We start from the raw sequence: 62,494 nt of genomic DNA, 5'->3' as shown, positions 1-62,494 counted from the left end.
CAGGTTTGGATTCTTGTAGTATGAGCCTAATGGGACATAAGGAGGGGAGGGCCCCAATGGGGTCTTTGGAGGGCAAATGCTCCCTGTCACCTTCCCGTCCTAAAGTCCCTTGTGAACATTTCTGAAAAACAGGATCAAAGTCCAGTTGTGCCCCTTCCCCAGTGTACAATGTGCTCCTTTCCCTGTACCCAGTATGTCTCCCCTCCTCTCCATACATCTCCCCTCCTGGTGACACAGCACCTGGTGGTGGTGTTCTTATCTGCTTGTAATTAATATTTAACATCTCTTCAGGGTCACTGGCCTAGACCCAATATCTCCATAACAGAGGGGTGGGCCACCCTCCTGAGCACCCCTAGCCCATTCTCTCAGCAGCAGCTCCCCCACCCACCTCACTGCAAACAAATCTGCTTCCCGTCACTTGGGGCAAACTTGGCCAAAGGTTGACTGTCTTCACCTTGTTCAGTAACGAAAAACAACTTAACAGCTGGACTGTTCTCGCCAAGAAAGTGGGACAGGAACTCACAGTTTTTATTAAAAGCCATAAACACTTCCTCCAGCTCATAGGAACCACAGAACTCTCTAAGCAACTTGGGGTGACAGACAGATGTCCCAACGCCTCCTTAACTCTCTGGGGGTGGAATCTGAGTGCCCGAGGAGAGGGGAAAAGCTCTGAGTCCTGTGACCCTCATCAGGCTGGCCCTGTCCCCACTGAAGGGCGGGCACCAGGCCGCTGGGTCCCTGAGGTCTCTGGTCTCCTGAGCAGGCAGCCCAGGCCTGCAGAGAGCGCTGGAACCAGCTAGAGGGCAGTGTCTGAGGCCCTGGGAGTTGGGTCAAGGCCTTGGTGTCCCAGTGTTTTTAGGCCCGGACCCTATTAGCAGGAATCCCCACAGCCCCGCCCCACCCAGCCCAGAGAAGGGTGAGTCTGTGAGCTGTCACCTGCCTCTGAGGCCCAGCAGAGCCCAGCCCAGGAGTGAACAAGCAGTTGCGCTGGCGGGACGGGGGTAGGAACGGAGCCCTGCAGCCCGGCAGTCCACTTCCTTGCTGGCGCATCCTCCCACTAACCTTCTTGACAGTTTGCGTTACTGATACTTTGCAAAGGAGGAAAATGTGGCTCAGAGAGGTTACTTGCCCAACTTGGTTTCCTAGACTTGCCTCATCGTGAAAATCCCCTGGGGAGTTTACTAAAATTCCTGCTTCCCCAGCCCCACCCCAGACCTGCTAAATCCAGGCTCCTGGGGAATCTGTGTCTTTAATCAACACCTTTGATGGGTCGCTCTGGCAAGCAGAGGGAACACTAACACCAGCCGTTTCCTGATCCATAGCCCCAAATCACCTCCCAAGAGGTGCCCCTGTTATGCCCCCTGGGTGGAAAGTGAGGGCAAGACTACTTGGGTGGCACTTCAGCATGTGGAGCCTGCAGACCCCTGGCCTCCCGAGCCCCAGCCCCAAGAACATACTGAGGTTGCCTGAGTTTCCACCCGAGAATAGGGCCGATGGGTCTGGAGCGGATCCCTCTGGTCCCCTGGCCAGTCTGAGGGCCAGCCTGAATAAGGAAGCCATGGCCAGATATCACCACCAGTCTTGTCCCCTGTCGCTCTCCCCACCCCACCTTCCGGAAAGTGGGATAGAAACAATCAGCTGACGCAGAACTGGCCCCTGCCTCTCCTGCTGGTGCTGGCGGGCACAGTTCTGAGTCCCAGCCCCCTGCCCAGCCCCTGGGCTGCTTGGGGCCATTTTAGTTTCCCACTTTACGGAGCAAGAGGCATAGTAAGACACATTTTGGCTTGTAAGTATGAGAAGAATAGTCATTGGAATTAAGGAAGGGAGAGAGTGACAGAGGCAGGGAAGACAGAGGCAGGAGAAAGAAGGTAGCAAGAGAAAGCACCGGACAAGACAGTTCTTCACTTAACCACCAGGTGGCGTCACTATCCCAAAAATGTGTTACTGTCTGGAAAATTATATGGAGCTTCAGGGTGTTGGTAAGTGAAACACGATCCAAAAGGCAATGAAAGGGGAAGAGAAGGAAAGGGAAGAAAGGAGGAAATATTTTGAGGAATACTAGTCATAAACCAGGTATTATACCAAGCAGTTTATACATTTTAACTTCTTTTGAAACTCACAACCATTGTGCAAGAAGGGTAGTCATTCATTCACTCATTCATTTTTTAAAGAAGCACATATTCAGGGCCTAGCTGTATGCCAGTAATTCTTAGAGCTGGAAATACAATGAATAAGACAGGCAGGCAAGTTCTCTATTGTCAGAGCTTATCTCCAATTTGCAGATAAAGAAACTAAGGCCCAGAAAGGAAGCCAAGGTTCCCCCGTTAGAGAGTTCAGGTGCCAGAGGTCGGGATTTAAACCAAGGTTTGTATAACTCCAAGTCTAACTTCTGTTCGGCCTCATGACCTGAGGGCTGGCTGTGTTCACCTTAAGGCTCATCAGAATCTCCCTGAGGGGAGGTCCCCGCGAGGAGTGAGGGCATCGCGGGGTGCGGTCAGCAAAGGAGCCCGTGGGAATCCCACACCCAGAAGGAGGGTGAGAGAAAGCTCTCGGCATTCCTGGAGTGTTGGTGTTACTGGCGGAGCTCTCATTTAGCACCTCTGGTGGGTCCACGTCTGCTGGGTGCTGGGCACTGGTGAGTCCATGTCTACTGGGTGCCGGGCACCGTACTGCAGGCTTCCCATTTCCCAAGTGAACCTTCTCAGTCAGACTGCAGTCTTTTCAATCAGCAGCCCCTCTGTACAGATAATAAAACCAGAATGGTGCAGTGCCCTACCCAGGGTCATACAGCTAGTAAACGGCGCCCCCACCAGGCTGCCTTGGGGATTACAGGACCAGTGTGAATGTCTGTCTCCCGGATAAGAAGCCCACTTCCCACTGCTGTGTGTAGGGATTCACACTCATCCCTCACAGAGAATGTGTAAATGTGGGTCTTGGAGAGCCTTTCTGAGGTTGGCTCAGTACAAGATGGGAGAGAGCCACAAAGTGTTCTCCCCTGAAAGATGCTCTCAACATGGCAGCCAGGGAGGAGGGGAGAGAAACAGGAGTGCTTAGAGAGGGGTTTTCAAATAGGGCAGGAGATTAAGATTTTGGCTGAGGAGCTCACTTGTTCTCTCTCTTTCTCTCTCTCTCTCCACCACCCCCACCCCTCCCTCCAGAGAGTAGTTCCTGAGACACAAGGAAGGTGACAGGCACAGTGTTACTGGCCTCCTGGGGCCCCAGGAGGAGGCCAGGGAGGGAAGCCCTGCTCTCTGGACTGGAGCGGCACCCCTTCCCCAATCCTCTGCTGAGACCTGGCTCGGGTGTGCTTCCTCACCACCCCTGTGGTAACTGCCTGTCTCCCACCTAGGTCAGGACTTCCTCTGTGTCACAGGAATTATTTTATCCCTTCTGCACCCTCAGTGCCCACCAGGCCTGGCAAAGTGTAGGTGTGAATGAATGTGAGGAAAAGGACTGGAACAGGGTAGAGGGGTGTAGCAAAGCCTGGGAAGAAGGGTCCCCCAAGGGCCACTCCGGAAGCCTGAGAAATCCGGACAGTGGAGGAAGAGATGGCTTTCCCACACACCCCCAACACCCACGGTGATCGTGGCCAGGCAGGGCTGGGTCAGCAGCTGCTGGGGTGGTAAAGAGACGAGAAATAACCTGCTTCCCTTGTAGTCAGTGAGAACTTATGAGCACTGAAGACTTGTTTTTAGGTCACATTCCTTCCATCCTCTTCACAAAGTCTGGGTGTCCATTCTCACTGCATCCATCTTTCAGAAGGGGAATCAGCTCACAGAAGCTGGGTCTTCCCCAAGGTACAGTCAGAACAGCCACCCCTTCCTTATATGCTTTCCACGCAACCAGGCCTGAGCTGTTACCCTCTTTCCACTTTAGTGGGCGAGGGGGCAGAGTTGGGCAGAAGGGCTCAAGCCCAGGGGAGGAGGATCTGCGGGAAGCCTGGTGGGGGCGGGAAGGCCGCACCTGTCGCTGCGCCTGGGCAGTGCTGGACCGAGGAGAAAGGCCCCTCCCCCAGAGCTCCCCAGCAGTCATCGCACTTTCTCGGTGCTGCTATATTTAAGGCCTGTACAGGCTCCAGCATCGCATTCTTGTCCCGGTCCCTGCTGAGTCCGGGGCAAGCAGAGAGCAGGGACCCTCTCGTCCTCTGGAATCTTCTCCCCAGAGACACCTACGTGGGCACGGCTGCTTCTGTGAGTGACCTCCAGGCACCAGGGGTGTGGAGGGACAGCTCCAGGGAGTGAGACCCTCAGCTTTTTCACTGGGAAGTGGGGTGTGTGTGTTGGGAAAGGAGCCTGGAAGATTTGGAAAGAGCATCACAAGTGGGAAAGGTCGGGGGGCGGGGGTCCCTAGCAATCCCTACCCCATATCACTGTTCTGTGTGGCCTGGGGTCTTCTAAGCTAAGCCCTCCGTGACATAAAAATGCAAAAGCCATTTGGGGATGCCCTGGGGAGGGGAGGCTCCCCTGCAAATGGAGCAGGTAAGCTGGCAGGTCCAGCAAATGGGGGCTGTGCTGGAGCCCTGCTTGGCCAACCCAACGGGAAGACTAAGTCATCAGGACCCAGCTCATCCAGCCTGGGTTCAGGGCCGGAACCCGAGGCCCAGCCAGGGAAGGAGTGGCCTCAGTTCCTGGGTGGCAGAGTCAGAATTCTGGAAGCTGGTGGAGCACTGAGAGCTGGTCCCAGCCTGCGTGGTCACACTCGGCGGCTGCGTGTCTGCTCCCACCCGCAGGCCCCAGCTTTCTGCCCTCGGGGCTCTGCCAGTCACTCGGCCTCTGGGCGCTTGTCTTTCCCTCTGGAGGAAGGAGACAGGCCGCCTCGCTCGGCTGTCAGAGGGCTGGGTGGGGAGGCAGGCTGAGGCTTGGGAGGACAGGGGAGGCGAGTCGGGAAGTCCACGAGGCAAGAGATCTGGCCCCAGGCTTTGCACCCCAAGGAGAGGGAAACGGGGCAGTTTCCCCTCCTGGCCCACACCCCACTAACCCCTCCTCTAGGCGCACACAGGGCTTCTGGAAAGCAGGCAGGGGAGGCTGCACCCTCTTTGCTGCTTAATCCCGAGCCTCAGTCAGGGCTCTAAAAAGACTCGATGGCTCATCTGCTGAGACCTGGGGTCTGATTGCGGGAGGCCCAGCAGGTCAGGGATGTGTGCCAGGCCTGACCTGCTGTACCAATCAAGAACAGAGCATCCAGGGAAGGGCGCCAGCAGCTGGTGCCAGGGATCATTAACCCTCAGCTCCTGGAGCCAGTGCCACGGTATCCCAGGAGAGCTGGAGGGCCTGCCCTGTCTTGGGGGTACCCAGCAGGTCCTCCTCTTGTGCTGTGAGGAGGAAGGAGCAGAAAGAGCAGGCTGGCCATCCTCTGGGTGCAGGAAGAGCCTCTTTCTTGGGTGGGGCAGATGGGAAGCCCAAGGCACGGCTGTCCCTTTGCGTTCAGCTGAGGTCATGCACAGGGGGCTAAGGAGGCTTCAGGGGCAGCCCTTGGTCCCAGCTGACACTTGACAGTAATTGTCTCTCTTGGGTGTCATTTGTGGACACCCAAAGGGAATAAACTTTGGGAACGAGAAGGAGTAAATGCCCACTAGGATTGACTGTTGGCAGCCTGAGCCCACTGACACCCCCAACAGGCTCTTCTCGGCCAAGGATCTCTGACGAGGCCAGGGGCCCACCTCCCACATCATGGACGTAGGAAAATGGTCACCCACGTGCCATGTTCACACCCAGGTGCAGGGTCAGAACACACCCTGCACCCCCACATGCACACACACACACATACTCTCCGCCACCACCAGCAGGCCGCTCAGCAGAGGCAGGGGCCAGGGCAGAGCTGGACCTCGAGAAGCAGACAGGTTAGAGCTGTGGTGGTCTCCCCTTCTGCTTCATTCTTCTTGCTCAAAGTCTACATCAGGTCCAAGCCCAGCAGCAACCCTCCCAGCCCAGGGCCTGCCTGCCAGAATTCCTACTGTAGGAAGTGGAAAGCCATTCCAGGATCAGGAAAGCTATTCTAGAACCAAGTATCCCAGAGCTTCAGCAACAGACGGCTCTCGGGGACCTGCCGACACCCAGGCCCAGATTTGCAGAAGAACTTAGTGCAAGAATGCAAAGCCAGCTAGCTCGCGGGCTTCCCATTCTCCTTGCCTGCCTCTCCATATCCTGCCTGATCCCTGCCTCCTCCAGACCAATTCAGTCCAGTCCTACCTGAGGGCCCAGACCTGAGCCTCAGAAATACAAAGGAAGATCCCTCCATTGTGATCCCCTTATGAGAAGGAAGGCCGTGTGTCCCACTGCATCCCCAGCTCTCAAGTAGATGTGTGACAACACAGAAGAAGGCCAGCCAGTCATGGCCCCACCACCAACCCTCTGGGTGACCTTGGGCAAGCACTTGCCTTCCTCATCAGTAAAATGGGATGCCAACGGTGTGTGTCATAAGGTTATTGAAGGGACTGGGGATAATGCATTTGAAAACGAACAAGCATCACGCAGTAACCATTCACTGTTGTTACTTATAATTCACTTACATCTTGCTGAAGAGTCAAGATGCACAGATATGAAATAATTATAGTTAAAGGCAGCATTTTCTGAATCAGAGTTAAGTTGTGGAGTGCAAATAGAAAGCACAAAAGGGACAAACAGGGAAAATTCTAGGTGGCCTGTAGGTTTTCAGCAAGGCTTCTTAGAAAAATAATGTACATGTCTAACACTTATGTAGTGTTACTATTGTAACTCTGTGCACAGGGCACCCATCTAACCTTTACAGCCACCCTCGGAGGTCAGTAGACTCATTGTACAGATAAGGACAGACACCAAGTCATGGAGCCTTGCCCGAGGCCACACACTTGTAAGCTGGAAGGACAAGCTGGGATCACACCCACAGGGGCTGGCCCCAGAGTCTCTGTGCCCAGCCGTTGTGCCAACTTAAGCATCTCAGGCTGGATTGTGAAGTAGAAGTGGGGTTAAGCTGGCCCGGAGGACGGGAGGGGTTCTCCAGATGAGAAACCCAGCGCAGGCAGAGGACTGAGTGTGGCATATGCAGAATGAGTGAGGCCACCTGCCCATCTTGACAGCCCTTGGACAGCACAGTGTGCGATTACTCATCATCTGGGAAGCCAAGGTCCAGAGGAGGGAAGGCCTTGCCCCAGGTTGTGGAGCCAGGCAAAGGCCGGGCATGGCTAGAAGCGAGGGGCTGCTCCCCGATGCGGGGCTCTGCTCACTCAGCTGGGGAGCGCACAGGGTAGCGGGTAAGCCTGCCTGTCACCTTGGCAGGGTCCCTCTCCCTCTCAGGCCTCCACTCCCCGCCTACCCTGCGAGCCTCCCAGAGTGGCCGGGAAGGGGTGGGCAGATGCTGGGGGCGGTGACCATGCCCCTTGGCTTGGCAGGTTGTTGCTCTCACAGCCATGACTCTGCCACACAACCCTGGACGTGTGGGGGAGCCCCAGCCCCCTCAGGCCATGGAGGTCCACAGGCTGGAGCACCGCCAGGAGGAGGAGCAGAAGGAGGAGAGGCAGCACAGCCTGCACGTGGGCTCCTCGGTGCACAGGCGGACCTTCCACAGCAGGTGGGATCATCAGGCGCCCCCGCCGCGGCCACGGCCGCCCACAGCGTTCCCAGTCAGAGGAGGAAGGCCCAGCCCTGTTCCCCGGAGACCCCTCTCTGAGGAGGCAGGCAGGAACAGCTCCTATTTCTGGAGATCCCAGTCTGGTGCAGGAGGCACCACCTTGCCACTGGTGCCCCGGGACTGAGGTGGTATACGCAGCCCTAACCTCAGGGGGCCCCTGCCAGATCGCCAGCCAGTCCTGTAGGAGCTGCTAACTCCCGTTTCCCTGGACAGCGAGGAAGAACACCAGTTCACTGCTGCGGACCACGCCCTCGCAGCAGCCCTGGCACTCACGGCCTCCGCGGAGACATCTTGGTAAGTCAGGTGACCGTTCCAGAGGGCCCTGGGCTGGGCAGGGGCATCCTGCCCAGGCCGCTGCCTACTGCCCAGGCTTCCACACTGAGCTTAAAGAACCTGCCCGAAGTTACACATCTAGAATATGGGACTCGACTGGGATTTAAGCCAGGGCTGTGTCACCACACCACCCTCTGGATGGGCCCATCCCCCAGAGAGTGGGCGGGGGTCGGCACGTCACCACCGCTGCGCAGGGTAGGGGAGGTGACTGGGGAGGGGGGGAGCAAGTGAGCAGCCCCAGTTCAGACGGGGTTTCCTGAGCTGGGAAGGCCTGTGGGCGTGACAGCATCCCGGGCTGCTTCCACACCCTGGGCCTCCAGGGTTACATGGTGTGCCTTCCTTACAGCCCAGTGCCTCCCTCCTAGGGCCCCACTTCCCCCCGCAGAAGTTCTCACCGCCCCACAGAGCCCGAAGCCAGGCCCCAAGCCTCAGGCCCCTGCCCGGCAAAGTGGGGAGACTAATGCCTGTCTGCTTGGTTGTCAGGGAAACAAGAGGAACAAAGGTTTGTGAAAGAGCTTTGTGAACCACATCGGTAGCATTTATTATGCACCTACTGTAAGCAGGGCACATTCAGAGTATCTCGGAGGCAATAAAGAATGGAAAGCTGCTCTTGTCCTCAAGAAGCTTTGCGAGCAGCTGGCAATGCTGGGCATGCAGATGGCACGGGCTGGGCTGCCCCCACCTGGGCTCTCAGCCCCTGATGGCTCTGTCACCTCAGGGAGGCCCAGCTCAGGCGCCAGACTACCTCCGTGGAGCTGGAGGAGCGAGGGCAGAAGCGGGTGGGCTTCGGCAACGACTGGGAGAGGACGGAGATCGCCTTCCTGCGGACCCAGTGGCTGCTGCGCCAGAGATGCAACCGGAAGGCGCTAAGACGGCGGGTGAGGGATGGGCTGGGGGCCCTGGCACCTGGCACCTGGGGCCCATCACATGCTGCCCACTTCACCCTGCCCCCTCTAGGAAAGAGTCCAGGCCCTGGACTTCCTCTGGGTTTAAATCCGGTGCCCCCACCTTCTAGCTGTGTGACCGTGGGCAAGCAGTTCGTTATTCTTGGCTAGTCTATAAAATAGATGCATGTGACTGTACCAACTTGAGGTGGGATTAAATGAGATGGGCTGGTCAAGTGGCTTTCCCAGCACCCAGGACACAGAAGACTATCTGGAAATGCTATTCCTGACAAACGTCAGGGATCTAAAGCCCCATCCAGACCCCCTCCCCAGGACAGCGAGCAAAACTAATATTTACTTACAAGGGCTCTTTCAGTGCCCAGCTTTTCACATATTAACTCATTTAATCCTCTCTGCAACCCCACAGGAGGGAGGGAAAATATTGCTATCATTCCCATTTCATAGAAATGCAGGACTTGCCTGTGGTCACACACCTAGCAAGTGGCAGAGTTTGGCTGTGACCCCAGGCCAGCTGGTTTCAAACCCCTGCCCTGTCCGCTGTGCCACATTGCTCCTCAGCTGCTGGTAAAGGGGGCTCCTGCACACATGGGTCTGACTCCAGAGCCTGGGTGTGGGGGGAAAGGGGGCAGCAAAGGTGTGGGAAATGCAAGCCCCTGGCTATCGGAGTCATGGACCCCTGCCCGTCTGCAGACAGAAGAGAAGGTCCGGGAGGCCAAGGAGCTGAGAGAGCTGTGCTCCGGCCGGGGGCCCTGGTTCTGGATCCCACTGCGCTCCCACGCCGTCTGGGAGCACACCACAGTCCTGCTGACCTGTACTGTCCAGGCCTCACCCCCACCCCAGGTCACCTGGTAAGCCACTGCGTCCCCACCCTGCTTCCACGCCCTGGGCCTCCAGGGCTACGCGAGTGTGCCTTCCTTACAGCCCAGTGCCTGCCTCCTAGGGCCCCACTTTCCCCCCAAGAAGTTCCCGCCGCCCCACAGACCCTGAGCTCTGCCCACCCCCTGCAGAGCAGCAGCTGCTGGGAGGCTCAGGCAGGGTTATTCATAGCCTCCTCCCAGCCAGCCTAGGGCTGGAAGACAGGGCCACCAGCGAGCCAGCACTCGTAAACATGATTCTGGTGGCATGAGAAAGCAGCTGGGTGTCTCTGGGGCTGGAGGGACAGTAGGGGTCAGGGGAGCAGAAGAGGCGATGGGAAGGGCCCTCCAGCGAGAAGGAGCTCAGGACTGGAGTGGGAGCCCCGTGTTCCAGACCTAGCTCTCTGTCTCTCTGCTAACTCTGAATGTGGTCTCAGCCATGTCTCTTAACCTCTCTGGTCCTGCCTCAGTTTCCTCTTCTGTAAAATGGGTTGGAGACCTTCTGTCCAGCTTGCATGTGGTAAGGATTTAATGCCGTGACAACATGGAAGCCCTCAGAACTCGGAAGGGGCTGGGAAAGCAGGGGACACCATTCCTGGGAGTGTAACCATAGCAGAACCGCAGATCTAGGCCTTGCTGGCAGAGGGGACAGGAGGTGGCAGGGGCAGGTGTCTCCTGAATGGGTGTGGTGGATAGAAGTGGGCACTGCGGTGTCCCAGCTTGCAGCACTACCAAGGGAGGCTTGTCATCCCGGCACCTGAGCCCGCTGTTTACTCAGTTACTCCTGGGCCTTAGGTCCATCATCAGGTGCCCTGGGGGATGAGGAATATTCAACAGATATTTACCAGGAGCGTCATCTGCCCCAGGCCTTCACTTAGGCAATGAGACATAGATATGAGCCAGACATGATCTCCCCTCAAGGAACTCTCAGCCCAGAAGAAGAACATCAACCCACAGAGAGAAGTATCTTCATGGGTAATACTTGAGATAAAAGAGTGGGAAAGAAGAGGAGGAAGTAGTTGCCTCTACCTGGAGGAACCAGGAAGGCTTCTCAGAGGAGGTGACATAAAAGCCAGGTCTTGAGGGTAGACAGACCGCGGTGTCTTAGGAGAGAAGATAAGCACACAAACAACTGAGATCACAAAGGAAAACGCAGCATTGCACACTTGGACCCACTTCATATTGACCCAGCCCTTTCCTCTCATTTGAGCCTTGGGGCCAATCATGAGGTACGGACAATCATCCCCATTTCTCAAGTGAGGATATCAAGGCTCAGAGAGGTAGTGTGACTTGTCTAAGGTCACACAGCCAGTGTGATCCAGGATTCAAATTTGGTTCTCTTCCCTCCCCGCCCGTAGCTTCTACTACTAGTCTAGAGAGAAGGAAAGTGATCATTGCAGTTGGCTTTTCTATAAAACATACATAATGCTTCAGAAGTCAGAGAAACAGAAAGCTCTTAGGCCAGGAGCAATCAAGAAAGGCGTCTTGAGGAAGGTGGCATTGGGGCTGGTCATTGCCAGATGGCATCCATTCAGGCAAGCGTGCCAGTACTGTGCTTGGCGCTGGAAGTCGTGGGGACCAAGGCAGTCCCTGCCTGCAAGGTGCTGGTCCAGTTGGAGGACTGCTCCCGCCGGCCAGCCTGTGCTGAGTAGGGGTCAGGCCCTCAGCTGGCCTAGCCTAGCGGCCCTGCCCTGCCCTGCCCTGCCCTGCCCGGGCACTGAGGCCCACATCCACGGCATTCTGTGGGAGGCTCTCAGGGGGACTCATTTCCACCCCTCCCAGCAAGGTCGCCACAACAGGGAGCTGAGCATTCCTTGCAAATGGTGGAAACCAAGGCCAGGCCCACCTCCAGTGGGGAGGCCTCAGGGGGCCCCCAGCGTTCCTGGCTTTGGGGATCCAGTTTTCCATTATCAGTTGCCTTGGGCAGGGCCACATGTTGTCCTGGGACTGGTCTCCAGAGCTCTGTCCAGTCCCTGGTGGAGACCCAGCCCGCAGGTCAAGAGGAAGATCCTGGCTCCCCGGGCTTGTCAGGCAAGCACGTTCATGCAGCACTTCCTGAGCACTTCCTGAATGCAGGGGCGACACCAGGGCACGTTCAGGCAAGGCCCGGTCTGACCATGGTTATGCTGCAGAAGTGGGCCCTGGCCACGATTCCATCTGACGTCAGAATCAGTCTCCCAAGCCAAATAGCCTTAGAGCGAAATCCAACACCAAAATGTGTGAGGGAAACAATTTACATAGATAACAAAAATCTCACTCTTCTATGAGAGCCCCTCTGAGCCACACTCTGGGCTGGAAGCCACCTCAGCTGGCTCATGTGATGCTGTTCTGCGATGGGCTCTCCCTGGGATCCTCTGCCAGCCCGTGCCTCCAGGGCCTGCTGTACAGGCGGGGCACTGAAGCCCAGAGAAAGGGCAAGCGGAGTCTGAGGTCTGGTAAGGCAGAAGCTGGCCAGGATGAGGTGTCTGGAATGTTCCTGACAGGTTGAGGTGGGGGGGGGGGGCGGGGACCTGACCTTGGCCCCCAGGCCTGGGAGAGTTGGAACCACTGGGCACCCAGATTAAGCACCACCCTCCCCACAGGAGATCTAATTGAGCTCCTTTCAGAAGAGGGTGCAGCCAGTGGGCTGTGTGGTGGAAAGTGGGCGCGGCTCTGTTTGGTTGCCATGGAGACAAACAAGGGTGTTGGGGAGCCAGGGCCAAGGAAGGGAATGCACTGAGGCTGGGGTGCCCTCTCATGGTCGAGGCCTCCTCTTCAACCTCAACCACCACTGGGGCAAACTGTCCATGGACACAGAGGCCCAGAGAGGGAGACTGACTTGGCCAAGGTCATGCAGCAGGCTGTGTCAAGAACTGAGGCCTCCTAACTTTAACAGACCCCTTAGGCCTGCAGACTCCCTTGATGGGCTGTGGACAGGGGCAGGCCACATCACTCTAGTGCTCGTGGCAGGGAGAATAAGATCCCAGAGTTCACCAAAAACAAACAGCAGTATCCAAGGTGCAGTGGGTGGGGCGACCCACTGGGCCACCCTTGGGAATCACCCAGGAAGCTTTAAAAAAACACTGATTCTCAGGTCTTGTTCCCAGAAATTCCAGTTTCCTTGATCTGGGATGCAGCCTAGGCAAGGAAATATTTTTAGTGGCTTAAATTAAATCGTTTATTTTTCTTTCATGTAAGTGCCTGATGTGACAGGGTGGCCCTGTTATAGCAAGTGTACTCAGATTCCTCAGGGACTCAGGAATATTCTCCCTCACTGGAGGGCACAGCCCTGGTCTTCCTAGTGCTGGAAGGCAGTCGTCAGGGCCATATCCTTGCTGCAGGATGGAGGGAAAGATGGCCCAGAAAAGGAGCAGAGTGTCATTGATGCAGCCGCATGGTACTTGTACTTATTTCTATTCACAAGATTTAGTCACATGGCCACACCTAGCGGAGAGGCTAGGAAATATGATACATATTGGATAGTTCAACAATACATTCTGTTCCTTTAGAATAAGAGAAGGGCCATTGGGAAGCAATGAACAGTTCCTGGTGCAAATTCCCAAAGGCTTATGTTCAGAACCCAGGTGTGAAGATTTTCAAAGCCTCTCCAGGGATTCTGAGGAAAGCCGAGATGAAGAACTACTGTCCTGAGGGGTTGGCAAGGGAAATAGGGACGGGGACACCCTCCTTGGCAACCCTGCTCAGAGAGGAGGGAAAAGCTGGGGTTGGGTCCCTGGTGGTAGCCCAGGTGTGGGGAGGGTCAGCTAGCCCTTATTACAGGCTCCCTCTTTTCTGTCCCCAGAAGGGGAGTGAACCCCTGAGCATCTACGGTGTTCAGGGAACAGGGAAAAGCTTTATGTATCTCATCCCATTTAGTTGTTCCAGCAACCCTACAAGGTTGGGGCTGGTATTACTCCCATTTCACAGATAAGGACAATTGAGGTTCAGAGCAGTGCTGTCCTGGGTGACATAAGCGACTTAGCAGCCCAAAGCTAAGGTTGAAATCCGGTCTGAGAACTCCAGATCCTTCCCAATGAGAACCACACTGCCTGCCACAGACCACCGTGTCTCCACAGGTACAAAGATGACATGCGAATCGATCTCCGCCTCTTCCCTGCGGGAAAGTACCGAATCACCAACAACTACGGGCTGCTGACGCTGGAGATTAGGAGGTGAGACTTTGAGTCCCAGCAAGACCCAGGACCCCCAGGGCAACACTACGGAGGCCAGAGCAGATTCCAACCCTTCCTCAGAGCTGCTAACCGAGTCAGCCTCATCTTCAGAAGTATCTGGGGTGCTTGTTACAGTCCTGGTTCATGGGATGGACCTCTTGCACCCAGAGAGTCAGAGGAAGCAGGTCTAGAGTGTTGGGGCCCAAAAATCAGTATTTGACAGACACCCCCTTGTGATTCTGATGCCTTGGAATACACAGTGAGAAAGCTGGGCTAACTGCAAGGCCTGAGGCTGAGCTAGGCATGTTGGGAGAGCTCCTTGCTGGGAAAGAGAAAACACATGTATGTGCGTGCGCACACACACACACACACACACACACTCGTGCAGGGAAGCAGTTGGAGGGGAGAGAGTTTGACAGGCTTTTTAGGGGACAGTGAGTCTTAAAAATGGTTTGAACGAAGAGGCAGCATGCATGGATGGAGGCCAACTGGGAATGTGAGCACAACCCTTCGTAAATATGCACGATGGCGTTCATTTGAGCTGCCATGTGTGGAGTTCCTCCCAGTTCCAAGCCCTGTGCTAGGTCTTCACCTATGTGATTCGATAATGCCTGCCATCACTGTCACAGGGAAGCACTGTTATGTCCGTGTTACAGGGAACTGAGGCTCAGAAAGATGAAGGGGGTGGCACAGGTTACATGGGGTAGGGCCTGGGTTTGAGTTGGTTCTGTCCTTCTGGGGTCTTTCCAATGCACCAAACCCTCTGCCTCAACCTGCTTGGGCATCAATAGACACAAATATGAGCAAGACACTGATCCCACCCTCCAGAAGCAAAGTGGGGATCCAGGGACATTTAAATCCCTGCCCATATAGACGCCCCGTGGGCTGTGCAGTCAGGGAAGGCAGACAGGGCTGGGGGAGCCTGGAGGGGTGGGTGAGACCGGCTGTTGAAATGAGGATTCCTGCCCTGAGCCAGCCGGGGAAGACAGGGAGAACCAGGGTGCCTCTCTGCTGGCTGATGCGGCCAGATGTGCATCCTTCCAACTACTCTCTTTGCCACCAAGGTGCCCATGGGATGGAGCCAGCCCAAGCTTCCACTTGGAACAGGGTTGGCCTGGCTGGTGCTGGGACCCAGGCCTGAGAATGAGAACATCTGGGCATCTGGCCCAGTTCTGGCACAGACTGGCAGTATGCTCTGGGCAAGTCCTCTTGCCCTACTCCTGCTCCAGGATTCTGATCTGGGGGTGTTGATAACACAGGAGGCTGTGCCTGGGATATGGCTTATCACCTGGAAGCTGGCTTGAATTCCAGTTGCTGTGTGACTCTGGATGAGTCACTTAACCTCTCTGATCCTAAAAAGTCACTAATAACGAGGTTTTCAAAGTACTTTCATCTTATGTCCCCAGTTTTTCAGAGAAGGACATGTGGCAGTGGCCAGCCCAAAGACACACAGCTTTTCAGAGGCAGTACCTGAACTAAAGCCTAAAGGCTCACCAGGAGTCCCTGCCTTTCCCACCCACGGATGGACCTGAGTTTCACACAGAGCCCAGAAGTCTTGGGGGCTACTCTCCCTCTCTTCTTTTCAGATGCACCATTGAGGACGCAGCCACCTACACGGTGATCGTGAAGAACGCCTATGGCCAGGCCTCCTCCTTCGCCAAAGTCCTCGTCCGCAGTAAGTCGTCCCATCCCCACCAGGCCAGGCCAGCCAGAGGATGAGCAGATAATGATGTGGGCCTGCGGTCACGCTCGAGGAAGGGCACAGGGGTGTTTGGCTTGGGGTGTGGTGACCAGGCAGCCCTGGGGACTCACTGCCCGGGGGCCTTCAGAGCAGCAAGAATTGCCTCCTAAAGGTGCACAACCTGTACAACTCTCCCCAAAGAGCGTGCTCATCCCACTGGGCTGGGCTTGGGCCCAGATCCAGCTCAGCACCTCTGGGGGGCGGCCTGGCCCCGCCGGTCCTGCTGAGGGGCTCCAGGAGCAGAAGCCGAGCCCGACTAACTCCCCTCCCAACTCGCTCTGCCTCGTTCGGGTTCTGGTGCGTATTTCCTGATTGTGCTCAGGCCTCTCCTCTCCAGGGGCATCTGAAATCACAGCCTAAAGCAGGGGAGGTGCTCAGGAGTCAGCCAGACCTGAGGCCACATGCTGGCTCTGCCTCTGGCGGGCACTGTGAGCCTGAACAAGCCACCCCACTTCTCTGAGCTCCTCCTCTAATGGGAACTCCCACTCCCACCCTCAGATGTTCACGGCGATTAAATTAGATGGTGTAGGTAAAGCTTGGCACGTAGTAGGCTTTCGGGGAGGAAATCTCCCTCCCCCACCCCATGACCAGGGCAGAGCACAGCCCAGGAAGCCACACCTCCTGGCCAAGGAGAGTGCCGTGCCTTCCCCTCAGGACCGCGAGAGACAAGGTGCGCCCACACACACCCTCAGTGAGGGCGAGCCCAGCCCTCCTCCCCACCTCTCATCAGACCTTGTTAAACTGTCCTTCACAGTCCTCCCCACACCCCTGCCCTGTTCCCCAAATAGCTCTTGAAAGCAGCTGTCCCCTCTGCCAGGCCAGGCTCTCTGCACGGAATCTGAGCCCTCCTTATAGTTTGGGCCCAGAGTTAAGCCCAAGGTCAGGCATTGGGCCCTGCCTCCCTCCCTCTGCCCATCCTTCCTCCATCAAGGCCAGCAATTCTGGGATCCTCCAGGCTTCTTGGCCCCCAGACTCTAGCCAGACTCCTCCCAGTAGCATCCACTCACCCCCATGACCACCCCTACCCTGCTCTCATCTCCACCGCAACTACAGTGGCCCTAGCAGAAGGCCCTGGGCTGGGAGGCAGGAGCTCTGGGTCCTATTCCTGAGTCTTCCAGTGACTGTGTGACCTCGGGCAGCCTCCTGGTCCTCTCTGGGCCCCACTCAAGAAGAGCCATTCTGGAAGCCAGTGGCATCTCATGGCGTCAGGCTGCCAGGGTGCTAGTTGGGTGATTATGCCTCTGTTTCTTCATCTTTATGAGAGGCTTATAATGGTACCAACAGACAGGGCTGCTGTAAGTTAATACATGACACGTGGTGTGCACCATGTGAACAAAAGCTGTTCTTATTCTCTGGTGGGCTGTGCCAACATCACCTTGGATTTCACCCTTAAGCCCCCAGATGGCTCTCCTGGCACTGCCCTGCTCCTGCCAGCTCTCTCTGGCTCCACCAAAAATCCCAGTCTGACCAGTCTGGCCTCTGCGAAGACTGATCATGGCAGTGAGTTTGGGCTGAGGAAGGAAACCAGCATTTATGAAGCACCGACTATGTGTCACGCTCTGGCTGAGGGCCTTGCTCATGTGACTCACTTGTTCAGACCCCCACCACTGTCAGGTAGGAATCACTGTCCCAGTTTTACCAAGGAAGGAACTGAGGCCCAGAGAGGTGAGGGAATCTTCACCAGCCAAAGCGGGAGCCATTAACAGACCAGGATCCAAACACACTCCCCAGCCCATGCCTCCAAAATCCAGCAGGGACAGGGCTCTGAGCCTTCTCTGACTCTTTGCTCTGGGTTTTCAGCTTACCTGGGGAAGGATGCTGGCTTCGACTCAGAGATCTTTAAAAGTAAGGAGGCTGGGGGAGGGATGGGCTGTCGTCTGGGAGGTCATCTGGGACTCCTTGTCACCTCCCCCGCAGCCCCCTTTAGAATGTAGCCATCCCTCGCCCACACGTGGGTGTCCATGTGGGTGTTATGAGCTGCTGCCCCCTGCAGACTGGCTTCCCCAGACGCACCGGGCACCCCAGAGCCGCCCCTACTGCTGAGCCACCCAGTGGCTCAAACGGAGCGAGACAGGCAAAACCAAAAGGCAAATGGATGTGGCCTTGGATATGTGCTGTTTTGGCTTTCCTGCTCGCACCTAGACAAATCTATTCCTCACCCCCCACCCCAGGACAAGGCCCCTCCTCCTTGTTAAGACCACCTTGGGAACTGTGCACTTCAAGCCAGAGGAGTGGGGATGTCCCAGAAGGGTTCTTGCCCCCATCTCAGCCCCAGACTAGGCTGGTGGCCTCAGAAAAATTTTGCCTTAAATCTCTGTTCCCACCCCAGGATTGAAACTTGGCCCCAACGTGGAATTCACATCAGTGCTAAAGCCAACTTTTGCCCGTGAGAAGGAGCCCTTCTCCCTGTCCTGCTTATTCTCAGAAGATGTGTTAGATGCTGAGCAGAACATTCAGTGGTTCCGAGATGGTGAGGACCCCGAATCGTGGTCCCTGGCTTTCAGAGGCAGAGGTGGAAGCCAGAGAGGCCTGGCTCCATCCCCAACCCTGGGTCCCCTTCGCGGAGAGAGAAGCTTAGCCATGCCCACCCTCCAGTACAAGCCGAGTTACGGGTGCTGAAGAGGCGGAAGAAAGCAGGAGCACAGCCAGCTGCATTCAGATCAGGTGGCCCTACAAAGGGTCCTCAAGCACCCATGGGTGCCAGGCCCTGTGCTAGGTGCCAGGGCAGGGGAAGGCACAGTGCATGAACTCAGGGGGCTCTCCGTCTGCGAGGAAGGAAGCCAAACCGCAGTCGTAGCCACTGCCCATTGAGAACCTGCTGTGATCAGGTACCGGCCCAGCCCTTTACATCCGTGGGGTCCTCATCAGCATCCTGGGGGGTGAGGGATGGCATTTGAAGCAGTGGGAAGAGAGGCCACGGCCAGAAGGCGGATGGCAGGAGGCGTATCAAGGAAGGCTGTGGCCGTTGCACAGGGCTTTTCAGAGTCGGAGTGTGGGTGCAGGTGAGTAATTGCTACTCATAAGCCAGACGACCTCCAGGGATGTTAGGGCTGGAGAAGGCTGGTCAGCCTAGGCAGGAGGATGTGGCCCACCCAGGGAGGAGGAGGACAACTGGATCTCCTGGCCCATCCGGGACCGGGCCTGCGGCCAAAGCACAAGGAGTTCAGCCCCGCCCCCAGCACCCCTGGGCAGCTGCACCTGCTGTGGGCCTGGTGGTGTGGGGTGGAGGCAGGGGAGCCATAAGGAGCCATGAGGAACAGCTGCAATAACAAGGCTGCGATGTTTACCCCAACCTGTAGATCTTCCAGAATAGAGGTGCTGACAGGAGGCAGGGGCCTTTGTGTGGGACAAAGAGCAGGATGCCACACTGCGTGGCCTGGGAGCAGGCCCACTCCCTGAGTCCCAGAGGCCCCCTGGCCCTCTCACTGAAGGCACACCTCCTGAGTCCCCACTCTCCGCACTGACCCCCCTTCAACAAGCCCCCTACCTCCTAACTAACACCCCCGCTCTTTCAGTGAGCCCCACCTCTTTCCTGTCCTCCACCCCATCAGCGGCCCCCCACTCCCTTCATTAGGTTCATAATCCCCACCCACTGAGTCCTGGACACCTTCTTTGAGCCCCAGACCCTCACAGAGACCCTGACCCCCACACAGGGCCCTGTCTCTCTTGTTCTCACTTTCTCATAGAACCCCCAGTTCCTCGCTGAGCCGCTGACCATTTCCCTAAGCCCTCATTCCCCATTGAGCCCCAGCCCCTTCCCTGGGCCCACTTCCCAGGCCTTCGGCAGAGCAGAGTTCAGCAGACATCTTGGCAGAGCCCTGGAGGCCACCACCCCCTGCCCCAAATCCCCAGCTGAATCTCAGGCTACAGCCACGCCAGCCACAAGTTGGCCTAGACCCCCAGAGCATCTGTGGGTTCCCAGGTGAGGCCAGGATCCCTTACAAGCTCACTCTGGACCCCTCTCCTCCTTAGGAAGGCTGCTGAGGCCCTCAGGACGCCGGCAGATCCTCTACGCAGACCGCCAGGCATCCCTGAAGGTGTCCTGCGCCTACAAGGAGGACGAGGGGCTCTACACAGTCTGGGTGCTTTCACCCCTTGGGCCCCAGGAGCAGAGCACCTATGTGTTTGTGAGAGGTGAGAGGGTGGGGTAGAGGGCAGGGTGTGCAGCTGGAGCCCAGAGACTTGATGATTTGCTGTGGGACCTCGGGCAAGCCCCCTGCTCACTTAGGGCTTCCGTTTCCCTGCTGTCAGTAGGAGTGTGGGCTAGAGGCTTCCCACGATCTCTGTGGCACCCTATGAACCTCCAGAAGGACACAGCCGAAGAATCTCAGACTTGGTGGAAGCTGTGGGGGGAGGGTAGATGTGGGCTGGAATGACCCTAGTCTCCAGCTGATTTCTGCCTGCGGGCCTTTCAACCAATCTGGGTTCAAATCCTGGCTTTGCCACTTCACTAGCTGGGTGACCTTGGGCAGGTCACTTTGCCTTTATGAGACTCAATTGTCCCATCTGCAAAATGGAGAATTGCTACAGGGCTTGGAGATGAATTATGCAATTGTTCAACTGTGTGGTGTGGCATGGGCCCCTATTAAATGGTGCTCCCACCACCCACCAAATGCTATCTAAAAGGAGGAGGCCGTTATTCAGGTTCTGGTTAAGATCAAAATTGAGCCCCTGGAGGATTAACGACAAGAGGATGTCAGGCGCGAAGGGGAGGGGGCCATGGCCAAGAGGACACAGGAAGAGCTTACCCTACCTCCTCCCCCACCACCCTGGGTTTCAGATGCTGCAGCTGAGAAGCCGGGGGCCCCGGGCTCCCCTCTGAATGTCCGATGCCTGGATGTGAACAGAGACTGCCTCATCCTGACCTGGACCCCGCCCAGCGACACCAGGGGCAGCCCCATAACCAGCTACTCCATCGAGCAGTGAGATGATGACCTCTTGGTTGACAGAGCCCCGGGGATAGATCTCTGCCTGGTTGTGAGACCAAGAGCAGAGGCTATGGCAAAGAGGGGACCCCATACCCCACCTGGGAACAGGGCAGGAGGCAGACCAGGATATACAATTTAGGGGCGATAGAAAGGCATCCATGCCTCTAAACCTGTCCCACTGATACCTGGAATTCCAGCCCTGGACACTTTGCAGCAGGAGAGGGGCAAACATGAAATGCTTAAAATTTGAACACATGTGGGCTCGTTGGCTCCTTTCCTCCCTGAGTGACGATGACAGAGTAGCACTGACCCCAGAGGGAGCAGGCACAGCAGGAAGGAGAGAGCCCACGACATCCCACCTCCCTCCTGGGCGGCCAGCTCTGAGGCCTTAGCTTGAGTTAACACCTAATCCCACCAGGGAAGTGTTTGCAGACCGCGAGCCCCGAGGTGCATGTCTTGTCTCACTGAATCCTTACTATAACCCCTATGTAAGGGGGATGGGTCTCTCTAGTGCCCACTCTGCAGATGGAGAAACTGAGGTTCACAGGGCGATGACTTTGGCAAAGTCACATTGCTCATTAGTGGTGGGGTCAGGATTGGGACCCACATGTGACCACTGCCCCATAGAAGCAGTAACGTGTGCTGGGGTATCAGCTGAGGACGATGGTACCCAGAGGGCACAGAGAGCCCAGGCTCTGAGGGTCAATCTGGAAGGCATGCCATTTGAAGGAGTGGACAGCCCCAGGGTGAAATCCTAATTCTGTCCCTCACGAGCCATGTGACTCATGGTGCATCTTACTCGGAGCCGAGCACAGATCCCGTTTGTAGCGTGAAGGGGACCACACCGAGCACCAGGGCTGAGAGGGGTAAGTGAGATGGCAGATGTGAGGGCACAGCACAGCTCCAGACACGTGCCACCACTCCGAGGAAGGCACCAGCTACTTTGATCAGCACCACAGTCAAGGGTGGAGCAAAGGACTCCTGAGGGCCCGACCTGGAGCCAGGCTTTTAAATGGAGAGCAGGACCCTGACTGGCAGGGCTGGGCTGGGCAGGCGGCCTGGGGCAGAGGCACGGCCCTGGCACAGGCTCAGGCTGGGCAGTGTGAGTCATGGGCACAGACCAAAGCTGGGGCCTCTCTCCCACAGGTGCCAGGGCGAGTCCGGGCAATGGGTACCCTGCCATGAGGCCCCCGGCGGGACCTGTCGATGCCCAGTCCAAGGCCTCATCGAAGGCCAGACCTACCGCTTCCGGGTGAGAGCTGTCAACAGAGCAGGAAGCAGCCTCCCCTCCAAGGCCTCAGAACCAGTCGTCATGGTCGACCGTGCTGAAGCCCAGAGGAAGACAGGTGGGGACAGAGGTCCTGGGGGGCATCCCAGAGCATCACAGGGCACACGCGGGACCCAGGCGGCACAGCCCCCATTCTAAGCCCTGTTCCAACTGTGAGAGACACAGTCCAGCCCTCAGGAACCCCTAGTCTGTTGGAGGAAACAGAGCTGAATTTAGGAAGCCCTCGCCTGAGGGAGAAGGCACCGCTAGTCTAATGGAAGAAACACAGACCTTTTCCACAGGCGATGCTAATCTGAGGGAGGGCTGCAGGAGCTTCTTCAGATGCAGTTCATCTGACTGAGGAAAACAACCCTGCCTCAGGGGCCCCAAGCCCAGGAGGAAGTGGGGGGACCTGGCCCTCTCAGCCCTGAGGAGTAGCCCTGACTTGGGCCTGCCTCCCAGCCCCACGGTGCCCTAGGTATCTGACCCTGGGCGTGTCACCTCTCTCTGTCCCCATTTGTCCCAAGAGGACAGAGCGTCTCGCAGGGTCTACAGCAGCTGTGCTCCACTTTGGAGCCCTGAGAATACTGGGGCCCAGAGAGGACCTGCCTGGGGAGAGGGGAGGAATCGGTGCTGCCCTGACCCCTCCTGACCCCGCCCCCCACACACCCTGTACCTCCTACTTCTCCCCCAACGTGCTCCATTCTCCACCCTAGAGATTTCCTTTGATCTGGGAAGGAAGATCACGGTCAGCACAGATGAATTTGAAGGTATGTGAACCTCCTGACAATTTGCCTCAAGATTCTAACCTCCTTTACTGTTCTGGAAACTCTGGGACACAAATTGGCAAAGAGGCAGGAGTCATCCACGTGCAGGGTGCGGGGCGGTGAGGGCGGCTTAAGTCCAGTCGGACAGGGACAGGGTTCTCAGGTGGCTGTGGCCCATCTTGCTGTGGCCTTCACGGAGGAGGCAGTATGTTGGGGAAAGTCCAGGGGAGACTGGGGTTCTGGCCCAGCTCTGCCCGGCCTTGTTGGGTGACCTGAAGCAACTTCCTGCCATTCTCTAGCCTAAGGTCCCTCCTCTATGAAATGAGGGGCCTCTGAGGGCCCATCCATCTCTGCCCCCGGATGACTCTTATTCCAGATTTTGTGACCATCCCCTCACCTCCGACCAATGTCCATGCCAGCGAGATCCGTGAGGCCTACGTGGTTCTGGGCTGGGAGGAGCCGCGTCCCCGGGGCAAAGCCCCGTTGACATATTCCCTGGAGAAGGTACGGAGACCCCAAGGGCCCCAGCCCCAGGCTAGCCTGAAAAATGGACATGTTGTGGTGCTGGGAGCGTGGAGTAGTTCAAGGAAGCACATAGAAGCCCCAGGCAGTGTCCTCCGTGGAGACCTTCAGAGAATAGAAGAGGATCCCTGGAAGGGCCTGAAGATAGCCCTACGTGGAGGCAGGGGGATAGATGAAATGACCTTTTGAGGTTACCCCAGCCTGAGAGGCCAGCTACTGATGGCATTTCCTGAGCCTGTTCATGGAAATACACAGAACTCAGAAACAGACGATAATGACAGTAAGATCCACCATTTCCTGGGTGCCTCCCCACCCCCAAGTCTGGCTGGCATCAGGTCACACATCAGGGCAAGCCAGGGCCACGTTGGGAGGGAAGCTAGGCTGGTACCCCCCAGCCAGGATCACGGCAGGACCCACAGGGCCTGGGGGTGGGGTCAGCACTAGGAGGCAATTCTCACTGGGGTCAGAGTCAGGGCAGGTGTCTGGGGACGGGAGGCAGCTCACGTGTGGAGGGAGGGGAGGCAGCCTAGCAAAGGCAAGATGGTGTTAGGACCCATTCAAATCCTGACTTCTGCTGTGTGAACCAGTTTCCTACATTCTCTGAATCTCAGTTTTTCCAGCACAGGCTAGAGAACCTACCACATGAAGATGAAATCAGATGCAGCACCCAGAAACCCTGGGCATGTAAAGGCTGCCCAAGGAGATGTTCTTGTATCTGATGCCCCTAAAGGAAGGCACCAGGTTTCCCTTCTCTCGCTGTTCCCAGCATAGTGCCTGGCACATAGTTGGACAGTAGAGGTTTAGTGAATCAATGAATAAAAGATTTCCAGGGAGGAGTCGCTGGCTCTGGATGTCCAAATGAGTCTCTCTTTGCACACCCATGAGTGTTCCTATTTGTCTGACATAGAAAGCCACAGGTAGTTGAGGATTTGTTTTGTAAGCATGTAATGGTTAAGACTGTAGGGTCAGACTGCCTGGGTTCAAATCTTATCTCTGCTACTGCCTAACGTGACCTTGGGCAAGTTATTTAGTCTATCTGTGCCTCAGTTTCTTCTCCTGTAAGACAGAGGTAATAATTATACACACCTTATAGGGTCAATATGAGGATCAGATGAATTAAAGCACATAAAGACTGAGAACAGAACCCGGCACACGGGAGGTGCTCAGCAGTGTTCACTGTTGTATAGCGGTTGCCCGGCCTAGCTGGGTTCTAGGCCACTGACAGGAGGGAGGGTCTTGGGAGGGGAGAGCTTGCGGGGAGGGGCAGGGGCAGGGGCAGTGTCACCCCCAAACCCCATACGCAGATTCAGCAGAAGTGGCCCACTGACCAAAAGGCCCTGAACCTGAGTTTCTTCATCGGTGCAGAAATTAACACCAACTTTGCTGGGTTATTATACGAATCCATCCATTTATTCATTTATTCATCTCGCATACATAGACTGAGCACCTCCCACATGCCAGCGCTGTTCTCCGCCCTGGGGACACAGCAGTGGATATAAAAAACAAACCCCTGCCTCTGGGAGCTGAGATTCAAGTAAGGCATTAGGGGATGGAAGATGAAGAGGATGAATCAGTAAACTATTCAGGACGGTCACTAGTGGCAGGCAGTAAGGACAAACACAAAAGGCAGGGAGGGGATTTGAAGTGCTGGTGGGGGAGGGGGGGACTGCTGGGGGATGGAGGTGCTGGGAAGACCTCCCCGAGAAGGTGAGTTTTGAAGAAAGGCCTAAAGGAAATAAGGAGCCAGCCAGAAATTTCTGGGGGAAGAACATTCTGGGCAAATGGACCAACATGTGTAAAGGCCCAGAGGCAGGAGTAGCCCTGGAGCATCAAGGAGCTGCAGGAAGGCAGAGAGCAGTGGGTGGGCAAAGGGGGAGTGGCTGAGGACAGACAGGTAGCAGGGGTCAGGCCAGGGAGAAATTTTCACCTTGAGGTTGATGTAGGGCATGGGAGGGTTCTGGACAAGCAGGGACATGATCTGACTTACTTTGTAAAGGCCCCTCTGAGTGTCATTTGGAGAAAAGACTGACATGGCTTAAAGGTATAAATGAACAGTCCAGTTAGGAAGCTATTAAAATAACTCAGGTGAGAGATGATGGTGGCTTGGAAGAAGGTTGTGGCAGGGGGTGTGAGGGTGGTAAGCCAGGGCTGGAGTCTGGATAGATTTTGAAGGAGGAGACAGCTGGGTTTGTTGATGGAACATATTTAGGATGTGAGGGGGAAAGGGAAAGAGTCAAGGATGGCTCCAAGGAGTTTGTGCCTCTGACCCCACTGGACAGGTGTGGGGCTGAGGTCCAGGGCCGACTTCTAGACATGCTGAGTGTGCTGTGCTCAGCAGGCATTTAGGAAGCGGTGTCACGGAGACAGGTGGGTCAAGGCTCAGCGGTCAGGGGCAGCCTGGGCCAGGATAGATGGCAGGGGCAGCATGTGTGACAGCCGCCCAGCACAGAGCTGGGCCCAGGCAACCGCTTAACCAATTCAAGTCTCTCTCCTTTGTCACAGTCAGTCACAGGTAGTGGCACCTGGGAGGCCATCCGCTCAGAAACTCCTGTGAAGTCCCCAAAATTCGCCCTTTTGGATCTGGAGAAAGGGAAGTCATACGTGTTCAGAGTGCGAGCAATAAACCAGTACGGCATGAGTGACCCCTCGGAGCCCAGCGAGCCCATCACCTTGAAGGGGAAGCCAGGTACCCATGTGATGCAGGACAGGACCCGAGGACAGGCCAGATCAGGCTGTCAGCATCCAGGGCCCAGCGCCCCATGGCTGCAGGGAAAGAGCTATGTCCGTTTCCCCACCCCTGACCCTTCCTACCCATCATGAAGGTGAGGAGCCACAGGATCGCAGGCCTATAAAGTTTTAGGACATCAGAGTCACATTTCTCTGGGCAGAAGGCTCTGGAAAGTATGGACATTTTTTCCAGATTATCAATTCACAGATTGCAGAATCCAGCTGGTCCAGCACAGGAGCCAAGAGTGAGCAAGTGGCCCCTTAGCTGTAACAGTCTCTGACCAGCGCCCAAGCTTGCCTCGGGCTGCCAGGAGTAAGCCTGGTGGCGGTGAGCTGACCCACCCCAAACTCTGGCTCACCAGGCTGGGCACCGCTGATCGGCAGCACAGCGTGAGCCTGAGCAAGTCATTTCCAAGCCGCAGATCTTGGTGTCCTCACCTGCCAAACCCATTGTTCTGAAGGCCTCATTCCTTCTCCCACCACCAGCTGCTTCCTGAGATTCTGAGCCACGGCTCTGTCCTGGTCCTGAGCTCCCTCCCTCCTCTGAGGTCTCTGGATTCTGGGGCTCTTTCTGTTTTTGATAAGACCAGGTGAGAAGGTTCCCTGCAGCTGTCATCAGCAACTAGTCCTTTAAGGAAGCCAGTTGCAGCACTTTACCTGTCCAAGAAAAGCCTGATGTGCTGCAGGGCCCATTGGGGAAGGTCTCAAAGTCCTAGATTTGTAATTTAAGGGAAAAAATATATTAAAAAAATATATATATCCATAGAAACTATAAATGGGTTGGTGGGCAAATGATGTTTTTCATTCATTCTGGTCTGGTTAACATTTAGAGTGACCCAGGCCTGGCCAGTGAGCTGTTGGTGACTGGGTGTGGGCAGTCTCTGGACCACGAGGCAGCCCTAGGGCAAGGTTCTAGTCCAGTTCAGAAAAGAAAACAGAGGAGAGGGGAGGGGAGGAAAAGGAAAAGACACTTACTTGTATCAAAGAAGTACAATTATACAAAAATGGGAAAATACAAAAGAAAATGCAAAAGAGAAAGAAAGAGAAGGAAGGAAGGAGGCAGAGAGTGGTATGGACGGAAAGAAGGAAGGGAAGCCAGAAAAACGAATGCCCCACCCCATGGTCCCCCTGCTCAGCGATGACCACCGTGAGCATCGAGGTGCCTGGCATTCAGCCTTTTGACCACACACATATCAGTGCATCTTTCTGAAAGTATGACCAGACCATGTGTAGAGCTTTGCATTCTACTTTTAAAAATTGACATTATATCACAAACATTTCTTCAGGTCATGAAATCTTCCTTGCAATCATAATTTTTATATCTGAGGACTACTTCATACCATGGATACCCTCAGCTCAAGTTCTTGTCTTTGGGTAGAATCAGGTCTCTTGTGCACAGGGGCTCCTTACGTGGCCTCCTTCCAGCCTCTCCTTTCCACCCAGTCTTCATCCACTGCCACATGTTTTCAATCTAAGAAGCTGAAGTTGTTAGCAAGACGTTCCTGAGACCAAGACCTCCAGGCTATTTCTCAGTACCTCCACTGTCTTACAGAGTAGACACTCAATAAATACTAGATTTGTGTGGGACAAATGCTGAGTTCAGCCTTTCCTGTTGATTTGGAGGCACCACCAGAACACAGGGAGAGGTCCAGGGGAAATGGAAGATGAACGTCTAGAATTCAGAAGAGAGGGCAGGGATGGAGGTAAAGTCTGGTAAAACACCTGCAGAGGGGGAAGGTTGAAGGCATGGGAACGGGCAGGCCCTCAAGATGAGAGGAGAGGTTAAAAATGGAGCAAGTCAAGGAACAGAAGCTTGGAGGAATCCCACAATAGGAGATTAAAGAAGATGAGCACCAAAGATAGGAGTCTGAGAAATAAAGAGTGAAGGAAGATCCTGCACCTGCCATCCATCCATTCATCCATCCATCCATCTATCTTTCCTTCTGCCCACCCACCCATTCGTCTGTTTGTCCATCCATCCATTCATCCATCTTTCCATATGTCCATTTGTCTACCTGTCCATTCATCTATCCACCTATCCACCCATTCTTCTATTTATCTATCCATTCATCCATCCATCTTGGCATCCACCCATCTGTCCGTTCATCCATCCATCCATCTGTTGATTCATCTGCCCATTCATCCACCAATCCATTTGTCCATCCATCCATCCATTCGTCTGTCTATCCATTTGTCCATTCATCCATTTGTCCATCCATTCATCCATCGGTCCATCTATTCAGCCATTCATCTAACCATCCATCCACCAATCCACTAATCCACCGATCCATCCATCTGTCCGTTAACACCTCATGGCAGGCCCTGCCTCAGGGAGCTTAGTCTCAGGTAGTCATGAAAGTCAATAGAGAAGTTTCAAGGAAAGAAAATCAGACTTTCTAAAGATTGAAGATAAAGACTGTGGAAAACTCTCAGATCTGGTGATTTCCTAGAGAAAGAGAGACTGTAAGGATTAATTATTGGAGGCTTTAGTGAGGAAGCAGAGATATTTGGACGTAAGCAGGGAGAGGACTTCAGAATGTAAGTCTGGGACATACCTGTGGGTCTGGGAAAGAGCTGCTCAAACCCCAGGGCGGACCTGAAATCCCCGTGTCACCTTTGATTGTGGTGAGGGCTCCTCCTGCTTCTCCACACCCCTCCCCTCCCCAGCCTGCTGTGACTCAGCATCCTTACTGATCCCATGTCTCTGTTTTTTAGCTACTCTCCCTCCTCCAGCTCAAGTTCAAGCTTTCAGAGATACACAGACCTCTGTGTCCCTGACCTGGGATGCAGTGGAAGGCGGTCCTGAGCTCCTAGGTTACTACATTTACTCACGGCCGGCGGGATCATCTGAGTGGCAAACAGTTAACAACAAACCTATCCAGGACAACAAGTGAGTTTGCCCCACCAGGCCCTGCCCGGGAGCATCCTCAAAGGAGGGGCAGGAATAATCATGAAGCCTCCCATTTCACACTGCGGTACTGGGCACTGGGCATTGTTCTAAGCTCTTTTCACGTATTAGGTCATTTAGTTTTAACTGCAACCTATGGGCTTATTATTTATGTTTATTATATTATTTTTATTATAATTGTGTGAAGAAACTGAGGCACAGAGCGGTTAAATAGCTTGCTGAAACTCCCCTAGTATCTAGGGGAAACTGGGACCTGCCCGGATGGCCTCTTTTCGGCAAACACTTGCTGAGGGCATGCTGTTTGCAGACAGAGGTGGCTGACTAGCTCTCGTCCCCCCAAGGAGCTGACACAGAGAGAGGCAGAGAGTGCCGTAGGGAGGCCTGGGTCCAGCCTCTGAACCCACCCCTTGCTTGCCCAGGGCCCCTGCACAGAGACTGCCCTCCTGAGCCTCAGTTCCCTCCTCTGTAAAGTGGCCGATGGGGCCAGAACCTGTACCCTGATCATCTTACCTAAAGATAGGGACAGGACCTTGAGCCCCACCTCACCATCAGCTGTGAGGGGTCACTCATAATTCGTTACTGCTGAAGTTCCCAAGCTGGAAAATAATTGGGTTTTTGGCAAATGAGCTAGAAGCCCCGATTGTCCCCAGAATATCATCTCTCCCCCAACTTGTCATTGAATGTGCAGGGCAGAGATTCTAGGAGAGTCAGATGAAGGCGTGGCAGTCTGGGGCATATGTCACACATGGGAGGAGGCAGGGAGGTGACATATTCCCCTGGTATGTCTGGACAACTCATTACACATGTGCACGTCATCAGGTACCTGCGTGATGGCTGGAAAGAGGCCAAACCCTGCTGCCCTGCCATGTCACCAGGGTGATGGCATAAAGGGAGCCCAGCTGGGCTGTGGTGCCCTGGTTCCCTGCCATATCATGGGCCCCACAGAGCCAGGCTCACAGGAAGTGCTCAAAAAATGTCTGAATGGATGGATGGATGGATGGACGGATAACGGATGGGTGGTGCTGTGCTGGGGCTCGGGAGACCTGGACTGTAGTCCAAGCTGTGTTCCTAATTGGCTGTGTGTCCTGGCGCACCTCTTTCCTTCTTGGGGAGCCCTTCACCACCTGTAAAATTAAGAAAATTTGATCCCTAAGGGCCCCTCCAACATTCCAACCCTCCACCCCATCCTCATCTCCAAAACAGGGGTAAGTAATGGTACCTTCCTCAGAGGGTGTTGTGACGAGTGCCTGAGTTTGCACAGCTAGTATTACACAGAGTCAGGGCTAAACAAGTGCATGCTATCATCCTTACTGTCACTGTCATCATCTGTCATCAACAGGGGCTGGTCTGGGGAGTCACCCCTAACCTCACCTCCTCAGGGGCTCCTGAGCATTATACCCCTGGTGCTTCATCCCTCTGGCTAGGGCATGTTCCCCAGTAGTTGTGCAAGTCTCTGGGTAGGAGCTTGTTGCTGTGTCAGTTATCTACACTTGATTTAAGTCCCCAGGGCTCCTTGGGGGCAACTGGCTGCGAGAAACTCCTGGTAGAACAAGATCTGCTACAGGAAAATGTTGATAAATGAAAGGGAAAAAGAAGTCCACAATTTGGGTTTTATTGAAGGGACAGGATGAGAAGGACATTTTTCTCTAAGCCAGAGTGTCCTGGCGTGTCTCTGGCTGATGGTTCTCTTTGGGAGTCTTTAAAAGGACTCCCTGTTCAGGAGTCACAGCCTTTGTACAAGTAATAAGAGTCGCTTGTTGAGTTTCAAGGACAAGGCCCGAAGTCCTGGGGATGTCCCAGGGAGCCGAGTTCAGGGGTTGGCTACCTACCCAGTGTATTCCCATTTTAGGGGTGGGCTCTAGAAGACCACATCCTTTAAAACATTTTTTTTTCTCTAGTTTTATTGGGAAATAATTGACACACATCACTGTATAAGTTTAAGGTGTACGGTATGACAGGTGTATAGGCTTGACTTACGTATATTGTGAATATTGCGACAGTAGGTTTAGTTCACCTCCATCATCTCACATAGATGCAATAAAAAGAAAAGAAAAATAATTTATCCTTGTGATGAGAACTCTTAAGCTCTACTCTCTGAACAGCTTGCCTATATATCACACAGCAGAGCTGGCTCTAGTCATCCTGTTCTACCTTATATCCCAGGGCTTGTTTATCTCATAACTAGAAGTCTGTACCTTTGACCACATTCCTCCAATGTTTAAAATCTTAAGGACTTCATCCTCCAGGAAACAGGCATCATTTGGGGAACAGGGGCAATATCTTCAGGTAAGAACTGGACCAGAACTCTTAAAATCTACTCCACTGGTGGCCACTTACCCCACAAGGTTTGTTCTAGAAAGTTCGGGAATGTCTGCAAGCGGTTTGGCCATCCCTGAAGGCTACACATTTCTTTCCCAGGTTTACAGTTCCTGGGCTGAGGACAGGGAAGGAGTATGAGTTCTGTGTCAGGTCAGTCAGTGAGGCCGGGGTTGGCGAGAGTTCAGCTGCCACAGAGCCCATCAGAGTCAAGCAGGCGCTGGGTAAGTGCGAAGGGGCAGGTCCAGCCTGCAAGCCTCTGGGGGCAGCCCTGGACTGGGAGAGCATCAGGGCTTTATAGACCACATCTGGTGGTGGTGGTCGGGGGGGTGTCCGATCCCAGAGGCAAGGGATTGAGGGTAGCTGGGGCTGACCCTGACCATCCTGTCCTTTGGAGAGGAAGTAACAATGGCCTGAGGCCATGGAGTGAAATCTGACAGGCTCTGAGGCCCAGGTGCCCTCCAGGTAGAAGGTGCCAGCTTAATTAGTGTCCCCAGGGCAGAGTTGGCACCCTTAGGCCCCACTGCCCTATCTGGCCTCCCCCAGGAGGCAGCAGCCCTCACCTCCTTGCCTCCCCGTAGCTACACCGTCTGCCCCATATGACTTCGCCCTCCTGAGCTGTGGGAAAAATGATATGGTCATTGGGTGGAAAGCCCCCAAGCGTTGTGGAGGTGGCAAGATCCTGGGCTACTTCCTGGACCAGCACGACCCGGAGGAGCTGGACTGGCACCCGGTCAACCAGCAGCTTATGCCCACCCGGGTGTGCAAGGTAAGGCTGGAACGTGGCCAACAGCCCGGGGTCCTAGCTCGCGCAGGTGGAGCCCAGAGGGCCCTGCTGGAGGTTCTGGGGCGGGAAGAGGCCTCAGGTTCCCTGGCCTCGATAATCCAGCTAATTTTTAAGGGCAAACCCACTCGACAAACCTTGTCTAAAGCCCACGGACTTCCTGCCCTGACACTCTCCCCCCGTCCTCCCCCCCCGCTGCGGCACCCCTCCCCCTTTCCTCCCCAGCCTCCGCTCTCACAGTCTGTATTTCCGCTCCTCAAGGTCAGTAACCTTCATGAAGGCCACTTCTATGAGTTCCGTGCCCGGGCAGCAAACTGGGCAGGTGTTGGTGAGCTGTCAGCGCCCAGCAGCCTGTTTGAGTGCAAAGAGTGGACAATGCCCCAGCCAGGTGAGCAGCCTGGAGGCGCTGAAGCCCAGCACCCACCCCGCCTTCCCTCCTTCCCCCAATCTGACTCCTGAAATGAACCCCCGGAGCCATCTGTGCATCAGGCTTGCTCTCGTAGGGCGGGACCTCAGGTCTCTGGCCCTTTCCACCAACTGACCCCGTAATCTCTGACACAGACGGTCTTAACCGCGCCTTAGAGGACCTTTGACCTTGACCACCAGCTGACCTGTACACCCAGCACAAGACCTAGCTCAGCACACATCTGAGCTCTGCTTCTGGCCACTGACCGCCCTCAGACCCCAAAGGCACTCTGCTTGGGTGGCCACCACCCTACGCACTGCTCCCGCCACCCCACCGGCCTTCCCATCCACGAGCCCCTCGGCTGCTCCCAAGGAAGGAAGGATCACAACCTTCCATCATTCTGCTCAGCTCCGTTCTGTTTTCTACACAAAACTTCTAACTGATGGCAGATGACTGGCATGCATGATGCTTTAGACAACAATCACAAACAATATTCATTAGGTATTTACTAAGCACTGACACTTTCTGTAAGTTATGTCATTAATTCTCCCAACAGCACTCTATTATAAGAACTATTATCATCCCCATTTTACAGATAAGGAGACAGGAATGTAGATGCTAAGTGACTTGTCTAGAGTTCCCATAGCCGGAAAGGCTACCCTCAGCTGGGACATGAATCCCCGTGATCTGACTCTGAGGTCACATCCTTAGCCCCTACACTAAACAGTGACATGGCAAAGGCATCAGAAGAGTTAATGCTGTCTGGGGTAGGGGTGGGGTGGATCTGGGAAGCTTCAGGAGGAAGTGGTGCTGGGCACATGTTGAAGAGTTAACCCTATTTCAGGCTCAGACCAAGCCTGTAATGAACTCAAGGCCTGCTGGTCCTCACTCTGCCCAGAGAAGGTGCTGCCAGGCCTGGTTGTGACTGATAGATAGACAAGCTTGCTGACTAACCGCCCAGCTCACCGCCCGCCTGTCTGGATGGCCATTTGGCTGCCTGGCTGCTTGCCTGGTTGCCCAACCCCTCTCTACCCATGTCCCACAGGACCCCCGTATGATGTGCGGGCGTTTGAGGTGCGGGCCACTTCCCTGATGCTGAGGTGGGAGCCCCCACTGTACACGGGGGCTGGGCCCGTCACAGGCTACCGCATCAGTTTCCAGGAGGAAGGCTCTGAGCAATGGAAGCCAGTCACTCCAGACCCCGTCTCTGGCACCCATCTGAGGGTGAGTCCCAGCCCAGAGTCCTCTGACCCACCCTGAACCTTCCCTGCCACTGGACATGGCAGGACTACAGAGTATCAGAGCTCAGAGATCATTGCCCTCACTTAATGGCTGCTGAGAACCAGAAAGGGGAGTGGCTGACCCAGGGTCACACAGCGGGTTGGAAGTAGGTCTAGCTGGGAGGTAGTCTTAACCTGCTCCGTGCTAGGCAGACTTCTCCCTAAAAACTCCAAATCAGCCAGGTGTATCAGCATTTGGATATGCATGTCCCTTCAGCCAGGAATTCCACCTCTAGGATGAAATTGTAGAGAAATAATGAACCAAGTGTGCAAAGACCTCAGGACAGTGGTGCTCAGTATAGTGCTGCTTATAAAAGCAAAAGCTGCCAACAACTTAAATGCCCATCACAAGTAAGGGTTTGCTTAAATAAATCACAGTGTGTCCTTAAAGGGGAACCAGTACCAACTAGGATAGGGACTGTGGATCTTTAAAGGACAACAAAGGTAGGCCTGAATATATATACTGACATGGAAATATATCCATTAAATGTGGCTAAGAAAAAAAATAATACAGACTGGGATTCTTAGGTAACATATGTTAGATAACATACCTGTGTATCATGTCATACCTGTTACCTATGAATGAACATACATGCAGATAGATGTTTCTTAATTTAAATGAGGAACAAACCCTAAACTCTTTGGATAAATGAGAAATCTAGCAGAATCATTGGTTTTCTTCATCTGTCGTGGTTGTTAGGACTTCCACACATGGAGGAGAAAGGAAAGCATAAACAATTCTCTCCTGGCATAACCGAGGCAGCTCACACATTTGTTTCATGTCAGAAGACTCAGCTGAAGCATTCAGAGCAGACACAAGTTACGTACAACCGGTCAGTCAGGATCACGGGTTTCCAAGTCACCGGGGCATTTTCACCAAGCACCTCTGAAGCAAACCTATCTCACGGGCCTCCTCCATTTAAGAAACGTTTGTAAGGACAACTCCAAGATGTGGATTAGATTTTTTTTTTCCTGTAGCTCTAGGGAAAGAGGGAGTATTTTCTCCAACTCACCTTCCTGAGGTGTCTTTCTCCAGGAGGTGGAGGGGAGGGTATGCAGTTTTCAGGACCACACATTAGCGTTCCATTAGTGCCCAGAGAGAAGCCCATGGTCTTCCCTGCATGGGCCCCTGTTCCTTTCTGCATATGGGGGCTGGGCACCCCAATAATCAGCCAGCACCTGAGCTTTCAAGAGCCACTCGATTCTGATATGACAGCAGATCTGCAGGGGGTACAAGAGCCCCTTACCGAAGCTGTACTTTTATGTCTTATAATTTCAGAGAGCCCTGTGCTCGCGTTCTAGAAACCAGAGATGGGTTTTTGTATCTGTTTGCTCTCTCTCTCCCCATGTCCCCTTCAGTCCAATGGCGAGGGGGGCGGTAAGGGTGAGCCTGCTGTCCTCAGTGCTCACTGTTGTCCCCATCACTTCCCGCCCCCAGATTTCTGACCTGCAGCCGGGGAAGAGTTACGTGTTCCAGGTACAGGCCATGAACTCAGCGGGTCTGGGCCAACCATCCGTGCCCAGTGACCCTGTACTCCTGGAGGACAAGCCAGGTACGGGCGGGCCGAGGGTGCCAGCGCACAATGGCCAGGCTGTGCAGCCAGGATGGGTAGAGCCCCGAGTAGAGTCAGTCGACAGGAGGAAGCACAGGGTCTGCAGCCAGACAGGACCTGCTGGGCCCTCTCACATTCCCCCAGCCCCGCCTTCCGCCTCGCCATCCCCACTCCCACCCATTGCTGTGGGATCCTGAGATACAGATATAGCTCTGCCTTCTCTTTGATGGTTTCCATTCTTCCATATGCTTTATTCATAAATTCATACAAGTCCTTGTGGGTATTTAAAATAATACCCAACCCTGTTTCAGATACCACACGAGGTTTTATCGGTCTTGTGGTCACACTCCTGAGGTCCCCTCCCGCCGCACTTGCCAGATGCTGTGCTAGGTCCTCGCACTGGCCTGGCCCTCCCAGCAAGCCCCTGAGTGAGGGATCATTGTCTCCACCTTAGAACTGATTTTATTGTAGCTCAGAGAGGTTAAACGATCAAGCCACACAGCTAGTGCCTTTGGGGCTCTCTCAGCTCTCAACTATAAAACACCTTCTCCTTCCATTCTTTCAATTATTCATTCATTCAACAAATATTTGGTGATGGGTGTTTTGGGCTGGGAGAAAACCAGGTCTCTGCTCTGGTGTGCGGGAGGGGCAGGGTGGATGGCCAGCAAACAAGGAAGCAGTTATGCAGAAAAAAGGATTTAAGATGCTGATAAGTGCTATAAAGGAAATGAAACAGGGTGATATGGTGAGGTGAGGTGACCAGCCAGGGTGGTCAGGGAGGGCCTCTCTGAGGAGGTGACATTTGAGCTGAGAAGGAGTTGGATCATGCAAACCCTTGGGGGCCACAGCAGGGAGTCTGGGTTCATTCCTTTATTCGTGTGCTATGGGCAGCCTTCGGAGGGTTTAAGCAGGGGAGAGGCATGGCCTAGTTTGTTATTTCTAAACATCTGATGCCCTCCGTTGGATACTGCCCTCAGATGCCCGGGAGATTGAGGTTGGTGTGGATGAAGAGGGCTTTATCTACTTGGCTTTCGAAGCCCCCGAAGCCCCCGACTCCTCAGAATTTCAGTGGTCCAAGGACTACAAGGGCCCACCAGATCCCCAGAGAGTCAAAACCGAGGAGGAAGTTAACAAGTAAGTGAGGGGATGGGGGTGCACAGCTAGGCTACAGGTCCCAGATGTTGTCAGGTGGTCAGCAGGAGCTCGTGGGGTTACCCACCCAGCAGGACTCACAGACAATGGGCTAGAGAGGGGCAGCTTGGTCTCTCACTGAGGGTGCTGACTGCCACCTTAGGGACAGTGCACTTGGTGAGCTGAAACAGCAACATTCATTTGGAGATTCTTTTCATGTAAGTGACTGTGTGTGCCTCTGTTGGCGTCTGACACACTCTTGCAGGTTCTCTGGGCTCAATGACCTCATCTGTAAAAAGAGGGGTTGGGTCCAGATGACCACAGGGGTCCCTGCCGAATGCCTCCATGTCTCCCTCCTCCCCCCCCAGCACCCGGGGCTGCAACCCTGTCCAGATGAAATAAAGCAGATGACTTGAACCCTGGGGGCAGTGTGGCTTGCAAGCAGGCTTTGTGACAGAGAGCCTGGCTAAAGGGGCCACTGAAGGTGCCAGGGCAGAGCTGCCCTGAGCAGGGGACCCTGGGGAGTGTCCCTGCCTCCCAGGTCCGGAGTGGGGTGCATGAGGCCCTTTTCAGAGCCTCTGCTCTCCTCTCTCTGCCAGGTCCAAGATCATCCTGAAAGAACCTGGCCTTGAGGATTTGGGCACCTACTCAGTGGTGGTCACCGATGCTGACGAAGACATCTCAGCGAGCCACACACTGACCCAAGAAGGTAATGCCCTGGCTCCACTGCCACCTCCCCAGAGAGACAGGCCCAGATCAAGAGTCCCAAACACAAATGCCCCCAGAGGCAGGCAAAAACCAGCAGAACTTAGTAAACCAGCCGTTTCCAGAGAAGTAGGCCCACACCCACTCATTCAGTCTGCCAGTCAATTAATAAATATCTGTTGAGCACCTACCATAGGCCAGATCCTGTCCTAAACACTGGGGATTACATCAGAGAACTCAGCAAGCAAAAGTCCCTGCCTGATGATTCACATTCTGCTGTCTCTCTTTCCTTTTTCTACTTTTGATAAATGCAAAGGCACCAAAATTATTTCACTTCCTTCTGTAGCCTCAAAAAAAACAACAGTGCAAATGTAATGACAAATAGCAAATGGCAGTTGGTCTGAGGAATGAGGACAATCGTGAGCAGTGAGGGCAGGTTGGCCACAGCTAACCAGAGAGTAGATGCTGGGTCCAGTGGGTCATCCACCTTTAATGATTTAAACAGAACTGAAACAAATGCTGATGAGTGACAAGACTCACTCTGCTGTTTCCATAGCAACTGGGAGACAGCCCATTGTTTTCCCTGCTGATTGCCTTTAGTTTTGTTAAGAAGCAGAAACCTGACAGGCCCAGATTGCTATTCTAGTTCCACAATTTTCTGGTTCTTTGTTCTTGAGCAAATCATGTTACCTCTCTGGGCCTCAGTTTCCTCATTTGTAAAAAGGGGATTTTAATCCCTGGCTGCGTCAACTGAAACAATGCTATGCAATATAATTAGATGATTCAATGCAAACTAAAGCCATCCATAAAAGGGATAGGTTTTTGTTTGCCTGGATTCTTGCGAGAGTCCAGACTCATCATTACTAAGGACTCCGGGGCTTACACGGGAACATGAAGTATGGGCTCTGCCACTGCCAATTTATTCAGGCAGTGCGTGTTTACTGAGCACCTACTGTGTTCTATACACTCATGTAGGTCAGAGTTCAGCTTAGCAGGAGAGACAAACTGAACACAAAGAAGCAGTTGGCCAATGAGACAGCCCTCTGCAGAACCGCCCAAGAGGCTTGTGGACTGAAGTGCTCAGTGTGGGGGCCAGACCCACAAAGACAGGGACAACATATCACAGTGGGCTGCCAGTAGGGCTCAGGAGCCAGCAGGCCTGGGCTGCTTGGAGGTGGGCAATAATGCTCACCCCATAGCATTGTGTGAGGAATACCGAGATAATGCAAGGCCTAGCACACAGTAGGCTCTTCTCTGGTGAGGTAGCACTTGACCTCAGGGCAGCCTGCAGCAGCCTTGAGCGTGCCCCTCAGTGCCCTAGGGCCGAGGCCCACAGTACTCAGCTTCAGCCTCTGCATAGCCAGTGACCCCAGGTGGAGAGGGGGTCTCTCCAGACTTCATCAAGCATAGGACCCTAGGAGGGCTCCCATGGACCCTGCTGGCCTGGGTATTTCATTCTTTTTTGTTTTTCCCTTGCTCCTCCCTGACCCAGAGCTGGACAAACTGAAGAAGTTGAGCCATCTGGTCAGAAACCCAGGTAAGCAGCCCAGGCCACCAGCCCAAGCAGCCCCCACCAGGGCCGCTGGGGTGTTCAGGGCAGAGCTGAGTCAGTCTGAGAGACAGAAACTAGCCCAGGGGCAGAGGATGGGAGCTTGATGGGGCTGGAGGGTCAGAGCCCGGGAGTCAGCAGTCCAGAAAGGGCAAAGGGCAGCCAACAGGGTGGAGAGTGGGTGCAAGGAGGGCAGGCGGATGGTTTCTTCTTGTAACTGTTATTACTGGCTCTTGAGTCATCTGGCTTTGGGGTCTTCTAAACCTCTGCTTCCCTCCGTGGGCCAGGAGTAGCATGGAGCAGGGCTCACAACAAATTTGGGTGCACATTGGAATCACCCTGGGAGCTTTTCAAAACCCTGGTGCCCAGAGCACACCCCGGAGACATCAGAACCTCTGGTGCTGGAGTCCGGACATTTGTGTTTTTGAAAGTCCGTGGGGATGCAGTGCCCAGCTAGGGTGAGAACCAGGACCCCAGAGCTGTAGGAAGAGGAAAGGTTTCCCTGAGAGGAGTTCAATCTAGACTGAATGCGGAAAACCCTCCTCGGACCCCCACCCAAAGTGTCTCCGTCAGACTCTCAAGCATGTCGCATGTTACATGCCAAGGGGAGCTCAGGGTGGGGCTGGATGGGAGCGGCGGGACGGGGAGAAGGACGCCCACCCACCCCTGCCTGGCCTCTGCCTCCCAGTGATCAAGCTCATCTCCGGCTGGAACGTTGACGTCCTTGAGCAAGGAGAGGTGCGGCTTTGGCTGGAAGTAGAAAAGTTATCTCCAGCCGCTGAGCTGCATCTAATCTTCAACGAGAAGGAGATCTTCAGCTCACCGGTAATTGGGACTCAGTAAGAGAGGTCGCCCTGCCCAGGACAGGGCCCCTCCAGGCAGTGGCTCTCCACAGGCTGGCACCGCCCCCTAGCGGACGCTTCAGAAATGGCCACATGCTCTAGCTGCCTCCGTGATGGGGTGCAGTAGGTATGGCACTGGCTTTTAGTGCCTGTGCGCGGGCGGCAGGGAAACTAGATGCCCACCAACGCAAGGGACACTCCCACAAAGGATTTCCCACGCCTTCCACAACTTTTGAATGTCCTGCCAGACACTCTTAAAATTAAAAACCTACATTCATGCTTATAATTATCTAAGCCTACACTCTAACTCAGATAAAAAGGTTTTTTGTAGATTTATTATAGTGAATGACAGTTTTCATTCTATTAGACCCTTGACCTGTGCCCTGTCATTAATTTTCCTGTTCTTGTACAGAATGGCTTTTGATCTTTTTTCTTTTCTTAATTCTTTTACATTCAAACCGATTCCCTATAAATCAATGCAGAATGAGTGAGACAGTGCCTGAGCATCTGCTATTGAAATACTTATCACTGTCCTCTCTTCTTCATATGGCAATTGTGCTATTACACTGGCTTTTTAAAAGGTCATGCATGCAAGTGGGTTGTATTCAGTTGAACCATATGAATTGCCTACATTCAACTGTTCTTATTCACAAACACACCGATTTCAATCTCAGGAGAGGTTCAATCATGCGATCATATTATTTGTGAATTTCATCTCCAGATGACAAAGTGGCCAGAAAATATGTGTTATAGAGAGGAAGACTGTTCGGACATAGGAGAGAGGGCTACATGTCAGGAGACTCAATTCACCCGCCGTGGGTTGTGTGCCCTTGGGCTGGTCTCTTCCCCACTCTGTGCCTCAGTTTCGCAATCTGTACAGTGGGGCTGGGTGATCCAGGATCAGGAGTAAATGAGAAAATGGATTTGAAAGCTCTGCACAAAGAGGAAGTGTGACCTTGGCACGTGGTAGAGGAAGTGTTACAAAGTCTGTACTTCTTCGTACCCAGCATGGGAACGATTGGTTGTCCCTATAGAAAAATAAAAGTAGGTGCTCCCTCAAATCGTACGTACAAAAAAGCCAGAGGGGATACAGTCCCAAATGTGGAAAATAAAACTTAAAAAAATATGTTGGAATACAACACAACATAAACGAGGGCTCATTACAGGCAGCAAGCACACAGGCTTTTTTATTATCCTTTATACCCTTATGAGGAATGTTTTTTCTATTAAATTCCAATAGAAGGAATTAGAAGTAGAAAGATAACAAAGAATGTAGAAATAAAAGTAGAAAGTAACAAAAAATGTGGCACAGTAGGGGTCGGGGGCTTATTATTAATTGCAATTAACTCTAGCACCCAGGACCCTTTCCTGTGCCTGCTGGGCCCCAGAGGTATTCCCAGGGGCCATGTGGGCCAGACCCCCAGTCTATTTAGGTGGTAAAAGGACCTCCAGGGCCCCCTCCTCAGACTCTGAAGGCTTTTAACTCTGCACATATCACCCTTCAAGTCCAACTATGCCCCAGCGTGTGCCCCAACACAAATTCCCTAGGATAGGAAAAGGGCAGAAATGACTCAGGGTTTGTTCTTCCCAGAACCGCAAAATCAATTTTGACCGAGAGAAGGGCCTGGTGGAAGTGATCATCCAGCACTTGACTGAGGATGACAAGGGGACATATACTGCTCAGCTCCAAGACGGAAAAGCCAAAAACCAGATCACCCTGGCACTGGTGGACGACGGTCAGCCATGCCCTCCGCCACCCCGCGCACCCGACCTCGGCCTCGGCCCTGGGGTCCTCTGTGCCGCCTGATGCCCCTTCTCCGGTCCTGAGCTCCTCTTGGCTCACGCCAGTTCCTCCCTATGTGTTCACAGATTTTGACAAACTACTGAGGATGGCAGATGCTAAGAGAAGAGACTGGAAGAGGAAACAGGGTAAGAACTGCTGGGGCGAAGTTCAAAAGCCTCAGCCACCAGGCCGGTGGGCAGCGCTGGGGCACTGCTGGGCTGGAGGGTTAGTAGATCCCAGCCCTGCGGGACCCCTGAGGGAGGCAGTTCTGTCCCAGTTCCGGAGCAAAACAGCACTTACCCAGCCCTGAGAGTGAGCACCCCCTTGCCTCTCACCCCAGTCGCTGCCCGGTGGGGAAACAATCAGCGGTCAGGGATCTGTCGCTAGCAGCCCTCCCCAGCTGGCTTCCCGTCTCACCACCAGGTGGCGCCCTGGCTGAGCCGAGCGCTCTGACCGGTGTGCGCGTTGGTTTTGTGCTGGCAGGTCCCTATTTCGAGGAGCCGTTGCAGTGGAAGGTCACGGAGGACTGCGAAGTGCTGCTGACGTGCAAGGCAAATCCCCGCCCCTGCCTCCAGCCCTAACCCCCAAGCCCGTGGGACGAGACCTTTGGCTTGTCCCCAAGCCTGGTGGCTGTCCTTGCCCCACTCCCCCAAATACCATACCGGTGCTTGGCCAAACCCAAGGGAAGCAGCCCCACAGGGACAGCATTTACCTGGAAAACAAAGCCGTGTCTCACTGAGCCCAGGGAACAGCATTAGCGAGAGTTGGGTCAGCCTTCAGCAAGGGCTCCCAGCTGCCCCAGGAAGGGGTTCTGTGGGGCCAGAGCGTCAGGGAGCAAGTGAGGGGTCTCTGTGTTGAGGGGATTCCCTGGTGTTTATTGGTAGCCTTGCCAGACTCTGTGCTCAGTGCTTCAGAGCATTTCTTTATTTCCTCTGCCTCACAATCATCCACAAGATAAGCATTAATTATCCTTACTTTACCGAGGAGAAAACAATTGTAAAAATAGCTCCAGGCCGCACAGTAGGAAGTGGCAAGAGGTCTTCAGCCCAGGTGTTAACAGTCTGACTCCAAAGCTGGTGCTGCTTCTCAGGAGCCTGCAGCCTCTTTAGATAAGTGGGAAGGGCAAGGTGGGGGAGGGCACCCTCCAGGAACATATCCATGCAGCAATCTATGCACCAAACACTCCGCAAGGTACTGGGCATTCAAGGGTAAAGAAGTGGCCTCCTTAGGCCTCTAGGAGCCCTCTTCCGAGGCAGGATCATTGGAAAACAGCATGCCTCCTGCTGCGAACAAGACATTGCAAGAAATTGATTAATAATGATGGGGGGGCATTCTGGGGTACTTCAGGAAGGCTTCCTGGAGGAAGTGAGATCTAATATGTGTCTTTAAGATGCAGAGGCATTTACTAGGAAAAATAGAGTAGGGAAAGGATCATGAGGCACAAAGAGCACCATTAGCAAAAGCTCAGAGAAGGTCTAGTGTGAGGAAGGAGTGGCTGAGCCTTAGCCTGAGGGTCCATGCACTAGGGAGACAGGGGCCGTGGGGGTTGATGTCACACTTGTAAAAAGAGTTCTAATGAGCTGAGTTTTGACTTAAAAAAAGAAAGCCTGATGGCTGTCCTCATTCCCACCTTCCTCAGGTGACCAACACCAAGAAGGAAACCCAATTCCAGTGGTTCTTCCAGAAGAAAGAGATGCCCAATGGTCAGTACGACCCACACACTGGAGAAGGGCTTCTCTGCATCAAGGAGGTAAGTACAACTCCAGCCTCAGGACTCACACAGCCTCCGAGCACTGAGGGGGGAAAGGGGGCGCAGGCCCAGGCCCAGGACTAGCGTGAGGCAAGTGAGGCACTCACCTTGAGCCCAGAATCTAAGGGGACACTAAAACCTCAGTAATCAAGGTAAACAATATTTCATACAATTTTTTAAAAATAAAAATTAATGCCAAAAAAAAGGACCCTGGGGGCAGGGTGGGAAGGAAATACCAAAATTTTAAGTAAAGACAGGACCTTTTGTTTGAACTCCAGTCTTGGCCCTGCCACTGGATGCGTGGCCTTCAGCTGGGCATTGTCCCCATGACCTGTTTCCATCTGTAACAGGAGCGGGTTACGTGTTAGGAAGGAAAGCAAAGATTCCTTCCTGCTGAGCTCAAGAGTCTAGGATCCAGGCCAAGAAGGTTTTCTCCATGTGAGGCAGGTCTGGGCAAAGCAAAGCAGGCCTGGAGTTCTCGTACCCATGTCCTCCCCACGGCCTTCAGAGGAGTGTGACCTGGCTAAGATAGAAACACGAGGCTTGTACCCAAACATTCAGTGTTTCTCTTTCCTGCTGGTTTCCTGGGTGCCAGGGAGGACTGGAGCAAGTGCGGGTTTGCTGAGTAGAAAGGAAATAATGATCTCAGGGTCTTCTCTAAATCCTGACCAGGACGATACCAAGTTGGCCTTTGTCACCACAGTGCAAGCTCCTCACACTGGGCTTGGTATCAAGTAGGTGCTTGATGGCTACCGAGTCTTGTTAAACTCATCCCACCCGTTGGTGCAGAACTTTCTGGCCTCCGAAGGGTTACCTCCCAGAATCCTGGCAGCAGTTACAGCACACAGCCAGGGAGAGGACTGTGCCCCCATGTTACCGATGAGTAAACTGAGGCTCAAATAGTTTAAATACAAAGACACAAGGTTAGAGGGTGGGGTCGTATTTCACTCCAGGTGCCCTTCCCAGGGTTTGGCTGGGACTTTGAAGCCTTCGGTGGGGGTAAGGGAGACACAGGCAAGGACTGCTGGGGCTCAGCACATCCATCCCCAGGTTAAAAGCCACCTCTGCCTTGGATCTGCCTTGAAACACACTATGTAGAGACGGTTGGGGTGGGAGGGGCTTTTTGAGGGGATGGAGGGTGTAGTGGGGGCAGGCAGACAGCACTCCCAGGCCCTGAAGGAGACACTGAGTAAGGAGAGGCCACTTCTGGCCTCTGGACTTTGCTTCCAAAGCACGTCCCAAGTTCTTGCTTTGCTGAGTGATGGTTCAGGCTTCATTTGGGATTGGCAAGCATGTTCTAGAAAGGACCCCCTTCGTCCTGGGCAAAAGAAAACATGCCTCCTTCTAGAGAAGTGTGGAGGGGTCCCTCCTCCCAGGGCAGCTCGGGTGGAGGGTGTGTAATGCTCGGACACACCGCGAGGGAGGCTCCCTGTGCTCAGCGCAGAGCAGCTCCCTGAAGTGCAGATGTGGGGTGTCTGTGTCCGCCCGCACTCCCCCACCCCAGCCCACCCTCCCCTGCCAGGCCCGGGCCCAGACAAACCCTAAGCTTGGAATCAAAGGGCTCTGGAGGTGGAAGGAGCCCTACCCATTCCAGATGGGTAAATGGAGGCCCAGGGGAGAGAGGGTCTCGCCCGAGGCCGCACAGAGTTAGGGGCAAGCCCGGAGCCCAGGCTGAGCTGCTGCCCGCCGCTCCTTCTGGAGCCCGTGCTGCCACACCGTCACTCACCCTCCTTTCCAGCTGTCCAAGGAGGACAGGGGGATTTACAGAGCGACGGTTTCTGACACTCGAGGGGAGGATGACACCATGCTGGACCTCACAGGTGAAGGTAGGTGCTGGTGAGGTTAGAGACGGGCCAGGAGGCCGAGGGGGTCACCCTGAACCAAGACCCTGTGTCGTGACCTACGGGGAAAAACCTGTGGGATGCCCATGTCACCTGGGACACCTGGGACACAGAGAGGCTAAGTGAACTGCCCACTGCTGCACAGCTAGTCAGTGGCAGGGGCTTGGTCCGTGACACTGATGCCCATGTTCACTGCCATACACTACAGTGAACCTAGGGTTCAAGACCTGAAGCCTGAGTTCACCCCTCTGCCCCACCCCGGGCCCCAGCCTCCTCATCAGGCTCGTTGGCCCAGCCTGCAAGAAAACTGTCAGGTCAGCTTATCTGTCCTCCAGCCGTGGCGCCCTCCAGCTCCATTAGCCACTGAGTGCCCAGCCCCCTCCACCCACACGCCGCGGGAGTCCTCCTGCAGAGCCCCTCATGCCTGAGAGCTGCTCGTGTGTCCCACCAGTCTCTCCCAAGGATGTCCCCACTCCTGGCACATCCCTAGGGGGGCCCTACATCAGCTGACCATTCTTTCTGTCTCCTTCCAGTCCTGGATGCCATCTTCACTGAGCTGGGCAGGATTGGTGGTAAGCAAGCCCCTCTCTTGGCCCAGCCTGGCCTTGAGGCCAGATAGTCTCCAAGGGGCCTCCAACAGCCTTAGCTACCAGGGGTGGGTCTGGTTTCCAACCTCAAGACTGGGGGAGAAGTTTCTGCCCCCTCAGCACTGCATTCCCCCCACCACACCCCCAGATATGGCCCCAAAATGTGCTCCCCAAAGAGCTTTAACCTTCTGCTCTGCCTCCCCAGCTCTCTCTGCAACCCCCCTGAAAATCCAGGGAACTGAGGAGGGGATCCGGCTCTTCAGCAAGGTCAAGTACTGCAACATGCAGTACATGAAAACCACCTGGTCCCACAGGTATGCTGGCCTCACCTGGAGCCCTGGCCAGGCGGGACTGGCAGAGACAGGGTCTCCCACCAGCTGTGCCGTCCACAGAGGGAGCTGGGGATAGGGAACAGCAGTTAGGGGTGCAGGAGGGAGGTTCTCCAGGGAGGTGGGAACCCTGGTAGTAGGACCATTTTTCAAGAATACCTATGATCACAGAAGGATCATTGTCGTAGAGCATCATCTGGGAACTGGGAGGGCAGGATGCAGGAGTGGGGAATAACCAGAAGATGAGTTGGGTCGGTGGTGCCCTTGTGGGTCTGTGTAGCCACAGCAAACTCAGGCAGCCAGGCTGCGAGGAGAGGTGGAGGCAGAGGGCCCTGTGGGGCTCATTACTGAGTGAGGGCCAGCGCTGGAAGGCAGGGGAAATAGGGCCTCCACAGACACCCAGCCAAGAGCTCAGCGGCCCCAGGTAGTTTGAGTGCAGAATTTTCCCAGTGCTTCTTATCATTTGAACACCTCAGCCTTGTGGGGCAGACATTACTGCATCTATTTTGTGGAGAAGTCTGGACTGATTTGGTTAAGTTGTCAAATGAGTGAGAGCTGGGCCAAGGGTTCTTTCCCCAAGCAGAGCATCTAGGCCCAGAGGAGTCATTTCTATAACACTACACTGGGGACAGGGGCAGGGTGCCTCCAGGAATGAAATTTAAGTAGAAGGGAAGGAGTTTATATGGTTTCTAAGGTCTAGCGGAGGGGGGTTGTGGGGAGAAGCCCTGGGAGGGTGTAAGTTGAGGAGAATGAGGTGGAGAGGGAGTGACTCCTGAGGTTGGGGGAGGTGGTGGTCCCTGACCGTGGAGCACGGGTGCCTCAAAGTCCCAGCCAAAGGACCTGTCAGAAACACTCAGCACTGGCATGCACTTGATGTCCCGCAAGAACTGATGAATTAAGGATGGATGGATGGATGGATGGATGGATGGATGGATGGATGGATGGATGGATGGATGAGTGGATGGATCTTTGTGACATGTTGCATGGACAGTCATGACCTTCAGCCCACAGATCTGGAAGCAAGAGCCCAGGAGAGGAGTTGGGCGGGGGCTGGGGCAGTGTGCAGAGGTGCCTGTAGACCTGCAGACAGACAGCCTGTGCCAGGCAGGACTGACGAGCTGAGCCCTGCTAACCACTTCCTGGCCCTCACCTCAGAGAGAAGCGCCTGGAGAGTGGTGACCGGCTGAGGGCTGGCACCACCCTGGATGAGATCTGGCTCCACATCCTGGACCCCAAAGACTCAGACAAGGGCAAATACACCCTGGAGATAACTGCTGGGCAGGAAACCCGACAGCTCTCAGCCGATCTCTCGGGACAAGGTACTGTTCACCTGTCTGCCCACAGAGAAACCTGTTTAGAAAATCCCATGGCCTTTTGCGGGGACTTCCGACTCCCCACCCAATCCTGGCAGTGCCCCGAGAGAAGGTTGGAATGGGAGGGCGGAGTGAAGGAACAGCCAGCCCCAGCCCTGTGCCTGCGGGCCAGGGGTGCAGAGACCCTGACGCTCCCCTCCTCCTCCCCTTTTGCCTTCTTGCAGCTTTTGACGACGCCATGGCTGAGCACCAGAGACTGAAGTGAGTGCCATCTGTGTTCTCGTGTGACTCATAGACCCCTCGGGGTGTGGCATGAGCTCTGCGTAGGACCCCTTCCTTCCAAGGAGACCTGGCCGGCTCCATCCTTCCCTGCCACCCTCTCACCCCCCACCCACGCAGGACTGTCCTTAAACAAATGGAGCCCTGAGCCATTTTTTCTTTCCTGTTTTTCAGAGCCTTGGCCGTCATCGAGAAGAGTAAGTCCACCCATATTTCTGTTGTTTTCTTTTCTGAGCTGGGGCCAGTTTCCGGGCAGCTCATGCCTCCTGGGAGGCTGCTGAAGTTCCCGTCCCCGAGCGGCCCGTGTGGCTCTGGGCTGTCACAGAGCTGCAGGACGGTGCAGACGGACAAGGAGTTGAGGATACCTGAGCCCGTGGGTGGGGAGCACCCAGAATGGGCCTGGTGCAGAGCAGGCCTGCAGACCAAGTCAGGTGCTCCACCAGGTGGGACCCAGCAGGCAGGGATAGACAGGAACGAGGCCGGGCTGGCCTTTCCGAGTGAGGTGTGGGGAGGAGACGACTTCAAAGCCGAAGCTGGTTCTGGTTCTCAGGGCACTGGGGCCTCGTCTAGTCCAGGACACAGCCCCACACCCTGAGAGATGTGGCTCGGCCTCAGAGCAGCCCAGGTGCCACATCCATGCACTTGAGCTTCATCAGGTGTCCCCCAGCCAATTCCAAACCGCCCAGTTCTAGGAGCCCGGCCTCCTGGGCTCACCGACCCAGCAGATCAGAGCAGGAATTCCCATGAGAGACTTCAGGCAGCAGAGCAAAGCAGCCCCTGCAATTTGGCACCAAGGAAGGAGACTGAACAACTGTGAGAAACGGGAGAGAGCCTAAACCCCGATAGCTTGGGGCATTTTTGAGAGGGGGTGGTTCACCCTCCATGGTGTCAGTGCCCCTGAGTGTCCCCACTTGGCAGGAAGTGCAGGCCTCGGCACTCCTAACTATAATCTGGAAGGGGGCAACTGGGCATCTAAGCAACCATGAGAAGCCCTTGCAGGGGGTGACCCCCCAGGTGGGAGGAGCTCGGCCCGGCACCTGCCTGCTCGGCTGACTCATGGAGGCCCTCCCAAGCCCCTCACACCACCATCTAATCACTGGCTCAGACGAATGTCCCCTGCCATCCATAATGCTCTGTCCCTGGGCGGGACACCTCTTCCAGGACCCTAGCAGAGGGAAGCTGAATTCACCAAAATATGGTTACTGGAGCTTGTGAATCAGGAGTCGGGGGAGTGGATCATTTCACCCAGCTGCCAACAGCCCCACAAACATTCCTGCCCACAACAGCATACATTTCTGGGGCCTTCCCCACCCAGCCCCAAATCAGGACCGTGCTCCCCTTACATCCAAGACAGACATCATCCATCTGCTTTGGACTCTTTGCACTTCCTGGATCCATGCTCTGGGGTCCAGGCTGCCCACCCGTCTTGGTCCCACAGCCTCAATTGTAGCATAAGGAATACATTGGCTTTCTGCTTAATCATTTATAACCATAATCTCTTCCTGCTCATCTACAGTGACCACCAGGTACCCTCCTTCTCCAGAGTCAGTGTCCCAAAAGCTGCATCCTGCTTTTCCTGCCCCCCAACCTGGGGTTTTTCCTTAACTGGCTCATCACACCTGTTGTGTGCATTTTGTGGGTTTAAGCCTCAGCACAATCTCATTTCCCTTCCTTCCTGGTTCTCGAGGGGAGGGGCACCTCGCTGTCACCTCCAGGTGCCACCAATCATAAAGATGACCTCAAGTCAAGGACAAGAACACATGACATCCTCTATCTTTTGTTTATGAAGGCAGGAAAACATGTGATACAAACGGAAAGATTTCCACCCCAAATGATGAGAACAGAAAAAGAAGTATTGCTTAAAAATAAACCTCAACTCTGCGGCACCCACTTCTGGGAAGCAGCTGGTGGGAGAGCATTCATCACTGGGGTCTTGTCTTTCCCTTCCAGATCGTGCCAAAGTGGTGAGGGGCCTGCCAGATGTGGCCACAATCATGGAAGATAAGGTACAGACTCCCTCCATTCCACAGCCAGCACTCCCACGCTGTTCACGTTTTTATGGTGCTTTCTCGCAGGCACTATTCCATCTGTGCACATATTTTAGCTTGTTTAGTGATCAAGGCAACCACATTAAATAGGGTCTTATCACCAGACACATTTACAGCTGAGGAAACTGAGGCCCAGAGAGGTTAAAGGACTTACCTACGGTCACATAGTTTAAAGGGACTGAACTGAGACTCCTACCCAGGCAGCCCAGGTCCAGACTGAGTGTCTGACCATGACACTGTAATGGTGATCTCTGTATTAGGGCCTCAATTACATGTGGAATCTAAAAAACAAAACAAATGAACAAACAAACAGAACAGAAATAGACTCATAACCACAGAGAACAGATTGGTGGTTGACATAGGGGAAGGATGTTGGGGGATGGGAAAAATAGGTGAAGGGGATAAAGAAGTACAAACTTCCAATTAAAAGTTAGTCATGAGGGTGAAAGTTCAGCATAGGGAATATAATAACAAGAAGAAATTTCTCCAACTCAATTTATAAATCTTTGTATTAAAGCAATAGAGTTTTACTTGCACAGTAAAATCACAGTGACAAAATATGTATGACAAAAAGCAATAAAGCAATGGCCAGGCCATTGTGGGGCAGATACTTTCTGGTGTTAATGGGCTGAAGTTCTAACTACTAAATATTCCTGTACAAAAGTTGAGGATGGAGGACGTGAGTTAGAATAAAATGTCTCTCCCTTTAAGGTTACCCTGTTATGGGTTACAGTATAATACACGTAATGAATTTATCACAAGAAGCAACTTGTACTGGGGAGTGAAGGTGAATGCCAAGGGTTATTACAAGGAGGTGACTCTGAGCATTCCCTTCCCTTCCTTTCAAACAGACCTTGTGCCTGACCTGTGTCATCTCAGGAGATCCCTCCCCAGAAATCTCCTGGCTGAAGAATGATCAGCCTGTCACCTTCCTTGACCGCTACCACCTGGAGGTGAAGGGGACGGAGGTCACCATCACCATCGAGAAGGTCAACAGTGAGGACAGTGGGCGCTACGGTGTCTTCGTCAAGAACAAGTATGGCTCTGAGACGGGTCATGTCACCATCAGTGTGTTCAAGCACGGGGAGGAGCACAGGGTGCTGGAGAAGATGTGACGGGTGTGTTGGGGCACAACCTGAGGTCTGTCTGCATGGACCAGTAGGGTCAACCAGTGGGTCACAGCCTGGCCGAGGCCATGGGGGGTGGGGCAGGGTAGGCCCAGGACAAAGTGATGAGAGTGGAGGGGACACACCAAACTGGAGAGGCAATAACCTTGCTGGTCTTGAAAGGCCTCGGGGGCCGCTGAATCAGCCCTGGCTTGGAATGGGGTCCTATGTGCACGAACCAGTTGCGACTCTAACCTCTTTGTGAGCCTTGCCTTGCTCACCTAGTAAATGGGAATTTCTACCCCAGAGATTGTTTATGAAAACCCTTTATAAACCATATGCCAGTGGTTCTCAACAGGAGGCAGTTTTGTCCCCCAGGGGACATTCGGCAATGTCCCAATTTTTGGTTGTTATAACTGGGGTGGCTACTGACATCTAGTAGGTAGAAGCCAGGGATGTTCTCTGCCACACAGAATCACCTGTCCCTACATGTCAACTTGGGTGCTGAGGTTGAGGAATCCTGACATAAACTGATGTATCACAATATTCTTCCTTTAGGAGTCTATGTGTTTGATTCATTTAAGTTCCCTGAACGTTCATGTGAAGTCTACTGTTTGCCAGGCTGAGGATATTATTGAAGCATAAAGATAAATCATATGCAGCTCCCTCTCACAAGGAGGCCTCAGCCCAGTAAGCGAGACAGAGCGGGGTGCACAAGGCAGATGGTAAGGATGATGAAACAGATCCAAATGAAGTGCCACTAGTGGTCAGAGAAGGGAAACAGATGTTTGTCTCAGGAGGGGAAGGTGGGCTTTAAAACACCTTCACGGAACTGGCAGAATGGATGGGGGACCCTAAAAAATGAGTCCGATTTGGTGATGGTAATGGGCAAAGGACATTCGAGGAGCAGGGCAAGGTGAGAGCAAAGGCAGGAAGGGGGGTGACGCTGCCTGGGCGGGTGGTATTGGGTGCCAGGCCGTAGAGTGGGGTGACCTTCAGGACCTCTGCCTGGTGTGACAGATACTGGTTGGCCTTGCTTGATGGACCTCAGTTCAGAACTGGGCAGCTCACCGCCCTCCAATTTCCTTCTTTTTTAAGATTTGGAGGGAATGGGGTTTATAAAGTCATAGATGTTTGTTGTAAAACTTTGGAAAACCCTGAAAATTATAAAGGAGAAAAATAAAAATCATCTATATTCCCAGCACTGGGAGGTAACACCAGTCTCTGATTTCTGAAATAACATCTGAACTTAAGGATGAAATTAATCATGTCTCTGTCCACCACTTACATGGGCATCAAGGCGTGTGGGGAATTCGTATCACCCAGCAGCTTGCGTTCCAGGTGCCACAGTGCAGTTTGACCAGGTGGTCAGTGAAGAGGAGTGGGGGGCCAGGCGGCAAGGGAAACCTGACTGTGCCCTGGCTGGGAACGAGCATGGGGAACTGCATAACACCCCTGGGCTTGAGGCCACGCACTCACTGTGTGATTCGGGCAATTCTTGTCTTTCTCTGGACCTCAGTTTCCTATCTGTAAAAGAAGGTTGAAAGATCATTTCTAAGGGCCTTTCCAGCTGAGAGAAGATTTTTATTAACTCCCAGAACTTGACTCTCCTTTGCTTTGCTTTCCTCATGACTCTGTGGTAAAGAAAAAGGCCCCATCCTAGCTCCCACTCTCATACTTGGTTTCTCAGAGAGGAGATCTGGCTTCTTTCGTGTGTCAATGAAAAAGGTCGCAGTATCCATTACTTTGTCCTTAAAATCATCACAGCCTTACATATGGCTATATTAGTACTTCATCTTCACACAGCAGCCTGCCCTCCTCCTCCACGTGATCCTCGCCCCGACAAGGGAATTAGGCGCAGATCACGATGTCAATCACATGGGTATGCAGCATTCTCCTGTCTCAGTGCTCATCAGATCGAAATGGACAGCATCACTGGCCCCGTTTTTACAGCTGTGGCAGTCGAGAACCTGAACGGTAAATGGCAGAGTCAGGACAAGAACAAGAGTCCGTGGGTCCTGGTTCAGAGGATGTTCTGATCTGCCACACTGCACCTGAGCAATGCGGAGGGGTACGTGGAGGCCCCGGAGCCCAGAGGTGAGTCGTGCCTAAGAACTCAATAAACACTTGAGCATCCCTAAAGTAATGAATGAGCAAAGCAGTGAGTAGATGGATAAATGGGTGTGGCTTCTTGGCCCCATTGTCCGGAAGGGTAAAAATTTCTCCGTGCTGGGGATGGCTCAGCAATTTGTCACCAGCCCTTCTCTGGGATGCACTTATCCTTCCTGTTGGCCCTATGGAGCACGGCGGGAGTGCCCTCTGTCGGTGGGAGTGTGTTTGCCCTCTAAGAAGCCCCTGAGAAGCAGTGCATCATGGGACTGGAGGTGCAGTAAGCTTGGAGATGTGGTGACAATCCAGTGTGGGAGCAGGAGCTGGTCCCTGCTGTGCTGCAGGGACATCCCTTTCTCTGTGTCCAGAACCCTTGGATCAGAGTATCCAGGGCAGCATCCATAAGCGGCCTTTCTGAAGCCTGGAATATCCCCCTCTGGTCTGCTCTCTTTTCCTGGCCCCCTCCTCACGGAACCCAGGCTCAGCCACGTTCTCCATTAGGGTCCCACCCAGGAGGACTGTGGGCAGGGCAGGTCCCAAGGGCGGGCAGCAGGGATGGAGGTCCCTGAGGCCTTTCACTGTTATCTCAGTGCTTCCCGTTTAATCCCAATGAAACCTCAAATACCACTCAGTAGGAGAAAGTGGGGTGAGCCTTGCTAAAGGATATTGTGATATAATTTAATAAGTAAATATTTGGTCTTTGTCCCTGGTTCCTGACAGTCACTGAAAACCCTTGGAACCTCCAGAGTGATGAGTGTCTTTTGTATGCTAATGAGATGACTGGTGACTGGGGATCCTTAGATGCTTCGGGGGCGGGGCGGGGGGGTGGGTGCTGGCCTCCAGAAAGGCCAAGTCATGATTGGACGGTTGGAACTATCAACAGCACGCCAAACTCCAGGGACACGAGAGGGGCTGGAGATTGGTTTAGTCACTAATAGCCAGTGATTAACTCAACCATGCCTAAGTAATGGAACCTCCTTAAAGAACCCTAAATGACAGGATTCCCTGGGCTTCCAGATTAGTGAATGCATCTGTAGGTCCTGAAAGGGTGGTGCATCCAGAGAGAGCCCAGCGGTGTTGGGAAGGAATTTGGTTCAGAAACGCAGGGAAGTCAATTTGAAAACAAAGTCAAGAAAGCAAAATAAGTTTTATTATTATACTCTGTGACAGAGCAGAGCGGGCCTGCCTAAAGTTAGACATGCAGGCTGTTTACTTGTGAGGCTTCTTTTTATGGGGTTTTTAGCAGGGCAGAGTAGTCCTTGACTGACGGTCTTTGGCCTTGGAGGCCTGATCGAATTGGTACAATGAAGACATGGGCTGTGCTCTGATTTCTTTATCTGGGGAGTATTTGTCCTCTGATACTATTCTTTATCTGGGGAATTGTTTTTCATCCACGGAATGTCTCTAAGACACACCAAAGTGGACATTCTAAGACACTCCCCGCCTTTGAAACTTCAACTAAGTAACTAAATAACTCTGAGTCCTCTCTGGCTCTCTGGTTTTATCTGATTACTCTTTGAGTCCCTTTTAGTGGGCTTTACTGCCTTTATTCTCTCCCTGCCCCGCTCATGTCTGTCTTTCTGCTGAACAGAAGCACCCTAGTCCTTGCCCTATACCTCTTCCCTTGGCTGTTTATTTGTATCCTTTATGATAGTCTGTAAATGTCTGTAAATAGTCTGTAAATAATAAGCCAGTAAATGTAAGTAACGTGTTTCCCTGAGTTTTGTGAGCTGTTCTAGCAAATCTACTCCAATCTGAGTAGGGAGTCATGGGAACCCCCAATTTATAGCCAGTTGGTGAGAAGTACTGGTGGCAAACTGGGACTCGTGACTGGCATCTGAAGCAAGGGCAGTCTTGTGGGACCGCACCCTTAAGCTAACTCTGGGTAGTTAGTGTCAGGACTGAATTAAATTGTAAGACACCATTTGGCCTGGGAGAGTTGGAGAACTGGTTGTTGGTGTGGAAAACCCCCACGGTGTCAGAAGTGCTGTGAGCCCAAACAGCTCAGAGTTATTGTTGGGGGGACATTGTGTATTTTCCTCGGTTCTTGTCCCCACCGCAACAAAGAATTGAAGGGCAGAGACACAGTAATTAAGCCGAGCAAAAGTTTTATTTAAAATTACTTAAAGAGAGAAAAAGTGGGACGACCTTAGGGAGGAGAGACACCCTGAAAGGTTTAAGCTTTATTTAAAGAGAGCAAGTGCACACTTGGAGAAAGGGGAGTGTAAGCTACCTCATAGAAGAGGCACGCTGAATGGTTGAGATAAATTTTTAAGGCTATGCACTTAGAAAGTGCAAGCAACCTCAGAGAGAGGAGCGTGCTGAAAGGTTTAGGGTCTGGGGTTTTATAGGCAGTTGAGGATTTTCAGGAAAGAGACAAAGGGCCAGGTGTGGACCTGCCAAATGGTCTCAGAATGTTCATCTTTGATAAGACATTAAGTTTCTTCTTTTTTAACTTAACACAAGAAATATACTGCCTTGATTCCTTTCTAGGATATTAGCTTCTGTCTGGAAGCATATCAATCAAGACTGTCTGCCCTGCCTCCAAGATGTGCTGCGCCACTGTCCATTTGATTAAAATGCAATCTTAGCTTTAAGATAGAATTCTTCCTGAATAAGCTGGGCCTTTTAGCAGGTGCTAAAGTAAATCTTACAATGGTATTTTCTAATTGACACAGTGAAACATAGGCTATGCTGAGATACTTTTCTTTATCTGGGGAGTATTCAAACTTCTAGGCCAAGTTGCTCCTGGCCTTCTGAGCTGTCTATTTTTAACTGGTTAACTCTTTGAGTCCCTTCTAGTGTGGGCTTTCCTGGCCTTATTCTCTTTCCACCCTGCTCATATCTACTTTCCTGCCTAACATTATGAACCCACCACCTCCCCATGGGGTCTTGTCCATCATCATCTGTTCTATGTTTTCTGAGCCCAGGGAAGGTGGGGGTACACCATCATGCAGGGGAGCCAGGCTCCCCAGCCTCACCTCATTCATACTCATCAGTCTGAACACCAGCCTTCCCCTTATTCTCCCCTTCCCAACCTGTTCCCAATGGCCTCCCCTTGATCTGGTCTACTGCCAGACCCCTCTGGTTCCTCCTTAGCTACAATCCCTACTTGCTTCTTATATTATTCTTTTCCTGGCTCGTCCTGGGAGACGTTCCAGTTGATATCGCGTGGTCCCTGGTACCCTGCATGGGACTCAGAAAGTCAGGAATTTGTCTCTTATCTTGTGGAGCCCCTCAGCAAACACAGGATCCCAGCATAGCCCAGGAACGTTTAGGCTGTGCAGGTTAAAGGAAGGACAGCCAGCCACTGAGCTCCCCCTTTACCACCACCAGCTTCTGCTCTCCACACCTGTTCTTCCACCTTTCACATACCAGCCCTGGGTGTAATCCTTGGCCTAAAGCATGAAGAATAGTCAACAGCAAGAAGATGAGGTGGGGCCGGTCATGGGGCGGGGGCCGGAACTGTGATGGGAAATGCCTGGCCTGTATAACAATTAACCTCTAGCCACTCTCAGCCTCAGCCACCAGTCTAGTCAGATGCTTTCAAAACCTTAAAATTTCCAAATCACTTCCAGCAACTTGGGTGATGTTTTCATGACAAAAATAGTTTCAGAAGTGACACTTCCCAGATGTCTCTAGCAAGAGGAAGCCAGACATTTTATTTTCAGAATTTGAGAAAAGGATAAATGTTGAGGCCCAAGGAGTCTCAGCGAAGGAGTGCCCTGGGTTGAGAACAAAACAAATTGCACAGCCTGCAAAGAACATAGCCCTTCGTCCCCTGGGCCTCTAGCCTGACCTCTATCCATACACCCCTAGCCTCACTTTTCTATCAATGCTTCCTGTGCTAGCAGATCTAAACAAAGAGAAACCAGGGCCACACAAAACCCTTTTCGTTCCAATTAGAGAAATGTTCATGGTGAAATGAGTCTTTGCTTTAAAATACTCCGGTTTAAAAAAAAATATGGAAGGGACATTTTTTTTAAATCTCTTGGAGCTTTCAAATACATATTAATGTGTTAATATTTTGTCCAAATCCATTTTTTCAGAAAGGAAAGGAAAGGAGATAAATGAAAACATTAGCAAAACACTGATGATTCTTGAAGCTGGGTGGTGAGTACATAGGGGTTCTACTGTTCTCTCTACTTTTGTATATGTTTGGAATTTTTTCATAATAAAAAATTTTAAAGACCCCATGAGAAATCCTCAGCTATCTTTTCATCTGGAGTCATCTTGTTTTCCAGCCATTAGTCAAGGATAGGCAAGTGAACATAGAGTTCCCTTGCAGATCATTTATATAGCGTGTTGTTTTTCAGTCGCACTAGTTAAAATTGATGGTAACATAGATGCAGTACAAGAAATAACTATCAAGTACTGGTTGTAAAAAAAAAAAAAGAATTACATATCCAAGTGATTCATCTACTCTGCAATCATTCAATACAGTCTTTACTGATCTTACTATGTGGCAGGAACATGCGAAATTAAAGCTTGGTGCTATAATCTGAGATACAGCTTTGCTTTCCTTAATGTATGGCTCAAGTTATTTAAGCTTTCTGCAGCTCTCCTGTAAAGGACGCTGCCATGAGAAGTAGGTGAGGGGATGCTTGCCGAGTGACTAGAACAGTGCCTGATTTGGATGTGGGGGGATCACAGTCTACTGAGGAGGATAGATGGGTCAGTCCAGCTCCCACAGAATTCAACAGTTATTTCTACACAATTTTGACTTCCAGAGATGGGAGCCCGCAACCACAAAGGTTTTTCAAACTAGTATCTGTTGCATTTCTTTCAATTATAGAAGTTATATATGCTTGTTGTAGAACACTTGGACAAGACAGAAGAGAACCAAGAAGAAAAGTAAATATATTCATAAACCCACCAACCAGAAATAAGCAGAGTAGACAATACTGTTTATTAACTAACATAACAGATATTCCTGCTCCTTGGCCCTTCCACTCTAGAGACTAGGAAGCTACATATTCACTTCCCCAGGCTCCCTTGTAGGTAGAGGTAGTCACAGGACAAAATTCTGACCAAAGAGACTGTAAGGTAAAATCGAGCCGAAAGAACCAGGCGAGGAGGCTACAAATGAGCCAAAAGTTTAATAGGGTGCAATCCCCGGCGATGTTCGCCGGTCTGGTTAGTCACAGGCCGGGGAAGTCGCACCCAGCAGCGCAGGCAGCGAGTTTTTAAAGAAGGTAGGGGGAGGCAGAGCTTAGATTTACAGCGGCGTGAGGATTGGCTAGACTAAGGCACCTTTTCCAGGTTGGGAGGGGGCGGTAGCTGGGGATTTGGGCACGTCATCAGGCCAGCGTCCGAAGTGCTCACTCCTCCCTCTGGTGCCTCCAGCCTTACAGAGACCCTGGCAGAAATCTTCTGGGGCACCTCGGTGGGCTCCTGATGTTCTTGAAAAAAGAGATAGACACTGTAGGTACCATGTGACTTTCCTTCCTCCTTGCATCAAGTCTGGACTTGATGCCTGGAGCTGGGGCAGCCATCTTGTGACCATACAGAAAAGAGAATTGCAGAGATGCCAGCCTGAACATAACCAAGCTGCTGACGCCAGGCTGTCAGACCTCCAGAGTACTTATGAGAGAAAAATAAACCCCTCTGTGTTTAAGGCACTGGAAGTTAGGTCTTCAGGTCCTTGGAGCCAAAAGAATTCCCAAGTCACACATCACTTGTTTATTTTTTTTGTTTTTTTGGTATATTTCATGCTAGTCTTAACAGAGTTGGGCAATCTTATAATTTTATGTTCTGGGTTTTTCATATGCTATTAAATCATAAGAATTTTCTCACACTATGAAAAAGCAGCCTAAAACTCCATATTTGTGTTTGTCTATCATATAATTAATTATCATTTCCATATCACTAGAAGTCATTTCTAATTTTTCACTATTACAAATCAAGCTAGGATGAACATCCTTGTATATAAATCTCTGCCTGCCCATTTCTAAAAAACTCTTCAGGATAGATTCTAGAAGAGGAATTATTGGGCCTAAAGCAGACCACCTACACGGCAAGAGTGGAAGTCAACAACCAGTTGCACAGTTTTAACCCCCCAGAGGCACAGGTTAAAAATTAGTCTGACAACCAACACATGTTTACTGAGTAGCTATTTCATTTCAAGCTCTGTGCTTGGCTTTGTCAATGTAGATGAACACAATAGACATGAGCCCTGCATATGTGGGAAATGCCATGTATCAGATGGCTACCCAGGGAGATGGTGGCTGGTATTTATTGGACCATACCCAGCTGAGGAAAGTGCACCATAATTGGCATAAAAAGCAAAACCCAACTGAGGAAATTATTCGTGATCTATATGGAAAATATAAGGCTAATATACTTAATATACAATTACAGTTCAGCCATATGATAACTGATATGCCATCATCAAAAATGTTGTTGCAAAAAATATTTTTTTGGAAAGATGCTCAAGATAGGTTTTGAAAGTCAAAAGGGTGGATTTCAAATTTTATAGAGAGTGTGATCTTATTTTATTAAAATAAAATTGTATATATTTTAGAAGATGAGAATAATAAGCATTAAAATGTTAACGGTGAATTCTCTGGGTGGTGGGATTACAATTGATGTTTATTTTCTTCTGTTTATTTTTTAGTGAAGTATAGTTGATACACATATTGTATGGGTTTCAGGTGTATAGCATTGTGATTCAACAGTTATCTACATTATTAAATGCTCACTCCAATAGTGTAGTTACCATCCATCAGCATACAAAGATATTACAATATTATTGACTCTATTCCCTATGCTATACTTTCATCCCTGTAGCTAACTTATATTATAATTGGAATTTTGTGCCTTTTTACTCCCTTCACCTATTTCATCCCCCCTCCATTGCCCTCCCCATAGCAACCACCGGTCCCTTCTCTGGGTCTTTGAGTCTATTTTGTTTTGTTCACTTACTTTGTTTTCTAGATTCCACATATGAGTGAAATCATATGGCATTTTTCTTTCTCTGCCTGGCTTATTTCACTTAACATAATTACCTCTAGGCTTCCAACCATGTTGTTGCAAATAGCAAGATTCTGTTCATTTTTGTGGCTGAGTAATATTCCATTGTATATATGTACCACTTCATTTTTGTCTATTTACCTATTGATGGACACTTCGGTTGCCTCTGTATCTTGGCTATTGCAAATAATGTGGCAATAAACATAGGGGTGCACAGATCTTTTTGAATCGGTGATTTTTGTTTTCTTTAGGTATTTTCCCAGAAGTGAGATTACAGGGTCATATGATATTTCTATTTTTAGACTTTGAGAAACCTCCATACTGTTTTTCATAGTGGTTGCACCAACTGACATTCCCTCCAACAGTGTAGAAGGGTTCCCTTTTCTCCACATTCTCACCAATACTTGTTATTTCTTATCTTATTAATATTAGCCATTCTGACTGGTATGAGGTGATAGCTTTTCTCTGATGATTAGTGATGTTGAGCATGTCTTCATGTGTCTGTTGGCCATCTGTATGTCTTCTTTGAAAAAAGGTCTATTCAGGTCCTCTGCCTATTTTTTTAATTGAGTTATTTGTGGGGAGGGGGTTGGTGTTGAGTTGTATGAGTTCTTTATGTATTTTGGATATTAGCCCCTTATCAGATTTATCATTTGCAAATATATTCCTCCATAGAGGAGGTTGCTTTGTTGTTTTATTAATGGTTTCCAAACAGAAGCTTTTCAGTTTGATATAGTGCCACTATTTTTGCTTTTGTTTACTTTGCCTGGGGAGATGTATCCAGACAAAAATTTGAATTGCTGAAGTTCAAAAGTTTACTACCTGCTTTTTTTCTAGTTTTATCATTTTAGGTCTTATATTTAGGTCATTAATCCATTTTGAGTTTATTTTTGTATATGGTATAAGACAGTGATCCAGTTTCATTCTCTTGCCTATAGCATCCAGTTTTCCCAACACTATTTATTAAAGAGACTGTCTTTTCTCCATTGCATAATCTTGGTCTCCTTTGTCATATATTAATTGAGCATAAAAGCATGGGTTTATTTCTGGGCTGTTTTGTTCTATCAATCTATGTATCTTTTTTTGTGCCAATACCATACTGTTTTGATCACTGAGCTTCATAGTATACCTTGAAATCAGGGAGCTTTGTTCTTCTTTCTCAAGATTGCTTTGTCCATTCAGGGCCTTTTGTGGTTCCATACACATTTCAGGATAATTTGTCCTAATTCAGTGAAAAAATGCTACTGGTATTTTGACAGAGATTACATTAAATCTGAAGATTGCTTTGGGCATTATGGCCATTTGACAGTATTGATTCTTCCTATCCATGAGCATTGAATATCTTTCCATTTGTGTCTTCTTCTGTTTCTTTCATCAGTGTCTTACAGTTTTCAGTGTACAAGTCTCACCTATTTGGTTAGATTTACTCTTTTTGATGCAATTGTAGATGGGATTGTTTTCTTGATTTCTCTTTCTGCTAGTTTGTTACTAGTATATGGAAATGCAACAGATTTCTGTATATTGATTTTATATCCTGCAAATTTACTGAATTCATTTATTAGTTCTAATAGTTTTTTGGTTGAGTCTTTAGGATTTTCTGTATATAATGTCATGTCATCTGCAAATAGTAACACTTTTACTTCTTCCTTACTAATTTGGATGCCTTTTATTTCTTGCATGATTGCTGTAGCTAGGGCTTCCAGTACTATGTTGAATAAAAGTGGTGAGAGTGGCATCCTTGTCTTGTTACTGATCTTAGAGGGAAAGCTTTCAGCTTTTCACTCTTGAATATGATGTTGACTGTGGGTTTGTCATATATGGCATTTATTATGCTGAGGTATGTTCCTTCTATACCCACTTTGTTGAGAGTTTTTATCATGAACGGATGTTAAATTTTGTCAAATGCTTTTTCAGCATCTATTAGATGATCATATGGTTTTTATTCTTCCTTTGGTTAATTTGGTGTATCGCATTAATGGATTTGTGGATATTGAGCCATTCTTGCATCCCTGGAATAAATCCAACTTGGTTGGGATGATGATCCTTTTGATGTATTTCTTAATTCAGCTTGCTAATATTTTGTGGAGAATTTTTGCATCTATATTCATCTAGGATATTGGTCTGTAATTTTCTTCTTTTTTTTTTTGTAGCATCTTTGTCTGGCTTTGGCATTAAGGTAATGCTGGCCTTGTAAAATGAGTGTGGAAGTATTCCTTCCTCTTCTGTTTTTTGGAATACTTTTAAGAAGAATAGATATTAGCTCTTCTTTAAAGGTTTGGTAGAACTCACCAGTGAAGTCATCTGGTACTGGACTTTTGTTTGTTGGGAGTTTTTGATTACCAGTTCAATTTTGTTACTAGTAATTGGTCTGTTCAGATTTCTATTTCTTTCTGGGTCAGTCTTGGGAGAGTGTATGTATCTAGGAATTTATCTATTTCTTATAAGCTGTCCAATTCATTGGCATATAATTTTTCATAGAATTCTCTTATAACCCTGAGCATTTCTATGGTGTCAGTTTTAACTTCTTTTCCATTTCTGATTTGTTTGAGTCCTCTCTATTTTTTTCTTGATAAGTCTGGCTAAAGGTTTGCCTATTTTGTTAATCTTTTCAAAGAACCAGCTCTCAGTTTCATTGATTTTTTTTTATTGTTTTCTTAGTCTCTATTTCATTTATTTCTGCTCTGGCCTTTATTATGTGCCTCCTTCTACTAACTTTGGGCTTTATTTTTCTTTTCTTGTTCCTTTAGTTGTAGGGTTAGATTGCTTATTTGAGATGATTCTTGTTTCTTGAAGTAGGCCTGGGTCACTAGGACCTTCACTCTTATAACTGCTTTTGCTGCATTCCACAGATTTTGAACTGTTTTGTTTCTGTTTTCATTTGTCTCCATGTATCTTTTTATTTCTCCTTTGATTTGTTCTTGATACACTGATTATTTAATAGCATGTTGTTTAGCCTCCTGTGTGTGTGTGTTTTCGTTTTTTTTTTTTTTCCTGTAATTGATTTCTAGCATTATACCATTGTGGTCAGAAAAGATGCTTGATACAAGTTCAGTCTTCTTAAATTTATTGAGAATTGTTTTGTGACCAACGTGTGACCTCTCTT

At 52.0% G+C, this 62,494-nt stretch overlaps 1 protein-coding gene across 1 annotated transcript; it reads left to right on the top strand.

Moving 5' to 3' along the window:
* Window positions 1-4,049: 4,049 nt before the first annotated feature.
* MYOM3 (myomesin 3) lies at window positions 4,050-51,514 on the top strand. Its single transcript, XM_036914711.2, has 37 exons — window positions 4,050-4,190; window positions 7,367-7,545; window positions 7,819-7,899; window positions 8,657-8,816; window positions 9,534-9,691; window positions 13,753-13,848; window positions 15,435-15,523; window positions 17,390-17,434; window positions 17,919-18,059; window positions 19,562-19,723; window positions 20,370-20,511; window positions 21,664-21,863; window positions 22,501-22,554; window positions 22,928-23,055; window positions 25,576-25,759; window positions 28,516-28,690; window positions 31,127-31,248; window positions 31,606-31,793; window positions 32,070-32,196; window positions 33,260-33,438; window positions 34,933-35,047; window positions 36,025-36,181; window positions 36,778-36,887; window positions 38,376-38,420; window positions 39,121-39,257; window positions 40,866-41,010; window positions 41,144-41,203; window positions 41,541-41,608; window positions 42,697-42,807; window positions 44,546-44,633; window positions 45,182-45,220; window positions 45,441-45,549; window positions 46,720-46,883; window positions 47,102-47,138; window positions 47,331-47,353; window positions 49,107-49,162; window positions 50,056-51,514. Exons 2-37 carry the CDS (start codon window positions 7,385-7,387, stop codon window positions 50,317-50,319), a joined length of 4,320 nt encoding a protein of 1,439 aa, XP_036770606.2. The 5' UTR covers window positions 4,050-4,190; window positions 7,367-7,384; the 3' UTR covers window positions 50,320-51,514.
* Window positions 51,515-62,494: the final 10,980 nt, after the last annotated feature.

Source organism: Manis pentadactyla, chromosome 4, assembly GCF_030020395.1.
Source record: "Manis pentadactyla isolate mManPen7 chromosome 4, mManPen7.hap1, whole genome shotgun sequence".
NCBI classification, from domain to species: Eukaryota; Metazoa; Chordata; class Mammalia; order Pholidota; family Manidae; genus Manis; species Manis pentadactyla.
This window is presented reverse-complemented; position numbering and strand designations above follow the sequence as displayed.

Excerpts from the sequence above, each read along its gene's own strand:
- MYOM3 (XM_036914711.2), top strand. The coding sequence starts at position 7,385 with ATGACTCTGCCACACAACCCTGGACGTGTGGGGGAGCCCCAGCCCCCT. Across the intron at positions 15,524-17,389 it reads CGCCAAAGTCCTCGTCCGCA|CTTACCTGGGGAAGGATGCT; the intron begins GTAAGTCGTCCC and ends CTGGGTTTTCAG. Across the intron at positions 47,354-49,106 it reads CTTGGCCGTCATCGAGAAGA|ATCGTGCCAAAGTGGTGAGG; the intron begins GTAAGTCCACCC and ends TTTCCCTTCCAG.